The sequence below is a fragment of the Coptis chinensis genome, chromosome 9 (assembly GCF_015680905.1).
Source record: "Coptis chinensis isolate HL-2020 chromosome 9, ASM1568090v1, whole genome shotgun sequence".
NCBI classification, from domain to species: Eukaryota; Viridiplantae; Streptophyta; class Magnoliopsida; order Ranunculales; family Ranunculaceae; genus Coptis; species Coptis chinensis.
The window spans coordinates 61434687-61506775 of NC_141464.1; the positions used below are offsets into that span (position 1 = coordinate 61434687).

Consider the following 72089-nt stretch of genomic DNA (forward strand, 5'->3'; position numbering starts at 1 on the left):
CCTAGGTTGGGTTACCGTCATATACATTTATCTTACAATAGGCTTCAAATCCCATACTTCCGCGGCAAAAGAGTCCACACTTTTTCTCCGCCGAGCTTTTTGTAAATGGATCCGCAAGATTATCACCGATCTCACAAAATCAATAGTCACTGCACTTGATATGTAATCCCGCATAAAAGATTATGCTTACTTACGATTCTGTGTGGATTTACCATTATAAAACTTGTTGTGGACTCTCCCGATAGCGCAGTGCTATCACAATGTATCATAGTAGCTGGTACCGGTCTATGCCAAACCGGTATGTGAGTGAGTAGGTCCCAGAACCAACCAAATTCCTCCTCACTTGCACTAGCCAAAGCAATCAACTCGCACTCCATAGTAGATTGTGCTATAATGGTCTGCTTTCTTGGACTTCCAAGATACAAAGACCTCCACCAATGCAGAACACATATCCACTAGTAGCCTTTAGAGTCTTCCTCGAAAGAGTATTCCAATCAAAGATCGGTGTACCCTTCAAGAATAGCAGAAATCTCTCGATAGTGAATACCCAAATTGATTGTTCTCTTTAGGTATCTCATTAACCCCCTATTGCTTGCCAATGTTCAACACTAGAGTTACTAGTGTACCTGCAACAAAACACCTACTGCATAGGCAATGTCGTCTCTTGTACAATCAGAAGCATATCTTAAACTACCAATGATACTAGCATATTCCTTCCGATTCACAGTTCACCATTATTAATAAACAATTTAACACTTGAATCAAAAGGTGAGCAAACAAAGCTTACAATCGAAATAGTTATACTTCTTTAACACTTTCTCAACGTAGTGTGGACTGATCTAACCATATGCCATCTAATGATCTTGTAATTTTAATCCCTAAAATTACTTCTCCTCCTAAGTCTTTCATATCAAAGTTAGAAGACAATAAGTCTTTGGTCTCTTTTACCGCTTGCAAATTAGACCCAAAAATAAGTAGATCATCAACATATAAGCATATTATGACACATATTCCATCATGGTACTTATAGTATATGCATTTGTCACTTTATGTTATGTAGAAACCATTAGCAATCATAAAATTATCAAATTTTTCATGCCATTGTTTCGGTGCCTGTTTTAAACCATAAAGTGACTTCGCTAACTTGCATACCTTTTTACTATTACCTTGTTCCACATAACCTGCTGGTTGTTCCATGTAAATCTCCTCTTCTAAATCCCTCGTTTAGAAAGGTCGCCTTAACATCCATCCGATGAACAACTAGATTATGAACAAAGCAAAGAATAGATAATAATACTCTGATTGAAGTTATCCTAGTAACTGGTGAATATGTAGCAAAGAAGTCAAAGTTCTCCTTTTGTCGAAAACCTTTGACAACTAGTCTGACTTTGAACTTTTCTATTGAACCATTGGTTTTAAACTTTCTTTTTAAAACCCATTTGCTTCCTATAGTTTTACAGCCAGGAGGCAAATCCACTAACTCCCAAGTCTTGTTTTCCATGAGAGAATCTATCTCACTTTGAATAGCTTCTCTCCAAAACTCAGAGTCAGAAGAGGCAAGAGCTTCTTCTATGGAGGAGGATCTCCATCCAAAGAAAAACGCCACAAAATCAGATCCTAGATCTTTAGCTTACCCTAGCTCTTTTACTCCTTCTTGGTTCATTCATGTTGTCTCGTGTCCCTATCATGCAATCTAGATACATCGTAAGCGTAAAACATCTTTGGTAGGGTCTTAGAGGAAGATGCACCCCACTATTTCTAGATAAATAAGGAAAGATATCTTCTAAAAACTCGGCATCGGATGATTCAATAATAACATTACTATTCATATCCAGAAATCTATAGGCCTTACTATTCATAGCATAGCCTAAAAAGACACACTCATAGGCCTTACTATCAAGCTTAGAGATTTTGGGGTCATGCTTCCTTACAAAGGCCAGACAACCCCATGTCCTGAAATAACTCAAGTTGGGCTTTCTATTTTTCCATAGCTCATAAGGTGTAACCTTAGTCTTAGAACTGGCAATTCTATTCAAAACATAGCATACAGCTTAAAACAAATTTCACCCCATAAACTTGAGGATGCTCCAGAGCTAAGCAACATAGCAACAAGCAATTCCTTAAGTGTTCTATTCTTACGCTCAAATACTCCATTCATTTCAGTGAATAAGGAGTTGTCGTCTCGTGAATTATACCATGTGATTGTAAGAAAAGATTAAAATCAGTAGAATCATACTCAGTACCTCTATCACTTCGAATTACTTTTATGTTTCTATCATGCTGATTTTGAACCTCAATCACATAAGCTTTAAAAGCATTTAAAGCATCACTCTTATTCTTCAATAAATAAACATAGGTAAATTTTGAGAAATCATCAATGAAGGTAATAAAATATCTTTTACCACCTCTAGTTAGAACACCTTCAAGTTCACAAATATCATAATGTACTAATGCTAGCAGATTTGTACTTCTCTCAACTGACTTGTGAGGTTTCTTAGTGATTTTGGCCTTGGTGCATGATTCATTCAAAGTGTAAAAAACATCATTCTTCAAGATAGGAATTAAACCCAATGTGCTCATGTTCTTAACATACTTCCTATTAATATGACATAATCTACCATGCCAAACATTAACAGAATAAGCAATCATGTAAGGTATAGAAGTTTTATTCATGTCAAAGAACATTCAACTTAAACATCCCATTACATGCATATCCCTTTGCCAACAAAAATTCCGGACTTAGTGATCACATACTGATCACTACCTATCACTTGCTGAAAACCAGCCTTGTTTAAAATAAAACCAGAAACTAAATTCTTCCTAATATCGGGTGTATGAAGAACATCCTTCAAAACCAGTTTCTTCCCAGAAGTAAACACCAACTCCACATCACCAGAACCTACAACCTTGATAGTATGGTTGTCGCCTAATAGAACTTCCTGGTTCACAGTTGTAGTATAACTCTTGAACCAGTTTCTATCAAAACAGACATGCCTAGTGATAACCCGTAAAAACAATAGAATCCTAAATATTAATGCTACAAGAACACTAATACGTAATCCTACCGTTCTTACGTTTAGATCAATTCTTCTTACTCTCAAAACATAATCATGCAATACAACGAGTAAGGATTTCGTTCCACTCTTAAACCCTCAAGACTTAAATAGAATTCAATTATTCAAACACAAGGAACAGTGAGAGTGATGTGTTTGGTGTTAATTTTCTATTCTACCATTCCCAACAATTGAATCTAAACAAGACATAATATAAAGATTTGAACTTTATTTGTTTAAACTCAATTTGAAACTACTCATGCAATTTAATTGAATTAAACTAATAATGACAAATAAGTAAATCTAAGGATTTAAGCTAATAAATAAATGAAAATGAAACTAGATTATGGAGAACTAATTAACTTTATTTATCTAATAGAACAATAAGAACAAGTCATGATTGAATGAATAACAACTATTTTATTTATCTAATGAATGATATTCAATGATTTAAATAACTAAGCTAAAACAAAGGATGAAACTAATTAATGGAATGAATGTAAAAACTAGATCTAGATCTAAAAACTAATCAAGATCTATCTTTTTCTAACCCTAAACTCCATTAACATTAGCTTCCTAACCTAACTGCCATTAACAAAGAGTCAACCTTTTGTTTTTATACTTCCAGATCCAAAAATCGTGTATGGGCTTGGAGCCATGTTTTGGGCCGGAAAATCGGGCCCAAAACCCAATTTCTTTAGTCCAAAATGGGCTCTTCAGCTTCAGTTGGCTTCAACAGATGTTTCGTCCACTTCTGCTCCTCTGATTGGGCCAAGGCTTGGACCATTGGAAAGCTCTTTTCGAGCCGGTCGTTTTGACATAAGCTATTCCCAATTCTGAGATCTGAGTCCAAAGATACGGCCTTCGGAAGTTCTGCTGACTTTTGCTCCTTTATCTCGCTAAAGTGGCACATTTCTGCACATAATGGACTTTGAAGCCTGAAATGCATATAAACACATAATCAGTATTAACTCTTACTTATTATTCACATAATTGGTCTAACAGTATGATTATTAAGGGGTTAAAACTACAGTTTTGGGCTCTTATCACCTAAAGCACCAAGATGTCGACCCACCATCCCTCGAGACATTGGTGAATTGACTTCAGCTTATCATTGCCACAAAAGTGTCCTCGGTGACATTAGCCTCATTTCGTACTTGCGCCATTCTGCATAATGTCCCTTTTTTGCATGTATAACATACAACTTCTGTCATGTCTCCATCGGTGGCCTTTGGTTCATATTAACCCGGTTCCGCTTTTATGTGGAGCTTTCTTGTTATTATTCGGTTTGTTCTTCATTGCCTTTTATTAGGTTTCAGATTAGAATTGGTTTTATTAGCATGCTGATTTATAATATTAACTTTAGCCTTGGCAGATGACATAGCCACTTCCTATCATTCGATCCCTGTTTTGGGATTCTTTTCAATCCCGAGTCTCATAATGAGACTCTCCATCGAAAAACTCCTTGGATTTATGTCTAAGAATGTTCCTAAAATCCTTCCATGAGGGAGGAAGCTTATCAATGACGATCGCAACTTGAAATTGCTCGTCAATCTTCATTCCCTCGAAAGTATTTCATGAACAATTATTTGTAGGTCGTGACACCGAGTCACAACCGACTTGTCATCTTCCATCCGAATTTAAGGTAACGACTTACATCGCACTTTTTCGAGCCACCTCCTCGGTCATATTTCTTCTGCAGGGCATCCCACACATCGAAGCAGTTGGAAGATAGCAATGATGCAATTCGCATAAGTCGCCGATAAGTGCATTCGTGGATATAGTTCTTGCACTTGAAATCCTCAAAGATTCCATTTGTCGACAAAGAATAAGAGCGGTTTCCAAATGCATCTTCCGCCGTGGAGTCGTTTCTCTGTCGAACATTATCAACCTTCACCAAGGTCGATAAAATGTCATCTTTGCTTTCCACCGCTTTGAAGTTTTGACCGCAAACTTGAAAGGGCGATTATTGTTGTTGTCGCTTTTGAACCGGCTTCCTTCCTCGTGTTCCATTGTTAAACGACAAAACAATACCTTAAAATTGTTGGAAAACAATCTGCAAAACAAATTAACAATGAAATTGGAAGCCGAGGCGCTGACTAGGTCGCTCTCTTTAAGGTATTGCGGGGTCCGTTCCTCCCCGTGCGCATGGAACCACCGAACCTCCGTGATACAAATGACCTCTGTAAAAGTCTTGATGATCACTGCACGACAAAAAACCAAAATCGGAAGAGAGAACAAGAACTAATAGTCTATCGCCATTATCGTGGGGAGAAAAGTTTTTCTTAAAGAGAGGAAAGATATGAAAAACTGGTGTATTTGGTCCGGCCAGAAAGCCTTGTTTTTTTTATAGGATTGAGAGAGTGTAACGTTTGGTCAACTCTCAACGTTATTGTCAAAAATAACGCTCCAAACTAAAGGTCGGTTACGGACTTACATACCAAAAAACGTTTTCCTTTTTGTTTTGTAAACATACCAAAAACGATTAAAATAACCAACAATCCCCCACTTATTTTAATAACGTAAATCAAAAATAAAGAAATATGGCAAATCACTATTAGTTCCAATATATCAAGCATAGATAAAGGTGTTCAAGACTTAAACCTTTACGTAGTGAAGACTACTCAAAGTATAAGATCCATAAGTGAAGAAGTCTTGAACTTAGGTCTTGTATATACAATGAGTTATCATCACGCATAACATACTCATTGTTCTCTTTCCAAACTCGCATTATTAAAGGCCCCGTGCTTCCCATCTCGGATTCGTGAATGATCTAAAGAATCAGCCTTCATTCTCATAGAAAGCGGCCTATACTTTCACATTCACTAGGTGAGTTCTATCAAGAGTGCTCCTGTAGCTTAGGCACTCCGTCCATAAGGACCATAGAACTTCATTAAGAGTTTTCCCAGAAAACTACAACCTCTAATCGCTTGATCACATACAATTTACTTATCTAAAGTTCGGGGACGATAAGTATCATTGTATGTCTTATACTCAAACATTCTATGACTTGTTCTTCCCCTTTGAACCTAGTTCTTGGGATCTCCAAATCCCTAGTTGGGTTACCGTCATATACATTTATCTTACAATAGGCTTCAAATTCCATACTTCCGCAAGAGTCCACACTTTTTCTCCGCCGAGCTTTTGTAAATGGATCTCAAGATTATCACCGGATCTCACAAAATCAATAGTCACCGCACCCTTGATATGTAATCCCGCACAAGATTATGCTTACGACGTGATATCTGTCGTGATTTACCATTATAAAACTTGTTGTGGACTCTCCCGATAGCCGCTAGCTATCACAATGTATCAAGGTAGGTCGGTACCGGTCTATGCCAAACCGGTATGTGAGTGAGTAGGTCCCAGAACCAACCAAATTCTCCTCACTTGCACTAGCCAAAGCAATCAACTCGGACTCCATAGTAGATTGTGCTATAATGGTCTGCTTCTTGGACTTCCAAGATACAAAGACCTCCACCAATGCGAACACATATCCACTAGTAGCCTTAGAGTCTTCTCGAAGAGTATTCCAATCAACATCGATTAGTACCCTTCAAGAATAGCAGAAAATCTCGATAGTGAATACCCAAATTGATTGTTCTCTTTAGGTATCTCATTAACCCGCCTATTGCTTGCCAATGTTCAACACTAGAGTTACTAGTGTACTCGCACAAAACACCTAATTGCATAGGCAATGTCAGGTCTTGTACAATCTGTAGCATATCTTAAACTACCAATGATACTAGCATATTCCTTCTGATTCACAGGTTCACCATTATTAATAAACAATTTAACACTTGAATCAAAAGGTGAGCAAACAGGCTTACAATCGAAATAGTTATACTTCTTTAACACTTTCTCAACGTAGTGTGACTGATCTAACCATATGCCATCTAATGATCTTGTAATTTTAATCCCTAAAATTACTTCTGCTTCTCCTAAGTCTTTCATATCAAAGTTAGAAGACAATAAGTCTTTGGTCTCTTTTACCGCTTGCAAATTAGACCCAAAAATAAGTAGATCATCAACATATAAGCATATTATGACACATATTCCATCATGGTACTTATAGTATATGCATTTGTCACTTTCGTTTATGTAGAAACCATTAGCAATCATAAAATTATCAAATTTTTCATGCCATTGTTTCGGTGCCTGTTTTAAACCATAAAGTGACTTCGCTTAACTTGCATACCTTTTACTATTACCTTGTTCCACATAACCTCACCGGTTGTTCCATGTAAATCTCCTCTTCTAAATCCCTCGTTTAGAAAGGGTCAGCCTTAACATCCATCCGATGAACAACTAGATTATGAACAGCAGCAATAGATAATAATACTCTGATTGAAGTTATCCTAGTAACTGGTGAATATGTAGCAAAGAAGTCAAAGTTCTCCTTTTGTCGAAAACCTTTGACAACTAGTCTGACTTTGAACTTTTCTATTGAACCATTGGTTTTAAACTTTCTTTTTAAAACCCATTTGCTTCCTACGGTTTTTTTACAGCGGAGGCAAATCCACTAACTCCCAAGTCTTGTTTTCCATGAGAGAATCTATCTCACTTTGAATAGCTTCTCTCCAAAACTCGAGTCGAGAAGAGGCAAGAGCTTCTTCTATGGAGGAGGATCTCCATCCAAAGAAAACGCCACAAAATCAGATCCTAGATCTTTAGCTTACCCTAGCTCTTTTACTCCTTCTTGGTTCATTCACGATTAATGTCTCAGGTCCCTATCATGCAATCTAGATACATCGAAGCGAAACATCTTTGGTAGGGGTCTTAGAGGAAGATGCACCCCCACTATTTCTAGATAAATAAGGAAATATATCTTCTAAAAACTTCGCATCGGATGATTCAATAATAACATTACTATTCATATCCGAAATCTATAGGCCTTTACTATTCATAGCATAGCCTAAAAAAGACACACACTCATAGGCCTTACTATCAAGCTTAGAGATTTTGGGGTCATGCTTCCTTACAAAGGCCGGACAACCCCATGTCCCGAAATAACTCAAGTTGGGCTTTCTATTTTTCCATAGCTCATAAGGTGTAACCTTAGTCTTAGAACCCGGCAATTCTATTCAAAACATAGCATACTGATTAAAACAGCTTCACCCCATAAACTTGAGGATGCTCCAGAGCTAAGCAACATAGCAACAATTAATTCCTTAAGTGTTCTATTCTTACGCTCAGCTACTCCATTCATTTCGTGAATAAGGAGTTGTCGTCTCGTGAATTATACCATGTGATTGTAAGAAAAGATTAAAATCAAGAGAATCATACTTCGCACCTCTATCACTTCGAATTACTTTTATGTTTCTATCATGCTGATTTTGAACCTCAATCACATAAGCTTTAAAAGCATTTAAAGCATCACTCTTATTCTTCAATAAATAAACATAGGTAAATTTTGAGAAATCATCAATGAAGGTAATAAAATATCTTTTACCACCTCTAGTTAGAACACCTTCAAGTTCACAAATATCAGAATGTACTAATGCTAGCAGATTTGTACTTCTCTCAACTGACTTGTGAGGTTTCTTAGTGATTTTGGCCTTGGTGCATGATTCACAGTGTACAAAAACATCATTCTTCAAGATAGGAATTAAACCCAATGTGCTCATGTTCTTAACATACTTCCTATTAATATGACATAATCTACCATGCCAAACATTAACAGAATAAGCAATCATGTAAGCAGAAGTAGAAGTTTTATTCATGTCAGCAACATTCAACTTAAACATCCCATTACATGCATATCCCTTGCCAACAAAAATTCCAGACTTAGTGATCACATACTGATCACTACCTATCACTTGTTTGAAAACCAAATTTTGTTTAAAATAAAACCGAAACTAAATTCTTCCTAATATCGGGTGTATGAAGAACATCCTTCAAAACCAGTTTCTTCCCAGAAGTAAACACCAACTCCACATCACCAGAACCTACAACCTTGATAGTATGGTTGTCGCCTAATAGAACTTCCTGGTTCCGCGGTTGTAGTATAACTCTTGAACCGGTTTCTATCAAAACAGGACATGCCTAGTGATAACCCGTAAAAACAATAGAATCCTAAATATTAATGCTACAAGAACACTAATACGTAATCCTACCGTTCTTACGTTTAGATCAATTCTTCTTACTCTCAAAACATAATCATGCAATACAACGAGTAAGGATTTCGTTCCACTCTTAAACCCTCAAGACTTAAATAGAATTCAATTATTCAAACACAAGGAACAGTGAGAGTGATGTGTTTGGTGTTAATTTTCTATTCTACCATTCCCAACAATTGAATCTAAACAAGACATAATATAAAGATTTGAACTTTATTTGTTTAAACTCAATTTGAAACTACTCATGCAATTTAATTGAATTAAACTAATAATGACAAATAAGTAAATCTAAGGATTTAAGCTAATAAATAAATGAAAATGAAACTAGATTATGGAGAACTAATTAACTTTATTTATCTAATAGAACAATAAGAACAAGTCATGATTGAATGAATAACAACTATTTTATTTATCTAATGAATGATATTCAATGATTTAAATAACTAAGCTAAAACAAAGGATGAAACTAATTAATGGAATGAATGTAAAAACTAGATCTAGATCTAAAAACTAATCAAGATCTATCTTTTTCTAACCCTAAACTCCATTAACATTAGCTTCCTAACCTAACTGCCATTAACAAAGAGTCAACCTTTTGTTTTTATACTTCCAGATCCAAAAATCGTGTATGGGCTTGGAGCCATGTTTTGGGCCGGAAAATCGGGCCCAAAACCCAATTTCTTTAGTCCAAAATGGGCTCTTCAGCTTCAGTTGGCTTCAACAGATGTTTCGTCCACTTCTGCTCCTCTGATTGGGCCAAGGCTTGGACCATTGGAAAGCTCTTTTCGAGCCGGTCGTTTTGACATAAGCTATTCCCAATTCTGAGATCCGAGTCCAAAGATACGGCCTTCGAAGTTCTCACTTTTTTGCTCCTTTATCTCGCTAAAGTGGCACATTTCTCATAATGGACTTTGAAGCCCGAAATGCATATAAACACATAATCAAGATTAACTCTTACTTATTATTCACATAATTGGTCTAACAAAGATGATTATTAAGGGGTTAAAACTACGTTTTGGGCTCTTATCACCTAAAGCACCAATGATCGACCCCACCATCCCTCGAGACATTGGATGTAATTGACTTCAGTTATCATTGCCACAAAAGTGTCCTCAGTGACATTAGCCTCATTTCGGTACTTGCAGTTGCGAGCATAATGTCCCTTTTTTTTTGCATGTATAACATACAACTTCTGTCATGTCTACTGGTGGCCTTTGGTTCATATTAGCCTGGTTCTGGTTTTTATGTGGAGCTTTCTTGTTATTATTCGGTTTGTTCTTCATTGCCTTTTTATTAGGTTTCAGATTAGAATTGGTTTTATTAGCATGCTGATTTATAATATTAACTTTAGCCTTGGCAGATGACATAGCCACTTCCTCATTCATGATCCTTTTTGGGATCTTCTTCAATCCGGAGTCTCATAATGAGACTCTCCATCGAAAACTCCTTGGATTTATGTCTAAGAATGTTCCTAAAATCCTTCCATGAGGGAGGAAGCTTATCAATGACGACTGCAACTTGAAATTGCTCGTCAATCTTCATTCCCTCAGAAAGTATTTCATGAACAATTATTTGTAGGTCGTGACACTGAGTCACAACCGACTTGTCATCTTCCATCTGGAATTTAAGGTAACGACTTACAGCGTACTTTTTCGAGCCAGCCTCCTCAGTGTCATATTTCTTCTGCAGGGCATCCCACACATCAGAAGCAATTGGAAGATAGCAAGGTCGTACAAGTCGTCAGTAAGTGCATTCAGGATATAGTTCTTGCACTTGAAATCCTCAAAGATTCCATTTGTTGACAAAGAATAAGAAGCGGGTTCCAAATGGATCTTCCACCGTAGGTCGTTTCTCTGTCAGAACATTATCAACCTTCACCAAGGTCAGATAAAATGTCATCTTTGCTTTCCACCGTTTGAAGTTTTGACCGGCAAACTTGAAAGGGCGATTATTGTTGTTGTCGTTTTTGAACTGGCTTCCTTCCTCGTGTTCCATTGTTAAACAGACAAAACAATACCTTAAAATTGTTGGAAAACAATCTGCAAAAACAAATTAACAATGAAATTGGAAGCTGAGGCGCGGACTAGGTCGCTCTCTTTAAGGTATTGCGGGTCTGTTCCTCCCGGTGCGCATTGCATTACCCGGAACCTCCAGATATACAAATGACCTCTGTAAAAGTCTTGATGATCACTGCACAAAAAAACCAAAACGGAAGAGAGAACAAGAACTAATAGTCTACTGCCATTATCGGGGAGAAAAGTTTTTCTTAAAGAGAGGAAAGATATGAAAACTGGTGTATTTGGTCTGGTCAGAAAGCCTTGTTTTTATAGGATTGAGAGAGTGTAACGTTTGGTCAACTCTCAACGTTATTGTCAAAAATAACGTTCCAAACTAAAGGTCGGTTCTGGACTTTACAGCCAAAAAAAAACGTTTTCCTTTTTTGTTTGTAAACATACCAAAAATCCATTAAAATAACCAACACTATATAAACTTATAAAGAGGATAGATTGCTTAATGGCCTACTACTTTGCTGTTTGCTCGTACGTTCTTGAGGCACAAGGTTCTTTTTCACGTGTCTTGCATAGTCCGTTATTATAACGTTTTTTTTTCGTTCAGAAAGATGTGATTACAAATTTACAAAAGAGAAGCATACACTCAGAACTGAATTTGGAACTTGTGAGTTCTACCGTTGCATGTATTGTTGTAGAGGATTCAAGTGGGCATGAGGAGATCGATGATGATTAAGATGTACTATTTTTTTTTAATCTAAGTAAGTATTCTGTATTCAAATGAAAAGGTGTTACAAGAGAAGGTGAATGTTCATTTAGAAACTCAAGATGCGATTTTAGCTTCATTGATATAATGGGCAGATCGATTGTCACTCAAAAGGGGTTGCTACAACTAACATACATTACAAATATATTTTTTTGGGTGAATTATACACTATTATAACTAGTATTTTTTTTTCGACGGAAAAGTTGGGTCAACCCACCCCCACCTCCTGGATCTGCCCCTACGTCCAGGTCGAACAACAAAACCTCTTTTAGTTCGAGGCCATGACCTCAATTAGTTCGATATCAAAACCTCAATCAAGTCGATGTCAAGATCTCCTTCAATTTGCTCATCTAGATGAAGTGTCGTGTAACTTACAAATATGAAGAGATTGACATTATAACTATATCATAACCACAACCACACCATTGAAGTTGCAAAATTCATCACACATTGATGACATTTATTGAAGAACTCAACCTGACATGACGTGAAGGAAGACTAAAGGTCACCATGAAGACTACAAAAAATAGGATGAAAACTCTATGCAAGGCCCAATATCCATTCTCCACCTTCAACTCAATCACTCAATTCAAACTTGAACTACGTCTGACTTGATTCCAGTAAAATATCTAATCTATTCTCCATTTCCAACGAGTAAGGTTAACAACTAAAGATAACCTTTATATGAATAAAAACTTTACCAACAATATCCTTCTCTATCAGTGAGACACTGTTAGAGAAAAAACAAAAAAATGACAATGAGCCCAGAAATAAGTGGAGTGTTGTTATAACACCCCGTGTTTTAGTTCTCTTATTTTCATAATAATAATAATAATGAATAATATATAAAATAATATGGGATAACTATCGATTAAGGATAAGAGTCCCGTAACTAATAGATAAGGGTTGTCCTTGTTTTTCGGGAGTTTTCTCCGTAGAGTTTTGGGAAAAAAAAAAAAATGAGGGTTTTAGAAAAAAATGGGAGTTTTACTGAAGGAAGGAAATGAAGTTTTTCCCCGGTAGTCGGTTGATAGTCGGAGCTAAAAAGGTGAGTAGCTATTTTGCTATTTCACGGATGTATAGTTTTCATATATCGGTGTATACTATCTAATATTTCTGTTTTGTATCTTGTTCATTAGATTGTTTTATTCGACGTCGTGTTATCGAAGTTGTTAAAACTCTAGTGAAACTTCATTTGATATAAAACTGTCGAAACTTTGTTAAAAAAATTGGTTAAACCGGTTTAACCGGGATCTTGTGTCTATATACTCGACATTGATATTGGTGTCAATACTCTTTGTTGAACTGCTATGGGGTTAGGCGGGCTCGCTCAAGCTTTGAACAGCGCTTAATGGCGTCGCCAGAGAAATAAACAAAAGGGGAACGAAATCCTTTAATTTGTTTAAACTATGGTTTTATCTTGTGATGTTAAACCGCTTGTATTGTGGTTTGATGTTGGGGACGTCGAGATGGAAATTTGGAGTGTCTTTGTTGGAGCTTGAGAAGCGTTAATGGCCCGAGCATCATGAGTGGCAGATGAGTTGTGTTTTGGATTTTTGTTGGTTTGAGGTTGGGTAGTGATGTCGGATTAAATGTTAGACTTGGGTGGGGCGTAAGAGCTTGGAAAAGCCATTAATGGCGGTCCAAATTGTAGATCTAGTTTGAGGAAGAGGTTGATTCTTCGATATTAGAATTTGTGGTTTTGTTAAAGTTGTATGGGTTTGTAAGGGTTCAAAACCGTGGGCTTGAAAGGGGTGGTCGTGTGGAGGAGTGTGGTGGTCGGTTTTGGGTGGGCGGAGGAAGAGAATCAGGTGGAGAAGCAAGAAGAACGTGGTCGGTTTGGGCTTGGGCGGTTTAGATTGTTGTTGGGCGAAATGTTTTAGTTTTGGTTGGGGCCTAACTTGTTTAGTTGGTTTGGTCCATTTTCTTTTAAGTCTTTGGGCCAGAACTTAGATTGTTTTGTTGGGCCGGTTTCAGTTTAATTTTCGGGCCGAACTCAGTTGTGTTTTGGGCGGTTCTAATATTGTTTAGGGCGATCCATAGGACTTAATATAGATCCAATTGGGTCAGGTGGAATAAATAAGTTGGTTTTAGACTTTCGGGTTCTAAGGTTTAGGCTTGGCCAGTTGGGTCCGAACCATTACCTTAACCATGAGCCCATAAGCCATGCACATTTGACCTTAGTCATGAACCATGGCTATGACCCTGAACCTGTCGAACATGAAAACGACAGTTTGACTTTGACAATGACAATTTGACTTCGACCATGATGTGTTGACTTTGACTTTGACTGTTGTTGACTTTTGGTAGGTTGACTTTGACTGTTGACCGGGGTTGACTTTGACCAGTTGACCCAATAAGACTTTTTAACTGGGATTATGATTTAGGCTATTATGATAGGTCTAGGGCTATTGCATGCTTGGCTTTAGGCTAAGACCTTTATATATACGTGTGTATGTATATTAACTACTATGTGATTTTGCAGTATTTTATGATATGCAACGTTATGACACTTAGACATTTATGAAATTAATAACGCGTAAACCAAAAAAATACATGAATCAAGGTACTCCTCCGTTCTCTGAAATAAATATATACAATAAAGTTCAATAATGCGTAAACAAATTTACCGCACTCTTTTAGAACTCTTCACGCCTCAAGTTTTGGAATTGAGGTTATGACTGTTAATGTTATAGGTTAGGTGGGCATTTATTGAATGTGCCATAAATGGCCCGTTAGCGTTATCTATGGGTATTCATTGAATGTGCCATGAATGACCAGATTCTTTGGACTGCCCTAGAGAGGAACTAAGGTATTCACCTTGCGGGTTAGTTGTATTCCTTGAGTGTACGGGAATGTAGGGTTGGGTATTCCTTGAATGTGATGGGAATAACCTAAGGTATATAGGCACTAAATGGTGAGTGTATAAGAAAAGAAATTGATTATTTGATAAGAGAAATTGAGTTGATTGTGCGAGTGTGTTTGGGTTTAGTTCTGAATACCTATAGGATATCTACACATATTATATAAAAGTTCTAACTTTCTTTTGCAGGAGGGTAGGACTTAATAACATTTTGTGCAGGGACGCGGTCCTACCCTTATACAGCAGTGGATATCGGTAAGTGTTAATGCAATGATTTAGATATTAAAACGAGTGATTTGAATGAGTTAATATAATCGGAAGTCTTGCTTGGGAAGAAGCTATGCCGGTTGAAATGACGGAACTACCTATCTTCCAAGCTGATAATGATTAAGTTATGGGAAAATATAACGTGATTGTTTGGATAATTAAAGTATATAATAATGTTTATATGTGGTTAGTCTACTCATACCAAAGAAATTCCATTTTTTGTTGACCCATGTTTGCTTTGTTTTGGCAAACGTGGGTGTGTTCTTAAGGAACACAGTGGAAGGCAGTGGAACCGCGGCGTGTGATTTGGATTCTCGCCTGGAGCAGTCTGGGAGTTTAGTTTATTAGGTCTGATATTTTGGAAGGATATAATAACGTAAGTTACATTTTTATATGACATGAGAATACAATGTTGGAAATTGTTATTCTTAAAGTTTGTTTATGTTTGTATTGGGATGGAAGAAAGTTTTTAATAAAGTGATAGTTGAGGAATTTGGAGATTTTTGTTGTTAAGTTGATCTTGTTGTGATGTGGGTTTTTAGGTTTTGACATGTGTTTGTATCTCCGGCCATATGCCCCGGGTTTTAGACAATTGAACCAAGTGATGGTTGAGATATTTATATTTCAATTATTTATTTTTTAATTGTTTAGAAATTCGGGCTGTGACAGTTGTAGAATCGGAATGTTTAATCAGCATATATTTGCGAAGTAGGATATCACACCCAATCAACAATACAGTTTGTCATTTTCTTCACCAACCAACCGAGCCTGTAGAACTAGTCGTCTTCTCTAACATTCACTATTTCTTTTTCTTTCTTTTTTTCGGTAACTTAACATTCACACATCTTCTCCTGTAAAGTAGACTTTGTAATAAGATGAGGAAATCCCTATCAACCAGGGATATTCAAGGATATCATTCTATCTTTGGGGTTAAATGGTGTTCAAAATAAATGTGGAAAAAAAAAATGAACATAGGTTAATAGCAAGAGCTTATGAAAATAAAAAAAATGTTCATATAATAATGTTGGTATATATATAAAATAGTTTATCTGTTTTAATTTTTTTTGCATTCCAACATTATTGTTACATTGCAGGAGTAGCGAAATATTGTCGATAGGCGACATCCACAACTATTATTGAGGGATGGACGCCACTCAAACTCAATTAATGATCGACGGGTATCAACTAATGTATTATGTGTACAAAGTTGACGTTGTTTAGACATTGATACTCTGTAATATCTAGGAATTTGGCCACTGTAGTAAAGTGTGAACAAGAAGAAGGAAACAAAAACAAAAAAAGATAGAGCTAAAACAAGTAAACTTTTGGTTTACTATCGCAAGTCTATTGAGTTTTTCATTTAATTTGTTTATCTTCATGTCTATACTTAATGTTACGTTCTTGCTTGCTTGTCTATACTCAAGGCCACTATTTCCCTTCTATTTCATTGTGCCCATTTTGTACTACATCTAGATAATATGTTTTTCATCTGATTAAACTTGTTATTATTCTGTTATTAAAGCAAAGTGTCATCCTCGATTTCTTATCGGTTGCAGGCATAGTGAAAAATATCCCGATATATCGTGATATTTGAGGATATCTATCCAGATTTCAGAGAAAGATATATAAATATCACGATATGTTCAGAGATATATACAACTGCAAATATCGGTGATATTTTAACGATATTTGTGATATTTGGGGATATTTTACGATATTTTGTGATATTTTATGTATATAACAATTTTATTTAATATTTACTATTATATTTCAAATAAATATAAATAATGTATCATGATATATTAAAAAATATCTACAATATCTACGATATTTATCGATATTTTGGATATATTCACGATATTTGCATGTGAAACAATGTCAAATATCTCTAAAGAGAGGGATATATCCACGATACATATCTAGAAATTGAATATCGATAAATACCCATATCCTGATATTTTGTACTATAGTTGTAGGTACTCAAGAAAATGATATGATGCTCGTAAAAGAGTGACAATTGTACATGACTCAATGACTCATTGCATCAATTGAATTGCATCAGTCAATTGTGGGGTATTACATATGTAGTGGCCTAGTGTGGTCTCCAGAAGAGTATCTACCTCAAGAGTCACGCGTGGAGAGAGAAAGTGGGCGTTGGCGTTCTGACGCAAAACGGTATTTGCTATCAGACCAAAAACAACATAGATAAGTGGACGTATAAAAGTTTTAGCTACTCAAGAAACTATATTTCTTTCAAATGTGGTTACACTGATGTTACACACGTGACAATCAAAGCAACGCGATCAAAATCAAGAGTGCATCTTCAAGAGAAAAAAAAAAAGGTAGAAGAAAATGAGCACAACACCAGCGTCGTCAAACACTGTAATGGTCCTAACTCCATCTTCAATAGCTTATTAGTTTTGAGTTTTGGACATTTTTTCTTATAAAACAACTACTAGTATTACAAGTAACAAATCATAGTTTGGGGATATAACCAAGTGTTTTTTCTTCTAAATAAATAACTTGGTAGCAAAGATTACTTCTAAATGTCAAGTTGGTTATTGTACTGTTTTGAAGATTTAATAAAATCCGGATACTAGCATACATGTATGAAACCATGCATATATATGTATGAGTAGTTTGGTGGTTTTTAATATAGTTGTATGCTTCATTATTACCACAAAGCGTTTGTTATGTTTTCAAAACGTTAGTTTGTTAGAAATACTAGATATAAGGGGGTGTTTGGATCTTATTTATTTATTGTCAATAAATATTTATTAGTAAAAAAAAAATTTTGAAAAAAATAAACATGTTTGGTCTCTATTTTTGTAGAAAATAGTTTTTCACCTAAAAAACAATTATTGGTCCAAAAAACATGTTTTATGATAAATAGCAAAAACTTGTTTTTCAAGTTAAAAAACGGTTTTTTCTTCTCACTTTCTTATCCGGACACTAATTGATAGCAACAATTAGCAAATAAATAACTTAATTATATTGATAGTCCTATATGAGTCTGGTCTCTTCTCCTCTTTTTTCATTTTCCTGATTTTTGGACTTCCTTTTGGTGTTTTAAACTAATCTAATTTGTACTTTCAACCCATAATCAACAGGTCAAGAAACAATTGAAAGGGCTTGCAGTGTTGCTTCTTGTGGGTGTAATAGGCTGTTTCTTGGAAGTGATACTAAGTCAGGAACATGTCTCTCTGATTAGGATTGTGGGTGGTAGTCTCATGTCAATTTTCCCTATTACTAGAGCATGTATCCATGCGTATAGAGGAACAAAGGAGGCTATAGAACACCATAGATACAAATATTTTCTTGTGTAGGTATTCACTGATGAAGCACAACTGTTAAGCTATCTAAATGTTTTAGTGTGTAGAACTTTGCTTAACCTTACCTAGGACCGAGCCAGGGGGTGCGAGATTATGTGCACCCCCAAAAAACAAAAATATGTTTTTTTGTTTTGTTTTTATTTTATTTTTTATTTTTTGTTTTGTTTTGTTTTTGTTTTTTTTTTTCTAAAAGGTCTAAACAATAAAGATCAACAAAATTATACATTTATTTCAATTCACAAAACTATAGTGCGTTGATTACTAAGAATTTAATATGGACTGATGAAGTTAACTAATTAAGCACTTAAGCCATTAATTAATACTATTATGTCTATATATATCTACATAATCTAGTTCACAAGTCTATAATAATTCAACAAATTGTTAACTTCCTATAATGCTACAAATAGTCTATATAATAATCCTACTATTATGTGGAGAAAACTATAAAAAATTAACATTGAAAATAAAAAATTACATTGTTTTTTTTTAAGTGAAAATTTTATTGATAATGATAATGAGTTTTACAAATAATTAAGACAAGCGTGCAACAAGTTGCACCGCAAGTCCTTTCTGAATTTGTTTTTTGTTTTTTGTTTGGGTTGAGCTCTGACCCTTGTTTAAGAATTTAGAGTGAAAGAAAGGAGAGAGAGCTTACGGGTTTGTTATGGGTGATTAGAATTATACGAAATGACCGGTTGGGTTTTGGGCCTTTCACTATTTGTTTTAGTCTTATTAACCCATCAAACATTCAAAAACACATTTGTCCATCTTTAATGGTTTTGGATTCAAAATAAATGATAAATGATAATTTTATAAGGGCAAAAAGAGAAATAAAAAAAACGTTGGTTTATTGGAATGTTTTTTATTAGTCCTTTTTTTCGTAGTATTTTTTTTGTTGATTTTATTCTCACTATAGTTGTGAAAATTTTAGGAGTGCAGTAGTAGAAATTTGCTAAAATAATTGTTCGGGGGTGTGCGAGTCATTATAGTTTGAAGATTTTTCAAGACAATTAGTTATGTAGAAGTAAAACTTTTCCAATCTTAAGAAGTGCGACAGCCCCACACTCACCCGCTATAAGCTTACCAAGTGAGCTTGAGTGCTAACAAGAGATAGTATTAGCTAGACTAAACTATTTTCTGAATTTATATATGTAGCTAGCCAAACCATTGCGGTTTCAAACTTATCTTCCATGTGTCATCATTAGGTTTAGATATATATTTTCTCACCAAGAAAAGATAAAATATATGGAGATTGAGAAACAAACGGTGAGCAGGAAATTTCTTTATTGCATTTATTTAGCTTGTTACAATCCTGATTGATATATCAATTAGTATTGTTTCCAAGCAATACTAGCTGAAGGCTAATTGTTCAAAACATACATATATAAACTTGGAGTGAAGAAGATTCAGTATTGATTCTAGGATAATAAATCAATTTAACTGAGAACCCCATCAACACAGACCCATTGGCCAATAAAAAGCTTGTTGCAGTTCAGATTGGGGTTGATCACATTGAAATACTCAATGGTCATATTGAGTTGCTGAGCGATTTCAAAGCACGTATCACCCTGGTGTACTCCATACACTGATTTACAATGTGGTGTTGGTTGCTTCTTGAGCACTGCTGCACCTGTCATAATAAAGTAAATAAGGTGATAAGCAATTAGAACGGAATAAAATCCATATACGAACTGGTAAAATGCACAAGAAAGCCCTAAACGATGAATTAATCCAACGCAGCACGGTAATGTACCATTTTGTACGCATTATTAGTCCTCGAATTTTACAGTGTAAAGAGTGATAACATAAGAATTTTGATTCTGATTATTACTGTTATTGTATATATTATATTAGTCCTCAAAATAGAAATCGGACTATAATATACAGCTCACCACCAAATAGTCTTCCATCAACCATGAAAGCAAGCAAGAAGATCAAAGCCAGGTTAAGAAAAATGGTAACCGCCATGCTATTTGCCTTTGCCATGGTTTTCCTAATCTTACTTCTGGTTATTTGTCTATCCATCGTAGTTCGGTACTTATAGTAGATTACTAATGAAAGAGACAAACATGGAAAACAAAATTATTTTACCATTTGTGTTTGACGATATATAAGGCAGATTAGCAACATCTTTTTTGTAATTGACAACAACAAGGCAGGTAATCAAGACAATCTTTGGAATGTTTAGAATGTCATCGCGTCAATTATTATCTCAAAACAGAAAAAGAAAATCGTGTCAATTAAATTATTATTGTGAAGAGATATTATTATCACGTACTCGTTCATATAATCTGTTCCTCGTTCAGAGTTGAACACGTACTGAAAATCCATGTAAATTTGCTCGTTGCCAAATCAGGATTTTCTTTTTCATAATCAGCATGCCTGCAAACTAGATAAAAAATCGTGATGTACGTCAATGTACAAAATGCAGTATAAAATATCTAAAACAAATACGGTCTGTGCATTAATTTTTTTTTCTAGTCGATCGAATTCATCAATTAGTATTATAGAACATACTCGTGCAGTATAATACTCTACATATTAATGTATGTTTAATTTGCTTGTGAATTTATATTCAAATAACAAAGAAACATGCATGTCTTACCTGTATATATGCAATAATCTGTTTTTGTCTTGAATTCCTACATAAATTTTCTTCTTCGTTATTCTTTATCAAAAGTTTCTTGTTCATTGTCCTTTCTGTTGATTTTGTATGTATGTACTGCATCTCTTTAGTTTTGGCATATGATCGACAATTTCTAGAGAATAAATGTAGCACGATTAGAAAGTTTATGTATACAATAGCTAAATATAGATGGAAACAAAATTTAGCCAAAACATTCACGTTTATGCCATATTTTATCCGGGTATAAAAAGGATCGATCAATCATCAGATTTTCAAATACTAATTACTGTACTCCCAAAGCTTGCAAGTGTACGTGTTCATCATCTCCCATTCTACCCATGCTCACAGTTCATAAACCTGTCCAATTCAATATAACTCAGATACGAGAGTTCAACTAAGTCGACTCAACCCATCACAATACGTGTCGCACTCCTATACACTAAGCCTTCTCAGTTCTCACTGTTAAAATGAGACACGTGGTGTGAGAACAAGGCAAAATGCAATGACTATTGGACACGTAGAGAATAAAACATGTTATGCTAAGCCATAAGATATTGGTTCTTAAACTACTCCCGGTTTCTCCACTCATATATATATGCCACTTACATTTCTCTTTCTCTTATCACATTCATAGCAATCGAGCAATTCTAAGATCAGCAAGGATTACATATATAGTACATAATGACTTCAATTGCCAGAGCATGGACGGTGGTGGGAACCGTTGGATTTGTAGAATCAGTAAAGGATCAAGGCTTAAGTAGGTGCACTACAACAGAATTACCATAAAAAGACAGGTGGCCAGCGTCCTTAAACGTGTCTTTTAATTCCCAATCTGGTGAAGTAGTGTAACAACAGTCTCAGAATCCTTCATCAACATGAGAAAAATGTTGAATCGTTTGCTCAACTAAAAAGAATCTCGCTGCTATCTAATTCAGTAGTAGCTAAGAAGGTCGATGCCCAAGATATGGTGAAACAATCAGAAGAATCGTTACGAAATGTTATGTATTAAGCTGTTGGAGAACTAACTAAAGGACTAATATGGGATGGATCAAATTAAAATATTACCAATAGAAAACGTAAACAATTACTGTTCTTCATGTCCTATTGTATAGTTTGTATACGTATACGTAAATTAAATTTGAGTTTCTTGCATGCATATAAACGTGTATTAACTTCCTATCATCATATAAAGTCCTATAAACAAGTTTGTAAATGGTATGTGTTGTAGATCTGGTCGGTGCTGCCAATCCTAATGCATGATTTTATTAATTAGACACCATTTTCTATTTTTCTTTGACTGTTTACTGGTTTTAACTTCTTACCAATATCATAACTTCATTCCAAAACTTCTTTGCTCATCTGTTTCGGACTTTCATTCAGTACATAAGCTATCGTGATTTTGGATGAACTCCATGGTCAAGCCTCAACCCTGGTATAATACTAGAGTCTAGCTGTCTTGCCTGTCTAGATAGCTAGCGTGGCTAGTGCTCTAACACTTTTTTTTTGTTCTCAAAAATGTAATGAGCGCATGTTAGATCGATCTTGGTGGATATGTTGAGATTATTCCACCCAAAATTTCTAGGGGTGTCTTACATATTTCTCTTCCAGAACCTCCTCTTATATTCATAGAATTTAGTTTGCCTCTATATAAGTTCGAGATTACTGGAGAATTGACAATTTGAGTCGTTAATTAACCAGGAGTGTTAAACGAAATTTGTCCCAGACGGATGAGGAAAAAATTTAACTTGAATGGTTTAACCGTTTAAGTGAAGATTGTAAGGCTTTTTAAGGGAAATACCCAACAAGGCGTTGGTTTATCGGTGAGACAATACTATCCATGTTCCAAATATCAAGCCCAAAACCAGAATACAGTCCCCAAATGAGAGTGATTTTTTGCTCCCAGCGTTGGTTCCTCCAAGCGCTCCAAGGGATTTATCAGCCATACACGTTTCATTTTTTCCATCCAAAAAAAGATGTTACAGCTGTATAAAATCTTCAAAATTTTGGATTTTACTTGTTTGTCCCTCATAATTAAAAAGGAAATAAAAAGGAAAAATATAAAGAAAAAAGGAAAGTGGAATAAACCAACGTGTGTTCCTTCTTATACGGCAGTATCTTCAACTTCTTACCGCAAAACACGATGGAGAAAACAAGTATTATTTTTGGTGAACCTAATAGTTTTTAATCGATGTTTGTCTTAACACTTGGGATACCTGAATCTACATGTTAGAATGAACTAATGAAGTGTGTCAACTGCTTTCTACTTCTGCAATGTTAACCAGCTTTACTTAATTTCCATCCTCATTGGGCGACATCTGAGTCTAAATTATTATTTGATGACTTAAAGAGATATTTAGATACTTGTCTGTATGCCCTATGTAGGATTGTATTTGTGTATATATATTTCAAGATGATACCTGCGCTTGTAGATGCTACTGTAAGTTGTACCGTAGTTGTGAAATAATTCCTACACTATCGTCACTCACAACACTCTGTTTGGTTAAGGCAGTTGGCACATTGGGGTGGGAGAGGATTTTTCTTCATCCTCCAAAAAATCAAATACTGATTTTGAGGAAATGAAGTGGTAGGTTTATCAGCTACAGAGAGATTTATGATCCACTGCCTGCAGTGTTGATTCAGTTGAAAAAGAAGAGCGACTGAATGAGAGTTCCACAAGTTAATTCAGAAAAACAGACCGCTCATAACAAAATTCATAGTGGGTGAACTGTTTGGAAAGGTTATGTTATTCGTAATGTGTACTTGTCAATCTTAATAGAAGTGAAACTGTGATTGTGTGTTGTGTGTGCTACCTAAAACTTTATATTCTCATTGTATATACAGGTTACTAAGTATCAAACCTGATTTTACCAAGAAAAAGTATCAAACCTGAAAAGAATAAAAGAACTTTAATTTAACAGTCACTGAGACATTAGAACTGGTTTCGAGTAGCTTCATCGCGCTTTACAGGTCAAAAGGTGGTAAAGAACTTCCAAATAAGAGGCTACAAAAATAATGGAGTCCATTAAGATTGAGAGGTGTGCCTAGATAGTTGAGGCTATTGCCAATTCGGATGATGCCTTATTTCGGTGCATGTCTCATTGTACTGTCCTCTAGGAGAAAGGTAAAACCTAAAACAAAAAAAGCAAGTGTACAAATGCACATCAAAGAACCACTCATCACCATTGAGTTTTGTGTATTTATGACCTCTAACACATCATTCCATTTTCCCTCTACATAGCAAACATTACCCTTACTTGGAAGTTGAAAGACTTCAAGGATGTCTTGCACATTTTTTTTTTCATCATCTCATTGACTCATTGTGACAAAAAAAGGTTGTCATAGTGCTTTGTGGCTTTCTGCAACAATGAAGTAATGAACAAAACTTTTTGGAAAGTTATTTGGAGCTTCGTTCTTTTTGGAAAGTTATTTGGAACTTCGTTCTTTTGCATTTGTTGTGTTCGGGGAGTGTAAGAAAGTGTTGAATTCTAGAGGCATCTGAAAGTTATATGGAAATTGGATAACATCACAATGACACTTCTGCTCATAAAAAGGTGCAGCTTCTTGGATTAGACGAATTCTCATTTAGCGGTAAGAAGTTGAAGATACTGCCGTATAAGAAGGAACACACGTTGGTTTATTCCACTTTCCTTTTTTCTTTATATTTTTCCTTTTTATTTCCTTTTTAATTATGAGGGACAAACAAGTAAAATCCAAAATTTTGAAGATTTTATACAGCTGTAACATCTTTTTTTGGATGGAAAAAATGAAACGTGTATGGCTGATAAATCCCTTGGAGCGCTTGGAGGAACCAACGCTGGGAGCAAAAAATCACTCCCCAAATGAATCTCTTTTATCTTGTCTTCATTTCCACGTACTTGCTGGCTTGCTGCTCCCTTATGACAAAAGTTAAGTTTGACAACGAGGTGAACCAAATCCACAGCACACACCTACAAAGAAACGCATCACCGACCCATCACTGTTGGTCACATTTTATCACGCCACGTCTCATAATAAGTTAGTTCCAAAAGCAGAAAAATATACTAAAGGAAAACATTCAGACCGTTCTCCCATCACCTTCGCCACCTTTTTCTACCCTCCACCCACTCTACCTTCCTAAAAACAAAACATTCCTACTCATTCCACCTCTCTAGATTTCTTCCTCCTCTTTTCCACAAACTAAAAATCTCTCTTTCTATCTCTTCATTCCTCCAACATTCCTTCAATCTCTGAGCCATCCCATTTCCACAAGTGTGGCAGAGACGGGATGGCGCCCCGTCTCTTTGCATGTTTCGGACGAAATACATATCCTCAATCCTCGAGGAAAATGCGTACACAATCGTCCGAAACAGCTACAGCCGATATAGTATCGGAGGAACAAAAAAGAGGCGGAGCCATATTGGTCGAACTATTCTCTTCACAAGGTTGTAAAACATCACCCGAGGCTGAATTACTTATCTCGAGGCTTGGAAGAGGAGATTTTGAGCTAGATGTACCTGTGATTATACTTGCATTTCATGTAGACTATTGGGATTACATGGGCTGGAAAGATCCATATGCGTCCAGTTTATGCACCGTTAGACAAAAGGCTTATGTTGAAGCTCTGAGGTTGGATACAATGTTTACTCCTCAAATTGTTGTTCAAGGTAGGGCCCAGTGTGTTGGTACTGATGAAGATGAATTACTTTCCCAGATCAGATCTGCCGTGAGATTCCCAGCACCAACTTTACAGGTACAGCAACAGAGTTTACATGAACATTATATTTGTTTACTTTTAGGTGTTAAACAAAGATTCCTAATAATTGAAAAATATTCTGCTGATATTAGGCCTAGAAGATGCATGGTATTAGTTAGTATTGAAGTCAGAAGACTTTATGACTGCTGAAAACTATACAGAAAATGATCCTAAGGCCTAAGCAATCCGGGGATGTTGAGCTGCCGCCACATTCGGGCTAAAATAATGTCATCACTCGTAGTCTCCTAGAAGTCTAGAACCATTAGTAGACCTCATTTCATTCAATATTTGTAGTTGTACTATCATATATTCAGAAATTCTTCATAACGTGACATTCACATATCCACCAAGGGTCGCACACTCGCACCAAGGCATTCTAATTTGGCACGAAAGTATCTCGATATTTCAAAAAGCAAAAGCGATATATGTAGGAACTATCACTGTATATATCAGTCTGAATTCTGACACATCCACAATATGCTTAATTTGTAAAAACAGGGTCCAATTGTCCAATATATTGGACTACTGGTGGATAATTTGGGCCTTCTTTTAATTGACATTTTTCTCCTTTCAAATATATGTGTAAAACTTTTTGTGTTGTGCCTTTGCGCACCAAACAATTTTGTCCTCCGGTACTTCTGAAACCTTTTGTGGTTTGAGATCAATGGGCACGATGCCATGCTTCTTTGAAATGGGTGGACCATTGCCAACGAATTTGATGGTGGCTTTAATAGGAAATAAAGGTCTACACCAGATCTACTTCGCAAATACACCACCAAGTACCAACAACTCAACAAGCCAAGTTGACATCTAGAGTTAGGTAGACTTGAGCTAAGGCCTATTTCACCACATTCGGCCCGATGGTGTTGGCCCAAACTGATAACGTCCAAAAATTGTGTTTAAATTAGCAGGCTATTAAGACATTCTAGCTGTAGGCTGATTCAGTGATTGGCAAGCAGGATGGGTCTGTGTTCATAATTTAGCTAGAGGACACTACATAGTACATCCACATCCATGAAACTTTGGTCTATGTTTTCAGTAACTACCTCCTTTTAATATGCGAATGGATTGTGATCTTTGCATTCTTGTTGATTGAACAGGTTACATTCCAAAAATCATCACCAGACACATTACAAGTCTCCATAAATGGAGCTCTAAGGACAAAGGTGGACAGTCATGGCGCAGATGTAATGGTGGCTCTATACGAAAATGGGTTGGTGACAAATTGTCCAAAGGGTGAGAATAAGGGACGTGTTCTGAGCAACGATTTTGTTGTGCGAAAATTTGAGAAGTTGTGCGTAGTCAAAGACATCTCAGCCAAGAAAACTATTAGTGGAACAGTAAATTTTTCATTGTGGGAAGGTTTCAACAGCAGCAAATGTGGTGTTGCAGTTTTTATTCAAAATAGTTCCCTCCATACGTTTGGTTCACAGAACTTCCCTTTGCCAGAAAACCTTCAAGATGTGATGCCTCTTTAAACATTGAAGTTTGTACAGGCCTGCAGGGATAGGTTTGGGTTATAAATCAGATGCTTGTGCTTGTTTGTTGGCAGCCTAGGGGCGAGCATTTTATGCAAATTTTGGAAGGGGGAAGTGGAAGAAGTGAATATCCCTTTTGTGATCTCGATTATCTTTAAACTTATGTTGATTGGGGGATGAATTGATAAATAGAAAACACTTGTATTCATATATTTCTTTGTTTCACTGTTATTGTACTTGTATTTCAATTTAGATATGCTTAGATTTTGTACTTGTATTTCAATTCAGATACATTCTTTTACTAACTTGTATTTCAAGTCAAGTAAACTGACTTCATGTGACTTGTTGGTTCTGCATCTCAGCTCAATGAACATTCAGTGATGGAGCTTAATGTGTATAGGAAGTCGCCAAATCGAACTTCAGGAATATAGTCACAAAACCTAGTAAACACCGTGATAAAAATTAAAAACTGACAACATGCTCTGCTCAAACATCTCATTCTGTCTTTTCAAACAAGGAAGACACGGTTGGTTAGGTTTTTAATAGATTTGTTTTGCATTCCTAACCAATCTATTAGGGACTTCTAATTTTTGGTTTTGTTTTTTAAAAGGATACATCGGTCCATTATAGAAGATTTCTACATAGAATGTAGATGCCAAAGATTTCTATACCGACTATACGAACAGATACGTGTTCTTAAAGTTAAGAATAACTCTCCTTGACGAATTAAATTATAAAAAAAGAGCCCGTAGTTGGCATCCAATTCACCAATACCAGTGCGAAAGTATCACATGATGTTCCTCAAATTAATCAGCACTATTGTTTGGTTTTTATGAATTATGGAGGCATATCAGGAGCGGAGGAAGAACAAGAAGAGCACCAATAAGAAGCTGCGAGATTGTCACAGTGGACTCTACATTACCAGAAGATGTCATGATCGAAATCCTTGCAAAATTACCTGTTAATCTAGTCATTGGTGCGATGCAAGTGTCTATGCAAATATGTGCTTCAGTTAATCACTATCCCCAATTTTATTAAATTGCATCTCGATCAGGCAAACGAAAATAACCAAAGGCTCCTATTTTCAAAAAAAGATGGTAGCTTTAGTTCGTTATTGTGCGATAACCAGGCGTGTGGTACTAGTATCACGAATTGGTACAAACTTTCACTTCCATGCGAATTCATTGTAATCGTCTCGTGTGTAGAACTAGAGGATTCAATTCAATTCAGTGTATATTTACTTGATTGAATTCTAAAGAGATTACAATTGTTTATATAGAGTTTACAAAATAGGAACCAAAATAATTCGGTGGCTTGAGAAACACAGGGCGCGGGTCGTGTTCTAGCTACTGGACATCTCGAAAGCCTGAGGCGTAGGTCGCGCCCTATACATGGAAAGCAAAATACAGCTTTCTATACTCCCCCTCAAGTTGGTGCATATATGTCAATCATGCTCAACTTGTGAACTAAGCTGTCAAACACCTTGTGGGATACACCTTTGGTAAGAACATTAGCTAATTGCTCCTCAAAGGTTACAAATGTAAAACGAATAACCTTCATGTCAAGATTTTCTTTAATAAAATGACGATCAACCTCCACATGCTTTGTCCTATCATGTTGAACTGGATTATGTGCAATTTGAATGGCAGCTTTATTATCACAATGTAAATCCGTAGGCTTTTGAAGTTCGAAGCCCAATTCCATCAAGACAGTACGGATCCATAATAATTCACATACTCCCTGTGCCATACCTCGAAATTCAGCTTCTGCACTCGATCTGACAACAACTTTATGGTTCTTACTACGCCAAGTTACAAGATTTCCACCGACAAAAGTGAAATATCCTGATGTAGACCGTCTATCGGTTTATCACCCGAATTTAATCATCCTGTATCCAACAATATCCAATGCATCATACTTTCCAAATAGTAAACCTTTGCCAGGTGCTTTTTTCAAATACTTCAGGATACGAAAGACTGCATCCATATGTTCTTCACTAGGACAATGCATAAATTGACTAACCACACTCACAACATAAGCAATATCAGGTCTAGTATGAGATAGATAGATTAACCTTCCTACAAGACGCTGATATCTGCTTTTATCAGTAGGAACTTAGTCAGAATGAATGGCGAGTCCGTGATTCATCTCAATGGGTGTTTCCATTGGTTTGCAATCCAACATCCCGGTTTCAGCAAGCAAATCAAGGACATACTTCCTCTATGAGAGTGAAATCCCCTTTTTAGACCTTGCAACTTCAATACCCATAAAATACTTCAGTTGTCTTAGATCCTTCATTTCAAATTCCTTCGACAAATACTTCTGCAATTCATTTATTTCCTTCGGATCATCTCCTGTAACGATCATGCCATCAACATACACAATTAGACCTGTAATCTAACCATCCTTGTGTTTGATAAACAAGGTATGGTCAGAATTGCTCTGTTTGTACCCAAAAACTTTCATTGACTGTGTAAGTCTTCCAAACCAAGCTCTTGGACACTGTTTCAGGCCATACAAAGCCTTCTTCAGTTTACACACCTTCCCAACATCTTTGGGATGGTTCTTCACACCTGGAGGCATATCCATGTATACTTCCTCCTCCAAGTTCCCATTCAGGAATGCATTTTTCACATCAAGCTGGTGCAAGGGCCAATCTCTATTTGCTGCAAGTGAAATTAAAATCTGGACTGTATTGATTTTCGCTACAGGTGCGAAAGTATCCTCATAATGTTGTGTGTATCCCTTGGCAACCAATCTCGCCTTATATCTATCAATAGTTCCATCTGCATTAAGCTTCACGGTAAACACCCAACGACATCCAACAATTTTCATTCCAACAGGCATATCAACTACCTCCCATGTTACATTCTTTTGAAGGGCTTCCAATTCTTCATTCATTGTTTTTTTCCATTTTGAATCTTTCAAAGCATCCCCGCAACGCTACTAGGAATAGATACAAAGAGAATTGATTTATGACAAGTGCATGGGTTTCAGAAAGGCTATGGTTAGACATAGAGTTAGCTATAGGGTATTTAGCATTGGCTTTGATGTCTGGTTCATATTGTTTCTTAGCTCTTTGTGATTGTCTAGGTTCAAGACTTTCTACCCCAACAGACTCATTAAAGGTTATAGGAGGTACTTGAGGCGGAGCATTTTGATAGAGATCTTCAGTTATTGATGTAGAAGGGGAAATGTCGTGTACTACAGTTTCAGATACATCCAGATCATGTGCTTCTATCTCTACTATTACATGATAAATTTCTGCTTTAGGAACTTCAAATCGTTCCTCCAAGTGTTCCAATTCTCCAAAGACATTAGGATTCCCTTCACCGCCACTCTCCCCCTCGGCGGAAGACTGAAACTCCTCCGAGTAATATGGGTTTGATTCATTGAATGAGACATCAAGAGATATATACATCTTGGCAGTAATCGGATCATAACACCTATACCCCTTCTGAAACTCTGCATAACCCACAAAAATACACTTCTTTGCACGAGGATCAAGTTTACTTCATTTTGGTTGTGGGATATGAACATAAGTTGTACATCCAAACACCCGAGGCTCCAAGTTAGGCATAGATGGGATGGACAAAAGTGCATGGAGTTTCTGATAAGGTTTCTAGAACTCAATTACCCGTGAGGGAGTACGGTTGATAACATAGACTGCTAATTTCATTGCTTCACCCTAATAGGATCAAAGTACATTCATGCCAAACAAGGAAGCACGAACAACCTCCAACAACTGCCTGTTCTTCCGTTCGGCTAGACCATTTTGTTGGGGGGGGGGTACCAGAATTGGAGGTTTGATGACGAATTCCAATTAACCGGCAAAATTCAGACATGAGGCCATTCCCATTATCAGACTGAAAGACCCTGATAGATTGTTGATACTGCGTCGCCACCATTTTGTAAAAATCAGTAAACATCCCATATACATCACTTTTGTTTTTCAGTAACGACACCCACGTCATGCGAGTGTAGTCATCAATAAAAGTCATATAATATCTAGCTCCAGAAAATGAAGAAACTTTGGCAGGACCCCAAACATCAGAATGAATTTTTATAAAAGGAACAGGACATCTATTAATACTTGGTGAATATGAAATACAGTGGCTCTTGGCCAGTTCACAAATGTCACAATGAAACTCAGACTCACTAACAACTGAAAATAACTGAGGTTGCAACCTTTTCAAATAACTAAAAGATAGATGACCTAACCTACGATGTCATAACCACACAACTTCCTTTGCATTCTCGACCCTATTAACCTGATTAACTTGCCCCAGAAAATTCTTTTGTTTCTCGCCAGTTTCTGTCAAGCCCAGGTAGTACAGTTTCCCCTTTCTAACACCATAACCAAGAATTTGTCGAGTCAGAATGTCCTGAAAAACACAGAAAGATGGATAGAATGTCACAGTACATGCAAGTGCTAGGATAATTTGACAAACATACAATAAGTTATAGGCAAGGGATGGAACAACTAAGACAGATTCAAGAGTGAGGGTTTTAGATAACTCAATAGACTCTTTTCCGCTAACCGGAGTTAGAGTACCATCAACAGTAGAAATAACGGTTTGAGGTGAAGGTCTAAGATTTTTCACAAGGTTAGGGTCATTTGTCATATGGTCAGATGCACCTGAATCAATTATCCATGTATTAGTCGAAATAACCTTACCATCATACCTGATTGTGGGCACTAGCCAAAGCATTGTCTCCATTCACAACATTAGCAATGGCGGCCTTGCTTAAATTCTTTCATGGCCTCTTAGAGAAGTCCCACCAATCAGGATAACCAATCACTTTATAACATCTCTCCTTGCTATAACCCAAATCTCTGCAAACACCACACTTTTTATCTACCCAAGGATTTGATTTACCTTTAGGATGGCGTGGAGGACCAGAAAAAACTGGAGGAGTTGTCTTGCTATGAACAGCCAAGACAGAGGATTCAGTTGATACAGAGCACCCTATAGCTTGTTTCTCAGATTGTACCTTACGAATGTAAGCATAGCTTTGTTCCAAAGAAAATTTAGGTTCTTTCCGAAGGATCTCTCCACGCACCTGATCATACTCCTGATCTAGTCCACGTAAAAACATATGAACACGCATTCTGGACATCGTGGACGTTTCATGGACTACAGCTTCAACACTGTTATTCTGGGAGGTCACTCTCTGATTAATCTTCTGGAACATAGCCACCAATTCGTTGTAATAGGAAGGAATAAGTCTCCCATTTTGCTTTGCTTCAAAGCACTTCGTATTCAATTCAAAAATTTGAGTTTCATCAGAGTCATCATAGAAGGTCTTCTCTACAGCCTCCCAAATATCTTTTGTAGTAGGAAAACGAATATAACGGTTCATAAGAGAAATCTCCATAGAATCAATAAACCAGTTTTTTACCTTTTCATTATCTGTTGCCCAAACTTTATATTCAGACGAATTCATAAGCGGTTCAACCTTTGTGCCAGTCAAATAACCAAGCTTTCCCCTTGCTCCAATCAGCATTCACATGAGAGGAGCCCAAATGGTATAGTTGGACTCATCTAATGGAATAGTTTTTGGGAACACTGAGTTGTCTTGTGGGGTGTAGTGGTGATGAATGATGCTTGAAGAATTGTTGTCAGATTCAGCCATTGCAGAAAAAAACGATTTAGGTTTTTAAAGAAAATTAAAAAAAAATAAAACTTTGTGAGAGGGGTTTAAGATTCAAGGATTCAATGTAGCGAATTTCAATGGTTTGGCTCTGATACCATGTAGAACCAAAGGATTCAATTCAATTCAGTGTATATTTACTTAATTGAATTCTAAAGAGATTACAATTGTTTATATAGAGTTTACAAAATAGCAAACAAAACAATTCGGTGGCTTGAGAAACACGGGCGCTCTACCAACATCTCGAAAGCTTCGAAGCGCAGTCGCTCTATACACATATATATCTGAGCGGGTCGCTTCTATACATGGAAAGCAAAATACAGCTTTCTACATCATGCAATGGATTGATTTGTTTATCGGACCAAAAGACGTCTATGGTGATATGCAATCTAGCTACCAAAGAATATATTGAAGTTCTATTTAATTTAGATGAAATTGAAAAGAGAACTGTTGGTGATCATCGACAGTTTAATCTAAGCTTTGGTCATGATCCTCATACAGACAAATACAAAGTTGTAAGAATTGATATGTACCTCTGCTAGAATTATTGATTTTGATCATTGCAATGTTTATGTTGTATACACTAGGCACCAAACATTGGAGAATTCAAACACCGGCTTATCGTCTTGCTTATGTGCATAAATATATAAAATGGGTGTTAATTTGAAATTAGTTGCTTCATCAACTTGAACACTATTGAAACTTACCCTTATTGGTTTATTGGATTTTACAGGAGCAAGTAGCAGCAGGTATAATATGTTTATACTACATGCATACTATGAAAAACTTCATGTCTTTTTGTACTATTTTCTCTTTATTCTTGGCCTCTCTTCATCTCCAGAATCAAGAGGTTAAGAAACAATTGAGAGGACTTGCAGTGTTACTTATTGTGGGTTTGACAGGAATCTCATATATGGATATAGGTGTGTCACGCACCCCCTAAGATTAGAAAAACTCCACTACCACATAACTAATTGTCTAGAAAAATCTTCAAACTATAATGACTCGCACACGGCCCTCCCCCCAAAAAAATTATTTTAGCAAACTTCCATTACCTCACTTCCAAAATTTTCACAACTATAGTGAGAATATAATCAACTACAGTGAGATTTGTACGCCTTTTGGGGGCGTTTTTGTCACACCCTGAATTTTGACAAAATCAGAAAAAACAATATTTGTTCCCCGACTCTCTTCGATTTTTTGAGGTGTGATACACTCTCAACTTCCAAAAACCTCTTTATCCGTTTAACTATTCCAATAATTGGAAACCAATAAAAAAATTTAAATAAACAAAAGTTTTCTTCATTACAAAAATTCACAAATATGATTAAGTTAGAAATTTCCTTTCAATAACTTTTTAATTATAATTACAACTAAAAATACAAAAAAAAACAGTCTTAATTAAAATCTATTGCACCTCAAGGGAAAACAAAACATATCCCATAATGAGACGCTAGCGCAACGCACAAGCAGCAACCAACCTTCAACACTAATCCTATCAAGACTTATCAACTGGGTTCATTTTATGAACACACCCGATAAGCAAACATGCAAATCGGGTCAGCATTATAGACAATGCTGGTATGAGTAGCCTTAAAATACAAATCATACTTATATATAAATATACACCATCAATAAGGCAGTTAGTTCCTCCACCGAGGCGCCTTTACATCCAACGAATAATACAACATTCTTAAATACAATAATTAAGACTGGTAGTTCCTCCACTGAGGCGCCTTAGCTTCAAACCGTACTAGATCAACTGTATCTAATAATAAAATAACAAAACTAAAACATACTCTATACTTACACTGGTGTAGGCCTAATCACAGAGTGGGTCATACCTGCATAAATAATCAATTCAACCCACCCTTATGCAAAACCATTGTGAATGCAACATAAAATACAATAAATCATTTATTATAGATTTAACGTACACTTTGATATATCATCACAAATATTGTTTAGAGTTTCTTCAAGTGTCTCTAGAATCACGTTGTCTCTATGTCTTACCTAGTTTCCATGGCTACTACAATCGCTTCCCAACGCCGAACATGCACATCCACATGCCTCCCCTCACGTAATGAACCACTCCATGCGTAGTTATCCTAAACGGGATATCGCATACCAGGTAACCCCCACACGAACGCTATTATATGGGTATTGCCACTATTTGGCATAAAATATCGTGTCTCGTTCTAATTTTGTGAACGAAAAAATCAAGCCACTATTCGGCTACGATTGCCCTACACATGGGTCAATCAACATCTCATACACCCTATACAAGGGCCAATCATATCACATACGCCCTACACATGAGCCAATCACATGAGTTGTGGTAGCTAAGTTTTAGGATTTTCGTTATATAATTTATGCAGGTCTCATACCTTTATATCTCATAATCATTTCACTCTATCAAGTGTTACATAAATTATTGCACTAAGCCACATTATTTGAAAATATCACAATACCTCTCATTTTCATTCTTTTACGTGCCAAATAAAATATATTGCACTAAATCACAATCTCTTTGGAAATATCCACAAATACTATAATACCTCATAGTAGCATCTCACAGATATAATGATGGAGCGTTTACATTTATTTCTCAAAAAATATCGCATTTAATATATATCCTAATATATCATATCATTTAACAGAACAACAATTTCCACATACCACATAATGTCACAATTTCTCCAAACGTATCACATAACATTTTTATAGCGTTTTAGGAATATCACGTCTCTTAAAATTTCAATCTCGTCACGTGTCAAAAATTGCACAATAGCAACGTCAAATCTTTCTTAGATAATGACAAACAGTTTATATAGGCTTCCACAACATGCTACCATTGGATTAATCCATAAAATTTAATATATAAAAAGTAAACAAAGTCAACAAATAACAATCAAAGGGTTGATCGTCAATGTGTCAAGTCCAACAGTCAACAATCCTAAACCCAATTAACCAAAACAAAACCAAGGGAAAAGCCTAAAACCAAGGCCCAAAACCAAAAGTCTAAAACCAACCTATTTATTCAACCGGACCCAATTCAAGTCATATGGACCCAAATTTCAAACAAAACATAAAACCGCCAAAACAAACAAACAAATTGGTTCGGCCCAAAAATAACTAAAATGAAACTGGCCCAAAGAAAACAAACTAACTCCGCCCCAAGCCCAACAAAAAAAACAGAAACAGATCGCCACCCCTCCTTCTTCCTCAATAGCTCCTTTCACCACCGGATCAGCCACCATCAACCATCCACCGGCACTCCAAACCTAACCAAAAACACTCAGGAGGAAAAACCCAACCACTTTAATTAACACAAAAACCAATTTGCTTCCATCACTCACTCTTCCCCCAAATTGGATCGCATCGCCATTAACGAGTCTTCCTGCTCCCAACAGCACCTCTGCCAACCCCCAACCACCACCAAACGGTTGGGTTTTGATCCCCATCAAAAACCAAACCTTAGGGGTATAATCAAAACCCAAAAATCCTCACTGCTCACAAATGGCGTTTGACACCATTAACGCCTCTTTCAACCTTCACAGCACCCACCCAATCAGCCAACAACCAGCATCAAAAAACCTTAATCCCCCGACATCATCCAACAACCCAAAACAACAACATTATACCCATTATACATGTTCAAATCATATGCACGACAATTTCTCTGTTCTCTGGGTTTGCGCAGCCATTACTTTATTCAGAGTTCCAACAATCCAATAATTTCAATAATTAAGAAAACAATATATAACCTTTAACTATTTTAGCAATTCGGCAAGTTTAACAATTCAGCAGGATAAGGAAAATATCGAAAGAAGAATAGGCAGCACAAAGAAACTGAGCCGGAAAAAACTCTGACAGTACCAGCTTTTTCTGTAGGTTCGGTGAAATAGATTTAAAAAATATAACCACTCACCTCTAGTATCGCGAAAAATAGTATTTAGCATATGAAAGAAAACCGATCCCAAGCTAGCTAGAAGACGCACGATCCGCCTTGTCTCCGTTCTTTTTTGTTTTAGCTGTTTAGTTCTAAAAACTTATTTTTATGAAAACCCTTAATTTATAATAAATCCTTCAATTCTAAAGAATTTATATTATGCTTAACATTTTAAAAACTTCCTATTTTACCAAATATCTCTATTCCTAACTATAGAATATTTTTCTCTATTATAAGTACTATATTTATTATATATCTTATATTAATATATCTTTTGAAAACTTTCCAAATATTAAAAATCTCTACACAAAAATTCAAAATACTAATTTTCCCTCCTTTCTCTTTCTATCAAAAAGTCAAGCCCATATTTACTAGCCCGTTGACCAAGAAATAAATATCAAATTTCGAAATGCTAAATATTGTTACACTACACCATAACAGGCTATTTGCAACGGCAAAAAAGCGTTGCTAATAATTTTTGCAACGCTTTTTAAGCGTTGCAAATATGGCGTCGGTAAAGTGTTGGAAATATTTGCAACGCTTAAAAAGCGTTGCAAAAAGAAATTTCCAACACTTAAAAAGCGTTGCAAACAGAAATTCAAAGCGTTGCAAACAGAAATTTCACAAACGCTTTTTAAGCGTTGGTAATTTGTTAAAATTTTTACCAATGGTTTGTAACCGTTGCAAAGTTGTTAGTTAATTTTAAAAAAAATAATTTAAAATTCATTTGTAACGGTTATAAACCGTTGCTGATGGGTTGGTAATAAAAAAAAAAAATTCTCATATTTTGTAGCGAGACCAACTAAACCTACAATAACCAATGAATACAAGAATCCAATGAATACAAGAATGGTTTAGACAAATATATATATAGCTACAAACTCACTCCAAACTGAAGCAAACAAAATTAAGAACAGAAAGCAAACTTCCCACGAAACAAACCACCCTTGCTTTCAAAATCTTCCTTTCACTCTAGGAAGTCCTTGGCATCTTCAAACCCAAAAAGCTCAACGCCTTCGCATTCCCCTTCCACGGCCATAGAAACCTGCCCCGCCACGCCCTCAACCCATCGCTCTAGCAGTAGCATCTCCTTGTGCACTCTCCGACTGGATTATCAATACAATGAATAGCCATTAGAAAATAACAATGCAAAGAAAAATTAAAAACACTGTGACTACCAAGGATGGCACAGTGGAATGAAAAAAGAAATAACAGAAGGCTGAACAACTGAACTCTTGGGATATGAAGACACTGAACTTTTGGCCGAGTGTAACATGTTTGATAGATAACACTACAAACGCCATACAACTAGCTGGAGAAAACCTTACCTTTGGGTTCTTCACGGTCTCGTCCACACTTAGAATTAGGCAAGCTGCCTCTGTTGTCGCATTTATAGCATTTATCTGAGACATTTGCAATCACGACCAATGTAGGTAAAAAGAAACTGAACAAAGCAACATGGGAAAGAACATTGAATACCTTAACAACAGTAGGTTCCCATACAAAGTTGGCAAACATATTTTGGTATTAAACGACTTCGGCTAGTCGACTTTTACGAAAAAGAGCATAGCATCAACACTAAGGGGTTCTTACTAAACTAGTCCAAACTCCTGGGTGACTCAGTAATTTGAACATCATGAAAGCAATTAGAGGCCTCGGCTTGTCAGCTTATGAGAGGAAAAAACAATTAGGGCAACAATCAATATCGAATCATCTTTTACAAATCGATTTCCGGGCGTAGAAACAGGGGCAAAAAAAAATATGCAATAAGCGAGAAAGAGTTTCAAGGATCACCGGAAGCCGATCCGAAAAGAATTAACAACAAATATGTCAAGAGGTTTCCCCGCAATATATTAATACGGGATTAACAAGGAAGTCTAACAAGATAACATCAAAAGAAACACTTCACTACTAACAAAACCAAATTGAAAGACCAGGTTCACTTTTAAGATTAACATGGTGCCAATAGGCATAATTAACAAAAGAAAGAGGGAAGTGAAAAAAGAATAAATACCTTGAGGCTTTTAGCTTGCATCAATGAAGACAAATTCCTCGATGGAGAAAAAAAGAAATGGATCACAGTTTTTCTAAAACAATTATTGTATAGATGCTTGAGAGAGTGTGTTAGTAATGGCAACCTTAATAATGGATGCACCTCGCTTCAAATGCAGATGAAGCTATCATTAGTCCAGCCATATGATGTCGATGTTAGATAGCGGTTGACCCTCGTCTAATCCACTACACTCACAATAAACAAGGAAGTCATCAATATACCTACTAAACCGCATGGGAAAGTAGACATGCATGATGATAACGATTCCTACATTTGAAAGCTCTCTAATATTCGCCAAGACACGTACTTGTTTGCAACGTGTCCTTTCATAAAATTGTACAAATAACCTTCTTTCCTGATAACAACTTCATAAACTACTTATTACAATGGTCGACACATCACACATGTCTGCAATCCCAATATGAGAGAGACTGATAAGCCAAAAGAATGAGGTAACAAAATAAAGAATATACAAGAAGAAGTAGATAAAGAGGGGGGGGGCTCCTCATTTGGCAGCAACACAGAATTTTTCTGCAAGCAATTATTAGTTATAGGCTGATTTTTCTGCAAGCCATGTAGGAAATCCATACCTGGCATGTGGTACTATTCAAGCATACTGCATCTGTATCCTTTGCACTACTTTCTTTATAATTCTAGACTGTAATCACCTGAAATGGTTGTGGTATGCAGCCAGGCCCGAGGGATTCAATCATCCAGTGTTTCATAAAGTGGAACAGGGCCGCACAAACATATCATCTTTACCTTGGCTTAACTCAAGGTAAGAATTGAATTTTATAGGTTGGTATGTTGTTTCTTACCTATTTCAGGTCCTATTTAAATTGATTCGGATTGGAGTTAGATTTCCTTGTTATTCGCTCATCTTTGTAGAATTCTTAATGTAAGAGCCCATTAATCGAAAACTCTAATAATCATGTCTATAGATAGCAAACTCTAAGCTTCTTGTTTCTCGGATTTTTGTTATTCTCGACAACTCACCGACAACGGAAAACTCCTTCCTCGCTGCGCAAAAATGTCAACGAACGACTGCATTTACTATATCATATCCTTAGATACCGATGACATGTCAAAGGGGAGTATGACTTACATTGGGAAGTTGAGGTTAGATTCAAATGATAAACAAAATAAATGGTCACATTCTCCTTTTATGTTGGGCTGCAATTCACTTTTTGCTACTTTGGCGGTCGAATTTTTTGGGAACCAAGTTTGTGATATATGATAGCCAGCCTCCTCATCTTTGGAGCCATGGTAGCCAAAAGTCGCTCTAATAGGCTGGTGGGTTTGAAACAAGTCTCTCCTAGAGTACCTGGCACGGTAACTATCCAAGAGCTCGGATTACATATGAGTTAAACGCCTTAGGTTCCGGTGAGAATTTGTGCAAGTAGATGTATATGGATTCACATGAGAGCTTACTCAGGTGTCTATAAATGTGTTAAGTCCCTGTATGATGACTGTTAATATATGTAATTTCCTTTATGCTTATGTCTTGAATAACAACTAATCCCAATAGTTTAATTATTATGTGGAGCAAGTAGGGGCCCTAGAAGAATGCAAGATACCATGAATGCGATCCCCTGCCTCGCAATTGAAGCGAAGGAATGGCTCCCACACGCACGAATTTCTACCCAACAACCCGGATTCATTACCATCAATCCCATTTTTCAGATCTAAATCAACTTCGTGTAGATCCTAGCTAACTTTTTCTTGTATATCGAGACATAACTAACTTTTTTTGAGTCTAACTATGGCCAGATAATTGGGTAACACTTGTTCATTTTCGTAATCGGTAAGAGTATGAACAATTATGCCGCTTTTAAGAGCTAAAACATAAAAATGAAGATGGAGCTCAGTACTCTTTGGCGGTCATAATGAGTATGTTACTATCTAAGTCTTCTTTGCAAATTGGAAGAAAGTGAATTGAACTTTACAAATCAACATCACCGACTTAATATTGGTATAGCCGGTCCCGGAAGCATTGCTTGAAAAGGGGTATGCAAAACTCATTAGTACACAAAAAATTAATAATGCACCAACTAATTGTACCTTTCCACCCTTTAAAAGCTCAACAAAGGATAACAACACGTCTTTGCTTATGGTGCTCGATATCCGACTTATATAAAAGCAAAGTTTCACTTGTATCAATAAACCCCGGGAACAAAATGGAATATACATTTCAGTTCGTCCGAGCATTGAATTTGAATAATGATCTCTACTTAATCGTGAACTGCCTGCGCCTAAGTGTAATACTAACTACGATCTAAGTTTCAGATATACCTCCAAAGACATCCCAAAGAAGAAGTCCAAGGGCTTCTAGAATACCAATTAGCACAAAAGAAGATTTGGGAAGGGATAGCATTTCCTTCACACGAGTCCAAAGACAATATCTTGCGAACAAGATGGAAAAGTATATACCAACATACCTGCATATAAGAAGTAAAGCATTAGTGAAAGGGCAAAGGCAACATTTATCTTAACCAACATTCCAATTCCCACCTTGATACAAATACACTTTGTACAATCTAGCTATCTATGAAACCAAATACACTCAAACTTAATTTTCACAACCAAAGAAAAATACCCAAGTCCCAAAATACACTCAAACTTAATTTTCACAATCTAGTCATACTTGGGCCCCGCTTTGATCGATGCCAAAATCTCAAAGAACCATAGCTTTCTTCGCATCCATCGCCATAATAACCAACAAGATTCTTGGCACATTTCTCAAATTTGAAATTCTAGAAGTAGAAATCAAACCCCCAAAGTGCAATCAAAGCAACAAAGATCATAGATGAATTCAGCCCTAACCCCTCTTCAACTCAAAACTTTTTTACCCTAAAAACATAATAGGAAGATGGGCACTACCGACCGGGTTAGATTTTTCTCGTTACTATTTAGGAGAGAAATCGAGAGAATTTGAGAGAGGGAGGAAGGTGCAAAATGGCTCAGACAAGTGAGTGAGAGCTTGAACAATAAAAATGAACAAATAAACTAACGAAAAGGTCTTACCTTGAGAACTGAAAAGTTAGGAAGAAAGGACGAGCTTGAGCAAATTTGAACAAATCCACTATTTTTCGTGATCCGAAAGTGCAAGTAAAGCAAGGATAAGGTGCAAATAACTTTCATCTCTTTCAATCCATACCGATAAGAATAATCATACCACGACTTCCTCCAAAATTAACCACCAAAACAGTTTTATTGAATGGCCAACATAGAGTAAAACCAAGAAACCCCATTTCTCATATACTAAACCCCTAACCCTAGGTTTAGAAATTATAAAATAGAACTAAAAAGGGGTGGTAAAATTGCATATTGTGGCTTCCAAACCCCCTCTCTTTTTCTCCATTTCATCGTGCTCTATAATCTATATGGTGGTTCCGTACACAAAGTGTGTTTTCTTTCTCAAGAATGGTCTAATGGAACTGTAGAATGAAGGTTTCTCTTTGTTGAAAAGGACATAAAGATAAGAAAATCCTAACCTAACCCAGCGGCTGTGAGAGAGAAAGAGAGGTTTTCTATTTTGACATACCGACGACGATTTCTTTTTTGTTTCTCTATTTTTGAAATTTCGAAGTTGTTTTGGTTTTTTGGATTTGTAACACTTCTCCAACGCTTTTTAAGCGTTAGCAATTAATTCTGGAAATTCACTCAAATAAACCAACGCTTTACAACATTGTCAACGCTTATTTAGCGTTGGCAATTTACTAACGGTAAATAAGCGTTGCAAAGCAAAAAAGGTGCGTGTTGCAAATATCCTATTATGGTGTAGTGTTACGAAATAATGGAAAAATAATTTGGGGTCTTACAGTTTTTTTATTGGATTTGATTGATAGTTAGCCTTTGAGTGACAATTACAGTTGAATCGAACTTAACCATTGCATAGGCGTTAAGTCGATTTGTACGCTTTTTGGAGGAGTTATTGTTAGTAGCTAGCCTTTTGTGGGCGTCACTATAGTTGAGTCCCGTTGAGCATCTTTAATGGCAATCTGACATTGTAGTTCGTAGTCGTAGTTCGCAGATCAAACTTGATCCTTAGCAGGGCATCAAGCTGATTGGTTGATAGCTAGCCTTTTGGGGCGTCACTATGGTTGATAGTTAGCCTTGAATTGGCGTGACTGTAGCTAGCCCCAGTTTTGGAACTTGATTGAACTGTAAAAAATTTATGCTAACACCAAAGAGTGAGTACAAACTAACGGTAGTAAGTCTAGAGGTGCGTGAGAGCGTAATAGCTAAATTGAACATGTTTAGATGGCAATGACTAGCCCCAATTTGGAGATGGTTGTGGCTAGCCCCTAGTTTGGAGTGTAATCGACTTGCAAGAGGGTCGAGTTGTAGTATAATCAAGGTTGACAATTTTAGTCGAAGATTTGCATATTGGGGAGGGGTAGGGGGGGGATCGGTCGGGTTCGAAGTCGGATATGGTTATATCCGATTAACCCGATTATATCCGGATTTAATATCCGAACCCGACCCGACTGAACCCGATCGAATAACACTAAAAATTTAAAAAAAAAAACCCCCCAAAAAATATATCCGAACCTGAACCCAACCCGAATAAGTAAACGGATATAAAAATCGATCTGAACCCGAACTATTCGGGTTCGGGTCGAATCGAATTCGGTCAAACCCGATTCGATTCCCCTTACTCTAGGAGGGGTCAATATGTGGACGACCTGCAAGGTCGCACTAAAAATGCCAAATAGCAATATTAGTCATTGAAAATGCAGGTTATATAGTCGATTTAGCTCAGGATGAATCTGTTCAACATGCTAATGTAAGTGACCACAACTGTTGTCGTGGCCCTCACGTCATATTATAAGTGAACCGCCATCCAGCCCCAAATTTGGAGTGGAATCAACGAATTGATAATGCCGCCAAAGTTTGCTCCAAAGCAACTCATGCATTGTGTGACCTCTCAATTCATCGACTCTTAATATCTGAGGAATGTTAATTCAATAGAGACTTGAAACTTGCATTGAGCTGATATACTGAAGCAGATATTCAGTATATCTGCTACAATGTTAAGTTATCACCACTTCATATTATAGGCGACCTGCTGCTTCAGCTGGCCCAAAGCTTAGGTAGGATATGCCCATGTCCACAAGGTTTGTTGTTAGTTCGATCAGGTTGAAACCTTATGAACTGAAGATCCCGAAGTAACTCCAAGCAACAATCTTCCCATAATTGTTGGTACAAGTAAGTATGTCTGTTTTTAATTGAGACTTTGAGTCAAAGTGACTCAAATTGACAACACACATTAGAGATTATTAATAGCTTATCCTAGGTATTAGGAATCGGAAATAGAAAGCTTAGTGTAATGCTTACGAGGGGCTGAGGCTCATTAATGTAATTGAAGTTACACTAATATAAGCAATATTTAAAATAGCAAGAGTTCGACTAACAAGAGAAATTATATAGTTATGATCAGGTCAGTCCAATGTGAAAAGACATTAATAATAATCAAAAGTCATGAATAAATTGTAAGTGTTTCTTCAGGATATATACAAGATGTACTGTAGAATTTGGTGATGGATCGAAATAATCGAGATCAAGGATGAATGAAAGAATCCAAATCTAAGTTGTAACGTTCCAGTATAATAGTTGCAAACGACCATCTTTTGGCATGACCAGGTTGATTGAATGGTAATACGAACAATATAAATGGTTTAAAATCTGCAACACTCATCCTATTGTATTTGGACTAAGAGATGACCACATCAAATGTAGTGATCGAGTGCCTTCATGCAACTTCATATCAAGGGGTATCATAGGTGCTACCATACCCCATAATTAATTAAGCTCGTTTGTGGTATGCAATGTAAGATGCCAATGACATACAATCATGTGACTGATGAATATTGAATAGGCGGTAATTATACCAACTCGGGACTAAACTAGAAATTATATATTTGATCAGATTGAAACAAGAAAATTCAAAAGCAAGAGAATTGAACCTTTGGTTGTTCATGTGATCATGCGACCAAAACAAATAAGGGGAGTTTGTATATCGGGAAAAACTTATCTTTAATTTCATTTATTGATCAACTCCATAAGCAAGCAAGCTTTTTGATTGATCTCTTCGGAACAGCCAACACCGCGCTTCGTGGGATTGAGAATAACAAGTGAAAAATGTAGTTTTCTCAAGAACTTCGACCTGCAAACGGCGTCAATGTAAAAGGGTAAAATTCGTTTATCCTTTACATAACCAAAAATGATTGATTGATAGTATTGACTGAACTTCTTATGTGAAGTTGCCTACGTATCTAGTTCTTTTGTCGAACCAGAATCAAGTCATCCGTAGTTCTATAGAAATTGAACTTTATTGGGGCGGTTTTCCTCCTGTGAGAGAATGTCCTCAGATGTTTAGATTCATCCTCCTTTTATTGATTTGGTTTGTCTCCCCCCTTTTCCTCGTGGAGATGTTATATAATAATGATTTGAGCTCTTGCTCTCCTTTCCTTTTATGATGCACGTCCGCTATGTTTGGTTCTTGAGATGGATGTTTGTTACGATCTGTTTAACTCCTTGTGCTATTAATGAATGCTTTAATTGTGCTCGAATTGATTTCTGTTTATAGAGATTGTATGTATGCCTTGATTTCTGTTTTGGAGTAGACTTAGTCGTATGTTAGACCTGTGATTAGACTTTGGACACTGGACACGTGGACCATAGTGATTGGTTGAGAGCGTAGGATGCTAACATTGTTCAAACACCAAGTTTAGAGCTTCATGCTTAATTGTTATTTCTTCAATTGTCTAACTTCACGCTTTTAATGGGTTATCAGTTTTGTGGGAGCAAAAGTAGTAGTCTTGTTTCGGTGGCGACAACAAAGGTGGGTGGAGATTGCGGTGGCTGAATATGAGAAAGATGATGTGTCACACTCCGAATTTCGATAAATCAGATAATAATAATTATATCCGACTCCTCGATATCCGAGATGTGACAACAATCTCACAACCCAATCTATATCATAACCCTAATGAATAATAACACATGCGGAAAACTAAATAATAAAATACTCCAAACCATCCACTCATCATTAAGAAAACTTGTGATCAAAAATTTAGTTACAAACTTCTTTACTTAAGAATTCAAAAAAAAAAAAAATTGAACATATGTCCCCAACAAATTCCATTACATCTCTGAGGAAAAATGAAACAACATCTTATTAAAAATAAAAGCTAACATCGATCACGAAAGCAAAGACGCACCTTCTCGAACATCGCCTAACCCTCGGCCCCGTGATCGACTATGTTCATATAAGAACACACCCGATTAGCAAACATGCAAATTGGGTCAACATTATAAATAATGTTGGTATGAGTAGCCTTAGAAAAACCATTTAGATATACTTAAAATTTCATTCTTTATATGGTAGGTAGTTCCTCCACCGAGGCGCCTTAGCTTAAGGTAGTTAGTTCCTTCATAAAGGCACCTTAGCTTCTAACTATGAGTAAATAACTTATGGCATCCTAGTACTTACCTTTATGCCTTCTCGATCGCAGAGTGGGTCCTCTCTGCAAGAATAATTAGTTTAACCCACTCTCCTGCAAAGCAATTTGTGATAATCATATCATAAATTGAAACTTAAATTGCTAACCACACCGAAAGAAAAAAATAACATATCAGTAACATTTATAAAGTGTCCCTAATAATACGTCGTCTCTAAGTTTTACCTAGTTTTTCCGGGCTACCACAATCGCTACCCAACTTAACATGTACATCCACATGCCTCCCCTTACATAATGAACCACTCCGCAGAACCACCTCGAAATGGATGCCGCGACACCGTAAATCCTCACACGGAAGCAATTATGTAAGTAATGCCCCTATTCGGCATAAAATATCGCTGCCTCGCTCTCTATTTTGCGAACGGAATAATCAAGCCACTATTCGGGTCGCCGCCCGTAAGGGCCATTCAAATTTTATCAAAACGCCAGAGGGCCAATCACATTACTTACCAAGGCCATTCAGATTCAATCAAACGCCGGAAGGGCCAAAACACATGAGTTGTGGTAGCTAGGTTCTGTGGATTTTCGTTACGTAATTTATTCGGTGTATATATTTATACATCTTAAAATTTCTCTATCTTCACGCGACAAAATTTACACAAGATCGACGCAAATCTATATTAGATAATCGACAAACAAGTTATACAAGAGTCACCCACATCCTATCATCGGATTGGTCCATAAAATCAATCTATAACATTTTTTAGAAAAAGTCAACAGTCAACCCAACAGTCGACGGTCCTAACCGGTGGTCATTCCACCCGGTCCTCACCCAAACCCATATTTAAAAAGAGTTCAAATCCTGATCCTAAGCGACTGGCTAAACTGACCCGGTTTAACCCGGCCCATAACTGATTGGGCTCAACTTGAATTTATCCAACCGAAACAGACCTTAGACTTTATTTAGATCGATCTATGTGATCCACTTAAATTCTATGGACCCGCCCACTTAACATATTCAAACTGGTCCCAAAACAAAGGCTAAAAGAATTGGCCCAAAAACAAAACTAAAAAGAGTTGGCCCAACCAAAATTGATGTGGTCCGGCCCAACTCAAATAGAGTCCAAACAAAACATGAACAGTGTCGATCCCTTCATCTTCTCCAGCGCCTCAACCCCAAATTCCGGCCACCCAACCTTCACACACCACTCTAAACTAACCAACCGAAATTGGTTAGAGTGAAAAACCCCAAAGCTTTAACTCACCAAGCAACCCCCGATTTCCAGTAAAAAAAATCGCTTCCAGATTCTTAGATCCGACCGCCCTTAGTGTTCTTGGAGCTTTTCCAACCCCCACAAACTCCCCACTACCACCCTACACCAAACCACCAACCCACAATACCACAAAACAGTTCAAACACAGAAAATAAATACACAAAAATCAAAGTCCTCTGTTTCACAGTAATGGCAGTAATGGCGTTTTTACAGAGGAGGAGGTTAGGGGCTCGCGCCTCCCTTCACCACCACCTAATGGTGTTAACAGTACTATCAATCCACTAAGTTTTAAACATTCACAAGTAATGATAGTCTTTGAAGAGAAAACAAGCAGAAAATGGACGATGAACAGAACATAGTTTTGGGAAGTACAGTTAACTGTGACTGTATACGGAAAAACAGAAAAATAAACTACTCACCTCCTGTGTTATCGGCAACAGAAAATATCGAAGAAAAAATAAGAGAACCAATCCCAGCTAGCTCGCGAAATCCGCGTTCTTCTCCGTTTTCGGCTTGTGCTTGTGTGTGTGGTTTTTAAGAAAAACTAGTTCCTCCGGAGACAACCTATATTCTCCTTAACTTCCAAATTACTAAATATTCTTATATCCTAACTATGGAAATATTATTTCTATTAAAAAGATTATATATATGTTACTTAGGTTAATACCTTGTTTCCTTTTTTTTTTAAAGCTTTCCAAAAATTAAAGATAAATTACCCACATTCAAAATTCAAATACTAGTTTCATTTATTAACATTATTCGAAATTACTATTTGATATTTCACACGCTAGCACGTTGACCAGAAAAAATACAGTCAAATACAAAAATATTAAATATTGTTACGCAGATAATGTAAATATAAAATAGGGGTCTTACATGATGGCAAGAGGAAGAAGATGATGACCTATAGTACCACAATCCCAATTGAGCCAGGTTTTAATCTTAGCCGTTGGTCTTTGAAAATATCAGGATTTTAACACATGTCAATAAAATTTTAGGAGTAATTATGATGATGACACGTGTCATTTCCAAAATATTTGTGGGCGTTTGATCAAATACATAGGATGGTGACGTGTAAATTTGATCTATTTTGGTCTTGTGAGAGTCAATGGGCATTTTGGTAATTTTACAAGATAAATGGTAGACTTGACATTGCACATGTACTAACTGGATGGAGTCAAGTCAAGGACAGCTGACTTGGTCATGCTGTGAAATTGGGGACAGAACATTGAAAGAACTGGGGACGGAATAGTAATTGGCAAAATTGCTGGGACGGAACACTTAAAAACTGGGATTTGGTGGATTGCGCCAAAAAGTGCGATAGAACTAGTTTTCGTTCCAGATTTTGGGTTTAATCTCCCTCACCAAAAAATCGTTACATAAAACCTCCCCATATGCGAACAAACTAACAAAACACCCCTCTTTTCTAAAACAAAATAAACTGACAAAAATACCCCCGAAAACTATCCCAACACCACCGTAAACAACCCTAGCCTCTTTTTCATCTTTTTCACATTTGAATTTTTTTCCTCACACCATAAACCCTCGCCTCTTTTTATTCTCTCTCTATTTCTCGACACCACCATAAACTCTCTTTACTCTCTCTTTATTTCTCGACAAAAGATTACTCAAATCTTTTTAAATAAAAAAACTTGCAATTTGCTTATTTTTCTTACTGTTTATGGTAGATTATTGATTGGTACGTGTTCTTCCACCTCCCCAAGGAAGTGGTGAAGCTAATTGGATGTTCTCCACCAAAGTGTCTATATTTCTCATCATTTGCATGGGTAAACATCTTCCATGTAATTTAATTCATCAAGTTGAATGTATAGTCCGTGGTTAGTCTCAAGATTCTTATATTTGCGCACTAAATTCACAAAAATCTCCAAGATGTAGTCCGTGGTTACTCAGATTCTTATATTTCTATGTAGTAGTTTTAGTCTTGAAGTTGAATGTGTAGTCCGTGGTTACTCAGATTCTTATATTTGCATATTAGTTTTAGTCTTGAAGTTGAATGTGTAGTCTGTGGTTAGTCTGCATTCTTATATTTGCAGACTAAATTCATAAAATCTCTGAAGATGTAGTCTGTGGTTACTCTGCATTATTACATTTGTATAGTAATTTTAGTCTTAAAGTTGAATGTGTAGTCTGGTTAGTCTGCATTCTTATATTTGCAGACTAAATTCACAAAATCTCTAAAGATGTAGTCTATGGTTACTTTACATTCTTATATTTGCGTAGTAGTTTTAGTCTGCATTCTTAAAATCAAACCTTCAAGTTTTAGAAGAGATGGAGATAAAATTGAGAAGATGGCTGCTCCAAAAACTACGAACAAACCAAATCTTGTTAAAATGAGTTCAAGTTTTCATAGTTTTGCAATTTCAACTTTAGATTTTTATGTTTATGTATGTAGTAGTTTTACTATGCATTTTTATATTTTCGTAGTTGTTTTTACTCTGCATTCTTAAATTTGCATAATATTTTTTATTTGCTTTTCATGTTTGTGTAATGTGTGGTGGTAATTTTACTTTGCATTCTTAACTTTGCATAGTATTTATACCTTGCATTTTTAACTTTGCATAGTACCTTTACTCTGCATTCTTAAATTTTACTTTGCATTCTTAGATTTGCATAGTATGTGTACTATGCATTCTTAAATTTGCACAGTATTTTTTATTTGCTTTTTCATGTTTGTGTAATGTGTGGTGGTAATTTTACTCTGCATTCTTAACTTTGCATAGTATTTTTACTCTGCATTTTTAACTTTGCATAGTATTTATACTCTGCATTCTTAACTTTGCATAGTGATACAATTCTGCATTTTAAATTTTACATAGATGATCTTTGTTATTAATTGGTTTTCTGTCATTATAACAATATTTAAACAAGAAGAAGTTGTACAAGACATTTAGATCTTCGATATGAGGAAGAGCTTGTGGAAGCAATTGAGACAGCAACATGAGCAAAGAAGAATTGTTTGTGCTTCATTGAGATTATCCGCCACAAGGTCGCTTGAATGGGGTTCCAGGGTCTCCACGCTAACACAAAACCACCCTAATCCTAAGTGAATTCCATGCCTTGGGAAATAATCGTCGCCTCTCGAGCTTGGTTTAGTTTTGATTAGATTAGGAACTTTGTTTGCGTAGACATATATGATGGTACATTTGCTTGTTTATTATTGATCTACAAGTAGAACCAAGTTGTATCTATACAAGTGGTTAATATGAAGTTTTAGTTCCCTTGAATGCATTTTTTTGCAATGAGTAGTTTAAAATTGGAGCTCGACATAGCTAACACATTTAATGAATCAAATCCCGGTGACCCTTGCAGAAAGGTTAAAAGTTGTGCTAAATCTGGTGAAAGAATCAAGAAGCGAGATAACCTTGCCGCTTATGCCCAATTGTATAAACTTATGCAATTTGTGTTCCTAGGTTATTTGCACCACAATTCCTAAATATAATAGTGAACTTGTGTTACTCTGCTTCATTCTAGATGTCACAGATACAAGATAAACTTCAGTGATTGTGTCTACATCTTGCATCTTCATAGAGAACAACTTTTATACTTTATATTTACATATATTCTATCAGGTGTCGGGCAATTTTTATTACCAAAAAGTTACTATGTAAATTTAAGTTTTCATAGGTCAAGTTACTATGTAAATATAGATTTACATATATAATGACTATGTAAAAATGCATTTACATATATTATGTCAGATGTTAGGCTAATTTCATCCGGCACGTAAAAAGCCCACTTTCATGCCAAACATCTAAACCACTTGAAGCCTTTTATCCCAAGCTGCAAAGTCATCTGAAGAGTTATTAAGATTGCTGGCCTTTATAGCATCAGTATCGTCCAAAGTCTCAGTAATATGTGAGAGAATGTAACTGGAACTAGTTTCCCACATTATTTTATTATGAATAATATAGGGGTAAGGGACCTCTCAAAAACCCTGCTTTCCAATCAAAAAAAAAAAAAAGTCTCAGTAATTCTCCTGCAGCCATTTTCTCACCAACCACTTCTAGAAGATTATCGTGAAGGATGCCATGCATTTTGACATTAGCAGAATTTATAGTACTTGTCATGAATTAAGAAGCCGCAATGTAAAATTCTTATGCAAAAACAACTTTTCATATAAAACTACTATGCAAAAATATATTTGCATAGAAAAATTAGTTTGAAAAATTAAATTTGCATACTATGCAAAAATAAATTTACATAGAAAAATTGGTATGTAAAAATATATTTGCATAGAAAAACAAGTATGCAAAATTAAATTTATATAAAGTACTACCTATGCAAAAATAAATTCACATAGAAAAACTAGTATGCAAAAATAAATTTGCATAGAAAAACGAGTATGCAAAAATAAATTTAACGAGTATGAAAAAATAAATTTACATAGGAAAACTCATATGTAAAAATATATCTACATAATAGAATTTATAGTGAGAATACATTTGCACACTGAAAAATTGAAGGAAGAAAGGAAAAAAGATAGAAGAAGAGAAAAAATGGAACTATTTGTTCAAACCCACAAGTTGAGATGACACCATCAAGTCTATTCAATTGATTTGAAGAAGATTGAGACCCAATAATAAGATGAAATTGAAGAAGATCTAAAATAATTGAAGAAAATTAGTTAATAGATTCAAAATCAAATCTTTCAAACAAACCAAGCTCCTGTTTAGAAAAAAAATTGAAGGTGATTGAGAGAGAGATCGAACCAAATCTATCGAAATTGATTACTGATAAAAATCAAAGATGATTGAGAGAGAGATTGAAAGTGGAAGCTTGTTTCTTCAATGGCGAAACAAAAACATCACTATTTCGATGTTATTCAATTGGTATTCTTCATTTTTATTTTTTTCTCGTAATTCTCGGTATTCTTCAGTCTTAAATCTCTATTTTCGTATTCCCCCATATATGAAAAGAAAGAAAAGGAAACAATTTTGGTGAAGAGATTAAAAATAGACCGAGTTTAATTATTTTTACAAAAACAGGAAGGTTATATATAAACGGTTTGAAAAGAGGGAGGTTTAGTGGGTCGGGACGAGTTGAGGGTGGTTTAGAGTAACGGGTTGAATGAGGGAGGTGAGCCTCATTTCGTTCCCATACAAAGCATATCGCATCTCATGACATCAAAAGACAGTTATGGATTTCTCCTTAAATAGTTGAACACGTTCACTTCACAATAACCAGACAACTAAAGGTGGTGAAAACTATATATCTCGAACACACAATGAATTCCATGGAGGAGAAACTTCGACACAGTAAGCTGTACTTTACACTGAATCAACCCCTTCAACTTGTTGCCTCGCTAGGTATCTCTCCCGTCGTTCTTTCTGAAGGAAAGATAAAAAAAACAAAGAAAAAAAGTGTAAGCACTATAAGAAGAAAGGTGGGCGGAGCCGGGGAGTAGCATCAGGGCATTAGAAGCAAAAACATTCAACACCAACAAACTTACCCATTCATCTATTACAAGGCCTTCCCCAACGATGCGTGGACCAGTGTCTTCTTGAGGTTTCTTGCGTGCTTCAAGTTCAGCCTCAGCCTCAGCCAACATTCGATTCAGTTTTTCCATTGCCTTACAAGGGACAAAAAAAAAGAATGTCAGTCATTCAAATGGGGGAAACTAGAACGTGTATGTATGCATGTGTTGAAATCACATAACAATTCATTATAAGAAAACATTCTTACAGGTGAAGGTCGCTCGATATCTAAGAAAACCACCCGCAAAATCTGCTCAACTGCTACTTGATCCTTTTGCTCATCAAACTGTATTCGGAAGGAAATAATTAGAGAAAAAGATATAAACCAAAAGTAAAAGTATTTCGTTCTTTACTGAAGATCGTGGGAGTATATGAAACCTCCACAATCTACACTCTAAAACATATAGCAATTTAATTTTAGAAATCTATAATTAGACTCAAACAACGCAGAATCAATGATCAGAACTTGAATTAATTAAGAGGTCGAGTAGCTCCTTGGAGTCTTGGACAGTAGAACAATGTAATCTCAATGATAAATTGATAATTATTCTATTAGTATTACAAAGTGAACTTTACCAAAAAATTGAATACAAATTTAAGTATTATTTCATTGCCAAAGTTATTTCGGCAACTCCTGCTATTTCGAAAGCCAGAGGATATTATGTCATCTCCACAAAAGGAAGATCTCTCTCTCTCTGTTTTTTTTTGCTAACCGGGTGTCCGGGCCAGCTTACGCAACCTCGACTAATCCGGGGGCCCTGGTTGGAAATTTGACCGGGTACTGCCTCGCCAGTGGCCTTGAGGGGAATCGAACTAGTGACCATTGGGGAGCAAACCCAAGACCGAAAATAGAGGGGGGCAGGGAAGCTCTGTGTGTGTGTGTGTGTGTGTGTGTGTGCACGTGACCTAGCTGCCTTCTTTTTTCCCCGAAAAACATTAACCTGAGCGGCCAGCAGACAATTAACCTTTACAACTACACTATCAAATCCAATTAAATTTGATTGTTCAATTAGACCAAATTTCAGTATTAAATACCGAACTTTGCACCATTCTAATGAGTCAAATATAGAAGAATGAGGAACAACTTCTGTAAGATAAACTAATATCGGTTTTGTTCCGCTTTTGTTTTTGTTTTTCTTTTCAATTGATAGCTGTAAGGATATTTAAATGCCAGATAAGGAAGGAGGTCAATATGAACAGTCATACAAGTCAGAAAAATAACAGATACTCCATATTTGCATCTTAATGATTCAATACGCCTAGCCTATGCAGCCACTTCTATTCTAGTGCATACATGTCCACTTCTATCCTAATTCATAATGGACTGAAACCAGTGCCATATCTCCTGGTAAAGTCACAAACCATTATGAAAACACAGTAAAATCACAGACAATTATGAACACAGGCAATAGAGAACTACGAATGGCAAATACCCAGGGACAGTGCATGGTCTTGGAGGTGTATATTGAAGAGCAGAACAGAAGCAAAGGAGTTCCTATTGTATTAGTATTGCTAATGCGGAGGACACTTTGCGCTGGCATGATCTATGGTGCAAAAGTACCCCTCTTTTAAACAATGTCCATGCAGTTGCAGAGTGACAGTTTCCACTTGATGTTAAGGTGTGCCAATTTATGTTCACTAGGGACTAGTGCAGTTCATAAGTTACAGTGAAGATTTAAAGAGAAACATAAAGATCCTATCATCATTAGACACTTGAATGAAAATAGAATATTATGGACACCTCACCATAGTGGCCAGTTTACCTTCAACATTGCATTCAAGGCATTGTGCCTTCTTGTCGTAAAGTGAGATGATAATGGCTTGTCTGGTGAAAATTGGTTGTCCCACTATGGTTTAGTTTTTGGCATTTTTTCTCCAACAGTCTCTCAACTCAAGGCAGGCTAGTATACAAGAAACTCCCAAAACATTCTTCCTGCAGCAATGGTAATCATACTACGGAATACTCAAATTTCCTCTTCTTTGACTGCCCCTATACCCAACATACAATCTATGGTAGTAGGAGTCAGTTGGGCATCACCACAGATACCAGAAGTTCACACAGAGTGGTTATCCTAGTTAAGGATCTGTAAAGGGAAGTGACTAGCATCTGACATCTACAAGGCCTATATTTGTGCAGCATTTGAGATAGCTTAATTTAGAAAAGAAGATGCATCAGGTAAACTCTTTGTAATTTATTGTTAATTAATATAGGTGGGGGTCAGCCTAACCACATATTTATTCTATCAAAAAAAGTAAATAGCTGGGAAATAAATTTCTAAGTAACTATTCAAAACTCAAATATGTGAGTACTGGAATTCAATTTTAAGATTATATCCAACCTAATCTTACAGCAGACTCAATGTCATAATGAGGTGGAGAAATACAGAGTTGATAGGTTCATCCAACTAAAATAAAACTAGAAAAGTCTGCAGTGCCGAGAACTTCAACATATAAAAGCTTCCACATACAAATATAGAGAAAGTGAAAAGGACATAACTCACCAACTCGGGAACATAGTCCATTGCTTCTTTCACCTTGAGGCTCATAATCTTAAACTTGACTTTACTTTTCTGGTCAGATTGTTTCTCATTGTTCTCCGGATGCTCCACGAACTTGAATACTAGCATTTCAAATAAAATTAAAACAATAAGACTAATACTCTTAAGCCCAAATTTTCTTCATTCTTTTGCACATTACAACAAAAATGGGAACACGGGACAAGACTAATACCAGTTGCAATAATACTTTCACCAGGCGCAAGTATACCGCCGGGGGGACGCATGAAACAACTCTTGGGTGCAGTTGTTTGAAACTAATGTAACACGAAAGTTAATAGACATAACATATAAAACCTTGAAAATCATATAACTATAATCTTGTCATACATAATTACATACCTTGAAAGCTACATGAGACCTGCTAGTATTTTTAATTCTTATTGCACTCCTCGCTTGCTTACCAGGTTCATCTACAAAACATCAAAATAAAGTCAATTTTGATTGACCAAAGTCAAACCCACCCCAAGTGTCCAAATTGACCAAATCTCAAAACTCAATAAAAAGTTGATAAATTGTGCACATACATGGAAAGTAAAGCTTGTTAGATGGATCAAGTCGAAGTCTACGCCAAATAGGAAGAAGAGATCTTGCTACAGATGAAACTGTGTTATTATTTGACCCATCTACATGTTGTTGTGTTTGGTTTTGTTGGTAAACACTTGGTGTGATTGTAGTAACACTAGTATTATTTGAAGAAGAAGAAGATGAAGCATTATTTCCAGTTTGCCAAAATGGCAATTTGCATAAACTACTCCATATCTTTCCATTCCCATTTTCTTCAGCTATTGCCATTTTTAACTTGGGCCCACTTATATGGAGGGTGGTGCAAATTTGTTGAAGGTGATGATGATGAGTTGCTGCTTCTTGGTGGAGAGTGTGTGAAACGAGGTTGGACTTGAAAAGGGATAATTTTTTAACTGTGTTTTTAAATACTCAAGTTTATTTATTTATTTATTTTTTTGTTAATTAATAATAACAGATTAATGTTGACTGGAGAATGTACTTTAGGATAAATGACTTTGAGGGAAATTGAAAGTTGAGATTCAAGTCAGGTGATCACTTATCAGGTACTGGTCGGAAAATTTCCAATATAAATCTGTAACGTTTTATGTCCCAAAAAATTGAAATGTACAAAAAGTCAAAAAGCCAATACCATAACATACAATTCGTACAGAGGCTTATACATACATTGCAAGTACGCCATAAATCAATAGTCAAAGCCGGAAAGGAGTACTTGTAACCGGTATGCAATTCATACAGTGCACTTCATGCTTGGTATTGATACGAGAAAAAATATGCGCATCATTGTTGCACCAACTGTATACATTATTCTCTTGATCACTTGAGGGAACAACATGGGAGACCTGTTATCCCACCATGTGGGCATGTCTAGAGAGAAAAAGGAGTCAATTCCAATATCATTCAATAAAAGTGAACCTAAAACCGCGTGGAGAGCTACTCATGTTTCCATATGGCCTTATTGAAAAAAGGCAGTTCTTGCACTCTAATCTCAAGAACTACATAGTACATACTACCAAAAAATAGCACTTCTTGTTCCTTAGCAGAGGCTTTTGGCATGATGAACGAATGAATCCATGAAGCATTACCAACGTCTTCATAGCTGATTAACATAATTACAACTCCAAATACTGTGATTATGATGGCCGAGTGTGGAGTGTGACTGTGGACCTGTGGTGCTTACATTTACATCCAACTGCTAATAAGTAATAACCGCAACTACTAAAAGATCAAGCCCAATAAATGATCCAATTGAAACTGTAGTAAGAAAACTCAGTCTGGCCCAATAGGTTGAGTGGAGAAATAACTGTAAATTGGGTCCAATCAAAATGAATACATGGGGGGCAATTATACATTTGAAGGTGTAAAATACTTTAATTAAAGAGAAAAGGCAAACGTGTCATTCTCAGAAATGGTACGTCTGAAAGTGCTGATACCACCAAGAGTAGCATCTGGTTTAGAAGAAAAACAAGTAGCTGATCTCCGAAACCACGGCAAAAGAGCCTCTTGTTTTACTTGCCTGTCACTACTCTTCCTATATAAACATCACTTGTGCATCTCATCTCAATCACCAATACACACTCAAGAACAAAATCAACCATATTTTCAGAAGCAATACTACAGTACAAGGAGGAAAAAAGAAAAATGAGTTCAACAAGTAGAGCCTGGGTTGCCGCTTTATGTGTTGGAGCAATAGAAGCTTTGAAAGATCAAGGATTATATCGATGGAATTACGCATTTCGGTCATTGCAAGACACAGCTAAGAACAATATTAGATCATTTTCTCAAGCTAAGAGATTGTCTCCTACTTGTTCTTCTATGGTAACAAGTCAAAGAAAAGATGGTGATCAAAAGCAAAGGCAAACAGAAGAGTCACTAAGAAAAGTTATGTATTTGAGTTGTTGGGGGCCCAATTAAACGGAGTTTTCCATTGTAAAACTGTCTTATGGAAATGTAATTCCAGAATCCAGATAATCAAATATCAATACACTTTTATTTCGTAAGTACATTGCATCTATCTTTAATTTAGCATGATTTATATCCATTCATTATTTGGTGAAGGATAGGTTTAATTGGATTTCAGCAACCTATTCATTTTACCTGATGATCCACATTTTGTAACAAAAATAATGAATTTTGGAACTTCGATTTTAATTGAGCCAATACCCAATTGGATTTCACTAAGATAGATCTTAATTCAATTTGATATCCCTGTACTTACCAGATTTGAGTATTTGGCATGAGAATTTGTTAAATGATAACACATTTTGAAATTTCAGCCAACAAAATTTCATCTGAAAAGGCCTCGGTACTTTCTAGTTTGAACGTACTTTGACTCTTTGAGGGTTTTTTTTTTTTTTTGATAATGCTTTGAGTGGAGTTCATTACGTCTGTTACTGAAATACTGACTTACTGGGTTCTCAATTCACCGATCCATTTAGCATGTTCGCTTTCATCTAGGGGCAATTGAACCTATGGAAACTTGGAAAGCTTTACTTGAGGGCTGAGGCTAGTTCCAACTTCCAAGCCCATTGACATCATGTCCCTAAATCAAATGGTCAAGTGATTTAATGGTAAGTTGAAGACTTGAACTCCTCAATCAAAATATGAATGTTCACAAAATCATAATTCATATAGACAATCATCCTGCTCGTCCAAAATTAGGGGAAGAGTATGTGTACTCAAATTTAATTGCGCAATATTGTTGCTTGTATACTCGCGATAAACAGTTGGATGTTCTCATCAAAAGAAAAAAAATAAAACTAAACAGTTGAATGCAAACTCAATTTCCAAAAAGCTGAATGCAGTGCAAAGTGCAAATTCAATTTCCAATTAGCAGCGGTGCATTGAGATTAGAATTTTTTTGTTGCTGTTTTTAAGCTCAAAGGTTCACACGGAAAGGAGAAGCACTGTAGTCTGTAGGTAAAACTTTAAAGTGAAAAAGGGATACACTATCATGTCTAGTGATCAAAACGCATTAGATTAGTGGATACAAAAGATGGATGAAGAAATTTAGTTGATTAAAACAGATTCTAGTAAGAAACTAAGAAATCTAAATATTTTCCAATACTTGAGCAAAACACATGATCTCAACGCCCCAGATCAACATATATATCATATCCTACATTCCTATTTCGGTCCCCAACATATCAAATGCAGAAGTCTTTCGGCCTTCTCTTCGTCTCTTCTCTTTTTCTCTTCGCTGCTTGTTCTCTTAGGCAAATTCAATGCGCTGAAAAATCTTGTGACCTGGTTAGACTTGGCAGCTTCAGACATGTTACTTCTTTGAAGGGTTCTGAAAGCAGGCTCAATTTTGCAAGCACGCGTATTGCTACTCATTTCCAATTTGAAGCTGGAAATAGAGTATGAAGAAAAACAAGAATGTAATATTGTAATGCAAGGATCAAAGTGATTCTGTTGTTAAGCTAAAGTCAAGTGATTAGGGATTTATAGCAGCAAAAAAGTGTGTTGGAACTGTTATATACTGGGGATAGCAAGTGGTTTGGGAAAAACTGGATAAATTAACAGTGGGCTCCCAGATACGTGGGCAATGGTTTAGTTCAAGTACAACTGTACAAGTAGCTGTCAAAGCAGACCCCGAGAGGCCGAGACTACTAATCATTTTTCCTCCAACAACCAAAGCCAGCGGTTTAAGACAAAACAAGTAGCTGATCCCCAAAACCGGGGCCAGCCTCCAATATTATCCTGTTTTACTTGGGTTGCATACGTGCTTGCATCCTCCTTATAAACAACCCTTCACATTTTCATCTCGGTCATCAATCATCGACACTCAAAACAATTCAATATCTTTGTTCAATTACTTATAAGTTATACTACATATCATAATCGTCAAGATCAAGAAAATGAGTTTGACAAGTAGAGCTTGCGTTGTGGCTGTAAGCGTTGGAGCAATGCAAACTTTCAAAGATCAAGGATTATATAGATGGAATTATGCATTCCGATCGCTACAACAACAAACTAAAAGCAATATTAGATCGTTTTATGAAGCTAACAGATTTTCTCCCAGTTCTTCTTTAGTGGTTTCAAAGCAATTAAAAAATGGTGACGGAATAAAGCAAAGCCAAGACGAAGAATCACTAAGAAAAGTTATGTATTTGAGTTGTTGGGGTCCCAATTGATGCGATTTTCGTGTACTATAATTTTGATAGAATGTATTGTAATCTCGTTATATATTCTTAAGACTGAATTGCATCCAGATTATGAAGAGGCATCCCAGGCCATAACATGATTTCCAATCCACATGTATAATGTATCACAATATTAGTCATCAGAAATTCATAATCCTTTTAAACTTGTACTTGATCTAAATGGAGACAACTAATAAGATTTAATGTAGATCCGATGCCTTACTTTTAAGATATGATGCTGCTACCAAAACTTGAAGTTGAATGTTTGATACTTCGATTTAAAATGACCAGAAAACAGTATGCAAACTTGCAAACTGAGCTACTTACTGGAGCTTAAATTTTCATGTACTTTCCAGTGAAAGTATGCACGAAAAACTGACAAAGTAGAGCATAATTTGGCATAAAATGACCAAAAACAGAGACAGACTGCGGTTAAAGTTTACTGCAGTTCTACGGAGTCCGTAGCAAAATAAAATGCAAAACAAAAATCCACAAGAAAAAGGAATTCAGATGTACCAGTGTACCAGTGTATATCTTGACCCGGACATGAGTCCTGACCAATAGGCCCAACCCCCAAGTGTATATCACAATCTAAGATGTAACATACGAAATTTGAAAATATCAACTCGGAGGTTGATTTGTATGGATATAGTCCATTCTGATCAATAAAAAAGATATAGTTCATGAAATAATAATAATATAAGAAGAAGAAGAAAGAAAAGGAAAAAAAAATTGCAATAATCTTGCCTGTATCCAAAATTAAGTTCGAATATCAACCGGCTTACTGGACTGAACGAGATTTATGAACAAAAGTAGCACTTAAGCTCTAGACATATATTTACAATCACTATAAAATCAGAAAACTAACATAATTTACAAGCTAGTAATGAGAATCAATTAGGACCCCAGCAGCTCAAGTACATGACCATTCGAAGCGATTCTTCAGCGTGTTTCAGCTTCTCGTCGCCAATGCTGATGGCACTGCTGATGGTGCTATTGGTTGAGTCAATAACACTACAAAATCTTCTTAGCTCATTGGAACGAGAATGGGAAGTCTCTTTAATGGAGTACTTGTTAACGCTAGCTTCACACTTTGTAACAGCTTGTTCTTTTAATGCCCTTCATCACCTTCATGTTATGCTCATACAAAACTCTATTTGTTCACCTCAAGCTTATCTATATCATGAATTTGTAACGTTGACTGTGGTTTAAATGGAAAAAGAAGTATCACTTGACGGTTAAGAATTGAGGCTTGGTACTATTTTATAAACAAGTAAATGATCATGTGAAAGCCAACAGGTTTTGTTGGGTGGGTTTTTTATTACTTGAAAAATCCTAGTGCTTAGCATTTTGTCAGGACCTTGGTATGACGGTTTATTGAGGTGCTGGTAATCTGCTATCTTTCTGTGACTTGTGAGTAAAACCACCGGCTGTTTATTGATTTCAACCGGCTCGTGTCCGTTACTATCTCTTCTGGATAAGATTTCTATTTTCTTTTTCTTTTCTGAGAAACTCAATCAAAAAGTTTTCAACAGTCTCGTGTGGAATCGTGAGATATAGGGGATCATGTGTTTTTTCTTCTTCTCTTTTGATAAGTATAAAACTATAAAGAGATCATGCAGTTGCAGTGCGTTTTCTGCATAAAATTGATCATCTTTGAATTTCGTACACATTTCAGAATCTGATCATCTTTGAATTATGGACAAGCGTAAAAAAACAAATAAGTAACCAAACTTTAGCTAAAATCGGCCACAGATATTATTGGTTTCCAGTAAGCGCACAGTGTTGAAACTTTGAGTCTACACATTTTGTGCCAACCTTCTAAAATGAAAGTTTTGCACCAAACTTGTTCGTGTCTAACATAAAAAATCATCATGTGAATCTGAGGCAATATATGTTGAAAACTCGTATTCAAAATTTACCACCACATTTCTTGTGATTGACTTTGTTTGTTAAAAGCCTAAGCATCCGTGAACATTGCACTTCAATTCCCGTTACATTGCACTTCAATTCCCGTTATCCAAATTCTGAGTGACAATGCATTCTTATCTCCTAACTTGGGCTATTGATTGAAAAAAAATCCGTGCCTAAAGTCGTTGACATTTATCTGCCGTAAGAGTGTTGCAACATTATGCAAAGGAACTCCATTTTGACTTAAAAGGGATAGAACATCTCGTCCATCTACTGAAATTCTTTATAAGTTGTCTTAAGTATTACAAAGAAACAGGCAGTGGAGTATTTTTGTATGCTATCATGCATCTTCACCTTCCCTTGCCAAAATATGTAGCAAATAGACTCCACTAATAAGTAATAATAACAAGCCATATATTTAAAATCATATGTTGCAATAGATGTTTCAAATCTGTCAATTCTGTGGATAAGATCGCCAGAAAAGAACAGATAATGATGATTAATTCCTTAATGTTGATTCTTGTTGGATCACATGAAGTAGAGTAAAGTTAGTCTGGTATAAAAAAAAATATGTAGTAGTCTCTTTCGGCTTTCGAGTGGGAGATTTCAAGTGGCAAAAACTGCGACTCATATATTTTATAGACATATATTATCATTCCGTTCCACAAATATTGGAACAAACAGCATCTATCCTCGTGGGGAGTATCAATAGCAGATCTACATATAGTGCGTAACCTTATTCTAATACTAAAGTTAATGGTTATTTACTCAATTACTCGACTAATCCAACAGGGTTAACTCCTAGACCTGCACGTAATGACAACGTAGCTACATCAGGTAAGTCCAATGGGCAATGCAGAGTCGTAGCTCTCAAATTTTAGCCGTTTATGGAATCATCCCATAATCCAAATTAACACCAATTCTCATCTCCCTCAAACTGAAGCGCACTTTTTACAAACTCATTTAATAAGAGTTTTTGTGCAGATAAATAAGGCCAAAATAATCCATTGGACTTTCCTTTGCTGTGGCTGTAAGTGGGGCTGTCAGTGGATCGGTTGGTTCGGATTCATGAAAAACCGAACCAATAAGATAATTGGGTACTCGAAACCGAACCGATTGTTGGAGTTATCCTTCAGGAAGAAGGAGAGAATCCGGAGGTGTTTGCGTGAAGAAGTTTGAGCGAGCGAAAGCTCGGAAATGGTCTTGCACAAAGGAGCCTTGGAGAGAAAAAGAAGATAGTTTTTTTTCTCTCTTTTTCAAAAACATCTTGGACTTTCTGAGATTTTTGAGAGGGCGACGCTTGAATTGGCCTAGCCCAGAGCACGCGCCAGCGCTTATGTCTATTTTTCGCGGTTCTATCTACATGAATCGTGTGAATCAGTTTTTGGGACATAAAAAAAACAAGGTTTTGGAAAACCTAAGCAACATAAATTGAAACCCAATTTTGAGAGCAATCAAAATTGAGAGATAATTTTTGTAGAGAGAAAAGCCTGTAAAGAGAGATGAGTGATTGTAATCTTCATTCCCACGTTATAAAATGATTAGCTCTTTGTGGAAGTAGGCATCATTGGGTAGAACCACGTTACATCTTTGTCTTTGTGGTATGCTTTACTTTTCTTTGCATTATTATTTGTTGTTGATAGTTGTTTAGAGAGTTGGGCATGCTAGGTTGGTTGTAGTGGATATTTAGAATTTGTCTGGAGTAGTAGTTAGTTCAAGTACAAGTTATATGTGTAGTAGGGATCATTGATATCGTTATTCCCAACAAGTGGTATCGAACAAGGTTAGATTAACTTTAAGTTGTTATCCAAATCTTGTCTAGAAGGCATTTGATAAAATTCCTGAGAGGAGGTTTGAATTGAAATAGCTTGTAGAGATGGATCATTCTGTGAACACTCGAATGATTAGTCTGAATAGAGGTAACTACACCTTGTGGAAAGCTAGGATGGAAGACTTGCTCTATTGCAATGACCTAACACAGCCCATTGAAAATGGAGAAGTAAAACCAGATGCAATTGGGACGGATCGAGTGGAAAGGCGGCTTGATGAAAAAGATTGGGTGCATTAGATAATGGATTGACAACAATGTAATCTGCCTTGTATCCCAAGAGACCATAGCTTTCAGCCTGTGGAAGACTTAAGAAGACCTCTACAAGAAGACAAGAAATGACGCACAGTATAGCTCCTGTCACTCAGAGATCCTTGTTACAGAAAAGCAAGAGAGAGGCAAAAGCAGAAAACCATCTCATTCTAGAGGTGAAGACAAAAGAAAATCTAGGAGCGCGAGCAAACCTCCTAAGAAAGATTTGTCGTGTGATCATTCGCGGTATCCATGGCCCTTTCAAGTATGAATGCATAGAATTGAAGAGGGATGAGAAGACTAGTAACCGCATATGAAGACAAGTAAGAGTTAAAAGAAAGCACGCGGTGGGAGATGCCACAGATATATTTCCCACATGGTGAAGTAGGGAATCAGGTCGATGGTGACAAGTTATGTTTGAGCACTTCAAGCGAGGATACAAAGTGGGTGGTAGATACAGGTGCTTTCTACCACATCACACCCCAGAAGAGTTTCTTCACTACCTACAAATCGGGTGATTTTGGTGAGGTGAAGATAGGCAACAATGGAGTCTCGAAGATTGTAGGCATTGGTGATGTTCAAGGATGTAAGACATGTCCCCTCGACATTCTAAAGCCTAATTTCCATTGGGAAGTTAGATGATGATGACTTTCTAAACTCGTTTGGTAACGGGGTATGGAAACTTAGCAGAGGTTCCATTGTAGCAGCTAAAGGGAAGAAAACTTGCTCTCTTTATAAGACACAGGCTAGTTTGTGTAAAATAGAAGTAAATGTGGCAGAAGAAGAAGCTTTCTCCGAATTATGGCACAAGAGACTGTGTCATATGGGAGAAAAAGGCATGGAAGTTCTTGCCAAACAAAAGGCCTTGCCAGACATCAAAGATACGCATTTAAAAAGATGCACTCACTGTTTGGTAGGAAAGCAACACAAGGTGTCTTTCCAAACATTCTCGTCTCACAGAAAAGACAATGTTGAGCTAGTTCAAACTGACTTATGTGGTCCTATGAAAGTAAAGTCCCACGGGGGAGCTTTGTACTTCTTGACTTTCATTGATAATGCGTCAAGAAAGATATGGGCATATAGTTTGAAGACCAAGGATGAAGTACTTGTCGTGTTCAAGATTTTCCATAGCATGGTGGAAAGAGAGACAGGAAAGCCTTTGAAGTGTATTCGCCGATAATGGGGCGAAAGTACATTGGGCCATTTGAAGAGTATTGTAAAGAGTCATGTGATTCATCATGAGTAGACCGCTCAAGACATGCAACAAAAATAGTATAGCCAGTAGGATGAATCGTTACCATTATAAAGAGGATGAGATGCATGTTTGTCTCACTCTAAGTTACCTAGAAATTACCGGGTAAGCAATGCATACCGTTGTGCATGTGATCCACCTATCGCCGTCAAAGCCTTTGAATAGTGATTATCTAGAGAGAGTATGGTCAGGCAGATGTTGATTATGGCAAGGCCCAAAATATCGATATCGATGAAATATATCGGTGTACCCAAAACCGATATATATTGGATATATCTGATATATCCATTTTTTGTATTTTACACCAGTCAAACTATTTAAAATATCAAAAAATATCGACATATATCGAAAATATAATATCGGAATATCTAAAATATATCGGAAATATCGATTTATATTAAAAATGGTCAAAGTTAACCGATATATATCGTGAAATGTCGGATATATCATTATATATACGGCGATATAAAAGTTTTATATTGTAAATTCGATATATATCGGGGGAAAAAGGGTTCTATATTCGGTGGATATATGTCGGAAATATCATTGATCGGTGTACCAAAAATATCGATATATATCGGATATATCGGCGATATTTTGTCCCTCGATTATGGATACCAGAGGTATTTAGGTCACGTGGCATTTGTCATATTCCCAAGGATAAGAGATCCAAACTTGATAACAAAGCTAAAACGTTGCATTTTTCTAGGTTACGGGATGAAGTTTAGTTACAAACTCTATGATCCGATTAACAAGAAGGTAATCAAGTCAGTCAAGTTGTGTTCTTAGAAGTCAAACCATGGCGGACTTTGAAGATGGTGAGAAGCTAGAAGCTTTCTACTTGTGATCTTGTTGATTCATAACCGTAAGTTCCTAACGTGGAATGTGCGAGCGCATTGAGAATCACAGAGAACCATGGGTTTGAAGCTCATGATGATGATCCCATTGCTCACGATGGGATAGAATCTATTAATATAGAAGATCAGGATGAAGTGCATGAACCACTACCGGAAAGCAAGCGAAGTGCATCCTCACGAACCTGAAGATGGGATAAGGAGGTTTTGACGAGCTTGAAGCCCGGTATCCACTCATGCATTATATTTTACTACCGTGGATGCTAACTGCTCTTGGATATCACCAGCATCCATCAATTGAAATTTAAATCGATATCGGGCTCGCCATGAACATTCATTGAACTGGTTCCGCGAAGCATATTGTCCCGAAATGCAGTCATGGAAGCTCTTATTTCTCGTTGGAACCCGGGCCCATGCCGTCATTATCGAATTTCGTGGCGAAGTGGTCATATCTGTCCTTAACTTCACCCAAGGTACGCCTCATCGACACCGGGCGAAAGTGTACATGTTGTCTCGCACTAATCGCTCACAAAGATCGTAAAGGCCTCCATGGGGTGGGTGATCTTACTCATGGCAGTCTCATCAAAGTAGTGGGTGAGAGGGAGCCTACGCTTAGCGTGCTTCTCGCAGCCCTAGGTGTCAGTGGGTTGGCGCGGTCCTGTAGGATGCATTTCTTGAAGACAAACATATTCTCATATTGTGGTATAGGAGTAGCGGGTGGAGGATGAAAACCCAAGGTAATCATAACTTCAGGTTACCGTAATGTTAAAAGAGGGGCGATCTAAGAGTTGGCATGTGTAATAATATCAAAAAGAAAGGTAACGATGCGTGGTTACCCTACCGGCCCCGCAGGATCCGTAGAAGCGGAGGAAGGTCTTGTTGATGTCCGGAGGGCTTCGAGGTGCCAATGACGCTCGGGCCCCATTGATCGAGTCACAGCCACCGGTTCCGCCAAGACCGGAAATACCGACACGCGACATTTCCCGCCTATGTTGTACTTTTTCCCCGATTAGTGTGTCGAAGCATTAGGTCATAAGTCCCGGTACACGGACCGCTGCATTGAGTCAAAGACGTTGGTCGACTGTGAGAGGAATGCCCGCGGATCCCGAGAGCAAAACAGTGTGACTTCATGGCTTAACACCCCGACGGTATCCCAAAATGGTCGCCATTAAAGCCCCATTATCGTAGAATTTCATCACCAAATCCTTGGAATAAAGCCTCCATTAGCATATAGCAAGTACTCCCATCCCCAGAAAGTGAATTTCATTATCAAAGAATGGAGCAAACACCCCGCTTTCAAATAAATTTCCAAAAATTTTCCACGCGAATACGCCCATACCGCCATTATCGGTCTTTAGGAGAGGCTGGATATGGATTAATGATGAGGGAAGAAATGGACTTGGTTTATTTAAAGGGAATTGTGGTCTGAGTCGTAAAGAGGTCGCGAGACCGGATATAGTGTGGGCCTGTCTCGCGGTAGACTAAAGCGAGGGGGGCAAGATCCGGTTTTTTCGGGGAAGAAGAAGAATGTAATGGCGGGTGACGCGTGTTTTCGGTTTTTCGCGGTTTAAATGGACCGAGAATTCGATATTTTGGTTGGGCCAAAATTTTCCAAGCCCAATCAAGCCAAAGCCGGATTTAGGCTTCTAAAAAATCTAAACGCTTTTGCGACTCGCTTGACCCTAATTGGATGAATGAGATATCAAAATGATCTGCATTTAAAAATGCTATCCAATTTTATGAGTCATTCAAAGGTCACAAGAGTTTTTGAAATGAAGGAAAGTGTTTTATTTATAAACAAGGGTTTATTTATATACAAAGGAGATATACGCGAAAAACACGGATGTTCGTAAGAGTCACCATCTTAAATCATAGACAACTGTCATGTCGGCTTTTGAGCTTAACCCAATCCAGCTGCATCGTGGGTTTTACCTCTATGTATTATGGGTTAAAGTGATGATACCATCCCCGGATCAAGCGGCGACTCTGATCCAATAAAATTGCCCTTATTACATCTGGCTATCCTCAAACCGCCCCCAAAGTAACTCAAAGTAACCAATTCTAGGGTTGGTTTTGGTGGAATCCATTTCCCGCTTGTGTTCAAGTATGCAACATCCGAGGTTGACACTTAATCTCATGTGCAAAACTTAATGCAAAGGAAAAGGCAACAATATAAACATATCTACATGGTGAGTCTTTAACGCCGATCCTCAAGACGAAGTCGGGTCTTTTAACATCAAATTCTCAAGATGAATCCCAACCTGTAGGAGAAACGGCGCCGCGATTTAAGATTATCCCGCACCTGGTGTCGCATAAAAGTATACCTTAAACCGGCTAGTATCGATAGGAAGTCGTGGCCTAGCGGAGAAGGGTGTTTGATAATGCATACACCAGCCCCATCCTTCACCGACGCCGCTTACTAGCAAAAGTACTCCACCATTCCCCTATTCAGATGGAATGAGACTTACACCAAAATGATTAAATCAAGTTCAGCGAGGTAGAGAGTAGAAAAGGGAAGAGAAGGAAGGAGGTGAAATTTTAGGTACCCATCGCATCGAAAAGCACGCTTTTGCTCTTACGCGAAGACATTTATACTCGACCAAATAGAGTTTTTGTGGACTAAGGTTCCGCGCTTTGCAACCACAACACTTCAAAGAACTATGGAGATCATGAGATAGAAGATGGCCCGGCTACCAAAATGGCGCCTCTCTATAGAAACAAGATCGAAAAGGTCTTAAACGAAATATTTAGTCCTGTAGACGGATCCCGAAGAAGAGTCCGTTCAACATCCGGTGAGCGTAATTGTGGTAATGTTTTAGGCGCTTGTCCGTTGACTTGGCTGTTGTCTTGTGAATTAAGTAAAGAGATTGCCCCATAATATTTCACAGTGACCGACACAATGAAAGGACCGCACCATCGTGTTTTCAATTTACTAGAAAAGATGTGTAATATGGAGTTGTACAAAGAAAACTTTTGGCTAATTTTGAAATCTTTACGCGAAAAATATGCTTGCGGCACTCTTTTTCATATTAGCTTTGTAGGATTTTGAGAGATCATATGCATCAATCCAATCTCCTCAAGCTCATTTAATTGTAGTTTTCGGGCTTCTGCCTGCCTCGATGATATTGTAATTGAGGCTTTTGATGGCCCAAAGCGGCATGATGCCCAAGTTCAACCGCGATGACAAGGTTTTCCAAAACAATGCGGTAAGGAGACATCCCTATAGGTGTCTTAAATGCGGGTTGGTATGCCCACAAAGCATCCGATAAGCGAGAGAACAAATCCTTTTGACGGGTTGGATGCTTTATCCTAATAGACTTTTATCTCTCCGTTGGAGACTTCCACTTGGCCCACTCGTTTGTGGGTGATATGGAGTAGCAACCTTGTGAGTAACTCCATATTTTTCATTAAAACCCAAAAATTTTATTACAAAAATGTGTACCCCCATCACTGATGATAGCTTTGGGGACACCAAAATGAGAGAAAATGTGTTCTTTAACAAATTTCACGACAGTCTTATGGTCATTTGAGCGACATGTGAGTGTCTCAATCCATTTGGACACATAGTCTACAACGACTAAAATGTATAGAAAACCTTGAGAAATAGGGAAAGGTCCCATAAAATCAATGCCCCAAACATAAAAAATTTTCACAATCAAGATAGGATTTAGGGGCATCATATTTCGTTTGGTAATTCGACCTAGGTGTCGATAACGAATGCAAGTTTATGCAATGTTCGCGGTGCATCGCAAAAAGGGTAGGCCAGTTAAAAACCACATTGTAATACCTTGGCCGCAGTTTTTTTCCACTAAAATGACCTCCGCAAGATTGTTCATGGCAAAAGGATAATACGTCGGTGTGCTCCCTACGGGAATGCAAATGATGAATGAGTTGGTCGAACAATACTTTAAAGAGGTAGGGTCATCCTAAAAATAATATTTTACATGTGGATAAGAACTTTTATGATCAGGACGCGACCAAGAGGAAGGAACTTCCTCAAGAATCCAGGTAGTTAACGATATCCGCACCATGGAGATGAGAAAATAGAGTACAAATATTCGTCTGGGAAGGAATCACGATGGCTTTTAATCACTATCAATGTCACCAACCAGCCTTTGATAAATGGTCGCCACGACATTTTCGGTTCCTTTCTTTGTCCTAGATTTCCGTGGTGAATTCTTGCAAGAGAAGGATCCAATGGAATAATCGTTGTTTTGCATCCTTTTTTCGCGAGTAAGCACCGGGCGCGGCATGGTCAAGATATACGATAGTAGGTGTTCCAACTAGGTAAAGGCTTAAACTTATCCAAAGCATAGACAACAGCTAGGAACTCTTTCGCTTGTTGGTAATTACGTTGAACGCCATTAAGAGTTTTACTAGCGTAGTAAATGACAACGGGTTTGTCATCACGCATACCTCTAGTACGGCGCAATAGCAAAGTCGCTTAGCGCCACACATTAGTTCGAATGGTTGAGACCAATCGGGGTTGAATGATAGGAGCGTAGTCGAGCGTTTTAGAGTATCAAAAGCTTGTTTGCAATTGAAATTGAAGTTGAATATCGCATCCTTAAGCGTGAGATTGGTTAAAGGTCGAGCAACTTTAGAAAAATCCCTGAATGAATCTCTGTAAAACCCAGTGGGCCTAAAAAAGGCACGGATATCACTTAACCGTGATGGGAAAGGTAGCTAAGAAATTTTAACAATTTTAGCTTTATCAACCTCTATCCCGCCTTTTCAAAACAATATGACCTAGAACAAGTCCTTTGGTAACCATGAAATGACACTTCTCCCAATTGAGTACCAGATTTTTTCTTCGCAACGCTGCTAATATTTTAGAAAGGTTCGATAGGCGTCATCAAAGGAATTTCCGTAGATGGAAAAATCGCCCATAAAGACTTCCATATAACGTTCCACCATATCATCGAAAATGTGAAGCATGCAAGCGTTGGAAGGTGCTTGGGGCATTACAAAGATAATCAAAAAGGCATTCGTCTGATGCAAAGGTTCCAAAGGGAGATGTGAAAGTTGTCTTTTCTTGATCGGGCGGATCGATGACAATTTGGAAGTATCCGGAATAGCCATCAAGAAAACATGTAGTAAGCATGACCGCTAAACGCGTTCTAGCATCCGGGTCAATGAATGGGAGAGGAAGTGATCTTTACGTGTTTCGCATTAAGTTTGGCGATAGTCAATGCAAATTCTCCATTTTAATGGAATGCGAGTGGAGATGCACTCACCATTTTCATTTTGTATAACTTGAATGCCGAACTTTTTGGGAACAACGTGAACAGGACTAACCCAATCACTATAAAAAATAGGGTATATGATACCCGCATCAAGTAAACGTAAAACTTCCTCTCTCACCACTTCCTTCATGGCGGGATTAAGGCGGCATTATGGTTCTCGCGATGTCTTTGTGCCGTCATCGAGATGTATGCGATGCGTGCATATGCTAGGGTCTATTCCCTTGATATCATCCAAGGACCATCCGATAGCGGAGCGGTGTTCACGAATGACATGAATCAAACGCGCGGCCTCTTCGCCGGTAGTCAAGTGAGCATAAATTATTATAGGGTGACTACCATCGAGATCGATGCACGATTTTTAAATCGAGGGTAGAGGTT

General features: G+C 36.9%; 4 protein-coding genes and 2 long non-coding RNA genes across 6 annotated transcripts; 2 read left to right on the forward strand and 4 right to left on the reverse strand.

Annotated features, from left to right (window-relative positions):
• Positions 1-19679: 19679 nt before the first annotated feature.
• Positions 19680-20433, reverse strand: LOC147477169 (uncharacterized). The gene is made up of 2 exons (XR_015207992.1): positions 20305-20433; positions 19680-20042 (listed from the first exon to the last, which is right to left on the reverse strand). It is a non-coding gene; the product is annotated as an uncharacterized LOC147477169 (long non-coding RNA).
• A 4667-nt stretch (positions 20434-25100) lies between these two features.
• LOC147477170 (uncharacterized) lies at positions 25101-27589 on the forward strand. Its single transcript, XM_086584726.1, has 2 exons — positions 25101-25767; positions 26871-27589. Exons 1-2 carry the CDS (start codon positions 25303-25305, stop codon positions 27246-27248), a joined length of 843 nt encoding a protein of 280 aa, XP_086440852.1. The 5' UTR covers positions 25101-25302; the 3' UTR covers positions 27249-27589.
• A 4417-nt stretch (positions 27590-32006) lies between these two features.
• On the reverse strand, positions 32007-32756 carry LOC147477171 (uncharacterized). The gene has a single exon (XM_086585932.1). The coding sequence runs from the start codon at positions 32754-32756 to the stop codon at positions 32007-32009; it is 750 nt and encodes a 249-aa protein (XP_086442058.1).
• Positions 32757-37658: 4902 nt separating this feature from the next.
• LOC147477172 (uncharacterized) lies at positions 37659-38382 on the reverse strand. The gene is made up of 2 exons (XR_015208558.1): positions 38184-38382; positions 37659-37961 (listed from the first exon to the last, which is right to left on the reverse strand). It is a non-coding gene; the product is annotated as an uncharacterized LOC147477172 (long non-coding RNA).
• Positions 38383-52787: 14405 nt separating this feature from the next.
• LOC147477173 (vesicle-associated protein 4-1-like) lies at positions 52788-56611 on the reverse strand. The gene is made up of 7 exons (XM_086584088.1): positions 56226-56611; positions 56041-56111; positions 55874-55955; positions 55645-55763; positions 53352-53429; positions 53119-53238; positions 52788-52996 (listed from the first exon to the last, which is right to left on the reverse strand). The coding sequence occupies exons 1-7, from the start codon at positions 56491-56493 to the stop codon at positions 52937-52939; spliced, it is 798 nt and encodes a 265-aa protein (XP_086440214.1). The 5' UTR covers positions 56494-56611; the 3' UTR covers positions 52788-52936.
• A 1048-nt stretch (positions 56612-57659) lies between these two features.
• On the forward strand, positions 57660-58226 carry LOC147477174 (uncharacterized). The gene has a single exon (XM_086584591.1). It carries the CDS (start codon positions 57865-57867, stop codon positions 58135-58137), a length of 273 nt encoding a protein of 90 aa, XP_086440717.1. The 5' UTR covers positions 57660-57864; the 3' UTR covers positions 58138-58226.
• Positions 58227-72089: the final 13863 nt, after the last annotated feature.

Coding starts and splice junctions, on each gene's coding strand:
- LOC147477170 (XM_086584726.1), top strand. CDS start 25,303: ATGGCGCCCCGTCTCTTTGCATGTTTCGGACGAAATACATATCCTCAA. Junction 25,768..26,870: donor TCCCAGCACCAACTTTACAG/GTACAGCAACAG, acceptor TTGATTGAACAG/GTTACATTCCAAAAATCATC.
- LOC147477174 (XM_086584591.1), top strand. CDS start 57,865: ATGAGTTCAACAAGTAGAGCCTGGGTTGCCGCTTTATGTGTTGGAGCA.
- LOC147477171 (XM_086585932.1), bottom strand. CDS start 32,756: ATGCTGATTGGAGCAAGGGGAAAGCTTGGTTATTTGACTGGCACAAAG.
- LOC147477173 (XM_086584088.1), bottom strand. CDS start 56,493: ATGGCAATAGCTGAAGAAAATGGGAATGGAAAGATATGGAGTAGTTTA. Junction 53,430..55,644: donor TGGACTATGTTCCCGAGTTG/GTGAGTTATGTC, acceptor TTCCGAATACAG/TTTGATGAGCAAAAGGATCA. Junction 53,239..53,351: donor ATATCGAGCGACCTTCACCT/GTAAGAATGTTT, acceptor GTCCCTTGTAAG/GCAATGGAAAAACTGAATCG.